General features: G+C 40.1%; 2 protein-coding genes across 2 annotated transcripts; both read right to left on the reverse strand.

Moving 5' to 3' along the window:
* Positions 1 to 15,173: 15,173 nt before the first annotated feature.
* LOC121441343 (diamine acetyltransferase 1-like) lies at positions 15,174 to 17,971 on the reverse strand. Its single transcript, XM_041642475.1, has 6 exons — positions 17,797 to 17,971; positions 17,501 to 17,552; positions 17,312 to 17,395; positions 15,779 to 15,880; positions 15,644 to 15,684; positions 15,174 to 15,381 (listed from the first exon to the last, which is right to left on the reverse strand). The coding sequence occupies exons 1-6, from the start codon at positions 17,860 to 17,862 to the stop codon at positions 15,211 to 15,213; spliced, it is 516 nt and encodes a 171-aa protein (XP_041498409.1). The 5' UTR covers positions 17,863 to 17,971; the 3' UTR covers positions 15,174 to 15,210.
* A 25,673-nt stretch (positions 17,972 to 43,644) lies between these two features.
* Positions 43,645 to 44,283, reverse strand: LOC121441323 (claudin-34-like). The gene has a single exon (XM_041642454.1). It carries the CDS (start codon positions 44,281 to 44,283, stop codon positions 43,645 to 43,647), a length of 639 nt encoding a protein of 212 aa, XP_041498388.1.
* Between the last annotated feature and the right edge of the window lie 27,806 nt (positions 44,284 to 72,089).

Below are 72,089 nucleotides of genomic sequence, written 5' to 3' on the forward strand. Positions count from 1 at the left end.
AGCCTACAGGGAAAGTGTTTGAGTCAAAGAAGGAGAAAGTCCATGGTGGTTCCACCTTTGACCATAATTAGATATAGAGTTCTTCAGAGTTCAGGGATGAAACTCAGTGGGAATACACAGAATATGTTTCTCAGTAAAGAGATGAAGGGGAAAGGAGTCTTGGGAAGACTGAAATACTATATGTGTTCCCCACTGTGGGATTTTGAAGATTGAAAGCCATGTCCTACTTACCTTTTGATCTTCAATGTGATGGCTGGAACTCAGAAATTGTTTGTTAGCTAAATAAGACAAATGCATTTGTTATCTATATACACACACAACAGTGAAGGAAGCTCTGGATTGTCTGCTAAAGTGAATTGGATTTCCCACTGAACAGGCCCTTATTGGCTATCACACTCTTGTGATATAGGCAGTAGCTGCCTACAAAACATCTACTCTGAGGTGACTTCTTAAATTAAAAGAATCCCAGGCATTTGCTCAGTATTTTGATTCCCAGTGAAATCAATACATTTGTAACTACATTTTGGCTAGGTTAAGTTACAGCCAAAGAGTAAACTGAAGTGTTGGGTGGAATTTGGGAGACGTCTTAGAGGGGAGATAATGTGTATTCCTTCTTCCCTTCTTTAATTCTTCTGCTTGGAAGTAAGATGGAATGGCTAGATTTAAGCTTTAAGAATAAGGACCAACCCTGTAGATGACATTGTGGGAAGCTAGGAGGAACTTGAGTCCTTTGTGTCTTTGGAAGCCTCAAATTAGCTCTGGGTGGCATATTTAAAAAGTTTTATTTAAGAGGCAAGTTTTTTTTGTAACTTCTAGTTTTAGGGCTACACTGCTACACCTAACCATAATTCAATCAGATACAACTAGTGGAGATGTCTTAAACCCCAAAGCCCTTCTTATATTTCCCTTTTAAAGTTATCAAACAGTCTAGAGGGTATGAGTTCTCTGTCTCCCAAAAGCATCACAACTTACACTGTCTTCATGCTAAATTCTCTTTTCTATCTTATCCCATCCTACCCTATCCCATCCTACCCTATCCTACCTTACCCTATTCTCTACCATATCCTATCCTATCCTATCCCATCCCATCCCATCCTATCCTATCCTACCCTACCCTACCCTATCCCATCGTACCCTATTCTACCCTACCCTATTCTACTGTATCCTAACCTATCCTATCCTTTCCTGCCCTATCCCATCCTATCCCATCCTACCCTACTCCGTATTCTACTCCCTATCTTAACCTATCCTACCTTATCCTGCCCTACTCTACTCTACCCTACCCTAGCCCAGCCCAGTCTATCCCATCCCATCCCATCCCATCCCATCCCATCCCATCCCATCCCATCCCATCCTATCCTATCCCATCCTATTCTTGTTGTGGTTTGTCCACTAGATACAACTTCCCAGACATGGGTTTAAGCCAATAGAGTGTTTATCAGCTTACTGGTGACTACACAGTATGTTTCGGATCCCAGTGCAGCCCTGAGCCTTTCTCATGGTAAGCTTTTAGGTATAACAACACTTTTCCTGAGTTGACATGCTTCAGTTAACAAGAGCAGTTAACCAAAGTGGAACTATAGAAGTCAAAAAGGAAGGTTGTTACAGTTAGAGATTTTTCCCAGAACTATAGACTTTGATGGATTGGGGCTTTGTTTTCATTTTAGCAGTTGACAGGCTGAGTTTTATGGCCTGAATGTGACTTCTATCATGAAGTTAGTTGTCCTAATGTCTGGGGTCCTGTCAGATACTCACCTCTTCTCTCTTTCCTTCCTTTCTTTCTTTTTGCTTTTCTCAGTGCTACGGTTGAAACCACAAGAGCCTTTCCCACAGTAAACAAATGTTTGGCTTCTGAGCTACATCCTCTTGTTATATTCTTACAGAATCATGATGGCAGTTTAACATGTCTGACAATCTCCAATGCCTGACTTTCCCTGCTGCTTCTAGAAACTGAAGAAGTTTCTCGATGCTTATCCACATTGATTTCACATTCTCTGCGCTTGATTTCTTTTATTCTAGATATCCAGGCCTGACTTTCTTTATGTGACAGCATGGATAGTTAGAGATTTGAATGACTGAAAGGCTTAATTGGAGGTAGGTATAAGGTAGGAGTACAAACATTCTCTAAAGTGTATAATTCAGAACCCATTCCTAGGAGACAGAAGGCTTAGGGAGGTTTTTGAGATGTGAGTGGAACGTGGAAAATGACTTGTTGAGGTCACAGCAGTTGGTAGGCAGAGATGAGACATAAATGAGACATAAATGCAGGCCATATGGCAGATACCTTTGGCAGTTTCCTTCAAAACAGGTATCAACAAATCTAGAATTGCCACAGAAAGGAGAGAGAGAGGGAGAAGGAGAGGGAGAGGGAGGAGAGGGAGAGGGAAAGAGGGAGAGGGAGAGAGAGAGGGAAAGAGGGAGAGGGAGAGGAGAAGAGGGACAGGGAGAGGGAGAGGGAGAGGGAGAGGGAGAGGGAGAGGGAGAGGGAGAGCTTTGTGTCTTAGGAGCCAACCTGAATTGAAATGTATTGACAGAGCCAAAGCTACAGGAAGGTTCAGGAGGGGCAGTATTTGGTGATATGTTGACAGCCTTGGGCTAAACGTTTTCTTTTTACTTTTTAAAAATTAAGTGATTAATAGATTCTGAGACAGAGTCTCACTACCTAACCCTGGCTGGTTTGGAACCCACTATATAAACCAGAGTAGCTTCAAACTCACAGAGATCCATTAATCTGCTTCTGCCTGCCTGGTGCTGGGATTAAAGGCATTGATTACCATGCCTGGCTTATTTTCAAAGTGTGTGTGTGTGGGGGGGGGTCATATGTAGAAAGTGTCAGTGTCTGCAGAGGCCAGAACAGGGTATTGAATCCCCTATAGCTTGACTTTAAAAGTGGCTATGTGCTGCCCAATGTGGGTGCCAAGAAACAGAATTGGATCCTCTGCAAGAGTAGTGTAGGCCCTTAGACACTTAGCTATCACTCCAGCCCCCCCCCAATGACTTCTTTGAAGTGAATAAATAGAACGAATGTCCTTAGTGACTCTTCATTTCTATTTCCTATCACAATAATGGTCAATGGGGTAACAAAGAAAACACAACTGTCACAATTGCTGCCTCAAAAGAACATATGTTACATTATTTTAGAATACAAAAATATGGTTCCTGCTACTTCAATGTCCAGAAAGTTGAATTCATATATCAGGGCTTCATTTTCAACTCACAGGCTCTGAGCAGTATGTGATGGGAAAGAGAAGTGGTTCACTGAGCATGTGCCTTCTCTCCCTTTCACGGAAAGCTCATGAGGAAGAACTGAAACTGGCTAGAAGGTATTGGTGTCGCTTCTTCCAGAGATGAGCTTTCTGGCATGGGTTGCACAACTTCTTAGTGAAACTTAGAAGTTACAAACTGTGAAAAACTGGGGGGTAGGGGAAGGCTGTGTGAGTGCAGCTCAGTGGTTCAGCGCTTCTGGCTTCCATTTTAATACTACAAAACGTAATATTTGAGAAAATAACTGAGATTTGTTATGCTAGGTGGTAAAAGTCACATAACCTAACATTTAACATTTAGTTACTTTTTGCTTGTTTTTTTAAAAAGTGCAGTCCAAGCTAGCCTCAAATTCATAACCTTTCTGCTTCAGCCTCCTGAATGCTGGTATCATCACCATGTTTGGCTATTGTAATCACTTTTAAAATAAAAGCGATACTGAGGATTAAACTTGGGACTGTATCCATGCTAGTAAATCACTCCACTGATCTATATCCTCGGACCCATAGTAACCACTATCTTTAAAAGATTTATTTATTTTTATTTATGTGTAGGTATTCTTGCCAGCATGTATGTCTGTACACCATGTGCACGCAGTACCTGTGGAGGTCAGAAGATTGATGGAGGAAGGTCATTGGTTAAAAAAATAAAGAAACTGCTTGGCTGGCCCTCATTGGTTAAAACATAGGTGGGAGGAGTAAACAGAACAGAATGCTGGGAGGAAGAGGAAGTGAGCTCAGAGAGACTCGACAGCTCTGCTTGCTGGAGCAGAGACGCCATGCCTGCTCCCGGGCAGACACATGAGATGAAGCTCCGACCCAGGATGGACGTAGGCTAGAATCTTCCCGGTAAGACCGGTGCTCACAGATTATTAGAGATGGGTCGATTGGGGATATCAGAATTAGCCAGTAAGGGCTAGAGCTAAAGGGCCAAGCAGTGTTTAAAGGAATACAATTTGTGTGTTGTTATTTCGGGGCATAAGCTAGCAGGCGGCCGGGGTGCTGGGGACGCAGCCCTGCCGCTCCTATTACTACAGAAGATGGTGTAAGATCCTTTAGTACTGGAGTTACAGAGTTGATAGCTAACACATGGGTACTTGGGACTTAACCTAGGTCCTCTGAAAGAGCAACAAGTGTTCTTTAACCCCTGAGCTGTCTCTTCAGCCTTCCCATAGTAAGCACTTTTCCTTTTTATTAATTAAAGTTTTTTATTTATTTTCTCATCTCTCCTCTCCTCCCATTCCTTCCCCCTGCCTCCCCTCAACCCTTCTCCTATTCACTTCCTCCCCTATCTCTGTTCAGAAAGGGGAAGGCCTTCCATGGGTGTCAACAAGCATGGCATATCAAGTGGAGGTAGGACTAGGCCCCTCCCTTTGTTTTAAGGTTATAATTAAGTATATTCATATTAGCACTATCTGTCTCATAGCATTCTGTCTCTTTTTAAAGATTGTGTATTATGTATCTAAGACCAGCTTTGAACTCTTTATGTAGCCTTGAGTTTCTCCTCCCTGACCCCACCTTCCAAGTGCTGAGATCACAACTATGCCAGGTTTATATGGTACTGGAGGTCATGACTCCTAGCATAGTATGGAAACTCTATACCAACCGAGGTGTACTGAGCCTGCACCATATCTCTTTCTGTCTCTATCAGTTTTACTACTCTAGGTTTCTCCTGTAAGTAGAATCATGGTATTTGTCCCTTCTACTTATTAATAATATGGTATTGTATGTTCACATGCAAATTGTTTTCAGAGAAAAATACATACACACATATTTATGCATGCGTGTGTGTGTGTGTGTGTGTGTGTGTGTGTGTGTAAAGGTAGGGAAAAATATCATATAGTAAAAGTTGTTAATTTTTAACTCTATGATTTATGCTTAGGCAGATGGTAGCCTTGTCACAGATCAGGTGGATGGAAATGTAGGTAATATAATGTGCCAGGGCCTATAAGAGAGCTCATGGATTTCCTACAAGATAGTAAATGCTACATTAGAACAAAAGAGCAGATAAATTCTCCCCACAAGGCATCAGAAAGATTGCTTTAAAGTTAATCTTTTACAAGACTATTAACAACAATAAAGACAGGAATATCTGGACTGGTGACCTCAGTGGCAGGGTGCAAACTCTCATAGGTGGAAAGGGAGTGGCCGATTACTACAACTGCATAACAAATTTTCCCCAGATTTGGAAGCAGAAATCTAACTATCTCTGAACTGTCACTTACCATACTTGTCATTCCAAAGACAGATGGCCATCTTTTCAGTTCTGTGAATATCACTCAGTTGGTAGAGTACCCGAATGAAGCTCTAGGTTCAATCCCCAGCACCTCATAAATGACATGCTGGTATACTCTGGTAATCTCACTACTTGAAGTCAGGAGTTTAAGATCATCCTAGGCTGTATAATGAGTTCAGGGCCAGGCTGGGCCACCTGAGACCCTGTCTTAAAACTTTTCTGATGCTGGGAGATTGTGTCACAGTGTGGCAAAGGTAGTTTGACAGTACTCTGGTAGAAGACCAGAAGGCTCTGCACTACCAGAAGGAATAACTACAAGATTCACTCAACTACATGGCAGATTCGTACACCATGTAGGGATGACACACCTGAGTGTATTTTCTGTGGTCTGGCCTTTCTCACAGCATGGAGGCTAAAATCTGAAAATATTAAGAAACAACTAGGTAGAAGGTTATAGCCTCTGTTCAGAAGTCATATAGTGTTTCTTTTGGGTCTAATCCATTAGGATAATGATTCTCAATCTTCCTAATGCTGCAACCCTTTAATACAGTTCCTCATGTTGTGGTGACCTCTAATCATAAAATTACTTTCATTGCCACTTCATAACTGCAATTTTGCTAAAATTATGAATGATAATGTAAATACCTGATACGCATGATATCTGATATATGTGAAAGGTTTATTTGACCTCAGTGGGGCTGTGACTCCCAGGCTGAGAACCATTGCATTAGGAGGAAATTATTAAAGCCAAACTGAATAGCAAGGGGAGAGAGGGCTGGCAAGGCCTTAGAAAAACACACACGACTGGAATAATTGCTGTGATCATTTTTAGTGCCAGCAGGTTTGGCAGTGTGTCTCTGAGGTGGGAGGCAACTAAATATGGCATGGGACTTTCTTTGGGATAATGACTAAGTATGTGAGTACAGCTACATGCTCTTACAGAGGCTAATTTTCAGTAATGGTCAGATAGTATAGCCACATCCATTTAGAACTGATTAATTCAGACCAAGTCAACTCCAGGTTCCTAAATACAATTTGGTGGCAAGTTGAGACTTAACAAAGGGCTGAACTGCCTGCTAAACTGGGTCTCTGTGTGTTTAAGCAATTAGTTTAATTATAGGAAAGTGACACACCTCTAGGCTGGAGAAGGGTCACATTTACTACACTTTTAGTACACAGTGTTTTGTAAGACACCATTAGGCTAGAAATTTATAAGATTTGTCCAGCTTATCTGATTCCACAAAAGATTAATTATGAAAAAATAGCAAACAAACAGATGGCTTCCTGGAAAATTCTTGTATTTGTAATCACAAAAATCTTTAATTTGTCTCAATTAGGTCACTTTCTAGTTTCATGGCCTTAGATACAGCACTTAATTGTGATTAATTTTAGTACTTTCACTTCAGAATTATCAATAGGAACTTATTTTGTCCTGAGCATATTCTCTCCTCATATCCCCTACCTTTACCTTCCTATCCCTTCCTTCTTCTTAGTCCCCTTTATTTCCCTAAACACTTCCAGTTCTGCTTTTATGAGAATCTACTCAACCAAGGGTGTATTCAAGTCAAGACCTAGAAAACAAGAGCTAGCCTTGAAAAGCCCCTGGGCTTAGCCTCAGTATCCCTGACACTTGCAACTGGGTCATCTTTTGCTATGGGCTCTTCTGTGAATTCCTGGATGTTTGCCAGCCTTCCTGGGCTCTGCCAACAGGATGCCAATAGTGTTCTCTCCCAAACTGAGCCAACTCCAAATTAAGATCACTGAGGAGGAGCCACCTCTTTGAGAAGCAGCAGGCTCAGACAAAGGCATTACCCTAAGAATGAACAACAATTCATTGCTGAGCCTCAGCCCTCCGAGATGCCTCCATCTCCCTCTGAGTTTGTCTGGGAGGATAAATTGGTAAAATGGCAACAAAAGTGGAAGCGGGTTGGCCAAGGGAGTTGAGTACTTCCTCGTTCGAATAAGATCATCTGCTGGATGCCCCTCTTCATAGTCTGAACAGAACCAGACAGTCCAAGAATTCATTTGGGTATATAGTCAGGTTTCAGAAAATTACCAAATAAATGAACTCAATCACAGTTTTTGTTATGTTGTATTCAAATGTCTCTACCAAATTCTAGAAAGGGGTTAATGAAATTAAATAGGCCATAATGAAATAGGCAATTGAGCAATATATGTTTAAATCCCTAAGAAAATTTTGTTTACATTTGAAGGAAATAATTCCCTCTTGTTCTGGAGACTACCTATAATGACATAGATAAAAATGGATGGTGGTAGTGGTAGATGGGCCATGATTCAAGTAATGCATGATATAGTCTCTGTGGTTAAAAAAACAGCTGACATAAACTATATAAATATAACAACCTTTCTGAGGGGTGCACATCAAACCTAGGGCCCTGTGCCTACTAAGCATGCACTCCTAAGAATTTTGTGGTTTGGTTTAGTATTATTAAAAATATTCCTGGACATGAGAGATGGCTCAGTGGTTAAGAACACTTGTCACTTTTGTAGAGGCTGCTGATTTGACTCCCAGCATCCACAAGGTAACTCACAGCCATCTGCTCTAACACTAGTTCTAGGATATCTGACATCCTCTTCTACCTCTGTGGGCACTGCCTGCTACTAGCATACAGACATACATACAGACAAAATTCCCATACACACAAAGGAAAAATAAATAACTCTTTCTTAAAAATAGTATTCACAATGTCATGCAACAGATTTCCAAAACTTTTCATTTTGTAAAATTAAAACTCTGTACTTAACAATTATTTTTCTGTGTCCCATATTTTGGTACCTAGGAACTACCATCTACTTTCAGTTTTTGTAAATTTGACAGCTTTAAATAGATACCCCACTTCAGTGAAGTCATGGCAGTATTATTCCTTTTTTGACTTGGCATAATGTTCTCATGACTCATTCATTTTGTAATATGGAACAGAAATCACCCCTGTCTTCAGATTAGTATTCTATTGTGTATATGTGCCAATATGTTCACCTATTCATTTAATTTTTTATTTATTTTATTTATTTATCTATCTATTTATTAAGGATTTCTGCCTCCTCCCCACAACCGCTTCCCATTTCCCTCCCCCTCCCCCGATCAAGTCCCCCTCCCTCATCTGCTCAAAGAGCAATCAGGGTTCCCTGACCTGTGGGAAGCCCAAGGACCGCCCACCTCTATCCAGGTCTCATAAGGTGAGCGTCCAAACTGCCTAGGCTCCCACAAAGCCAGTACGTGCAGTAGGATCAAAAACCCACTGCGATTGTTCTTGAGTTCTCAGTATTCCTCATTGTCCGCTATGTTCAGCTAGTCCGGATTTATCCCATGCTTTTTCAGACCTAGGCCAGCTGGCCTTGGTGAGTTCCCGATAGAACATCCCCATTGTCTCAGTGTGTGGGTGCACCCCTCGTGGTCCTGAGTTCCTTGCTCGTGCTCCGTCTCCTCTGCTCCTGATTTGGACCTTGAGATTTCTGTCCGGTGCTCCAATGTGGGTCTAGTCTCTGTCTCCTTTCATCGCCTGATGAAGGTTAATATTCACGAGGATGCCTATGTGTTTGTCTTTGGATTCACCTTATTTAGCTTCTCTAGGAACATGAATTATAAGCTCAATGTCCTTTATTTATGGCTAGAAACCAAATATGAGTGAGTACATCCCATGTTACTCTTTTTGGGTCTGGCTTACCTCACTCAGGATAGTGTTTTCTATTTCCATCCATTTGTATGCAAAATTCAAGAAGTCCTTGTTTTTTACTGCTGAGTAATACTCTAATATGTATATATTCCATACTTTCTTCATCCATTCTTCCGTTGAAGGGCATCTAGGTTGTTTCCAGGTTCTGGCTATTACAAACAATGCTGCCATGAACATAGTTGAGCATATACTTTTGTTGTATGATAGGGCCTCTCTTGGGTATATTCCCAAGAGTGGTATTGCTGGATCCAGGGGTAGGTTGATCCCGAATTTCCTGAGAAACCGAAACACTGCTTTCCAGAGTGGTTGCACAAATTTGCATTCCCACCAGCAATGGGTGAGTGTACCCCTTTCTCCACAACCTCTCCAGCAAAGGCTATCATTAGTGTTTTTTATTTTAGCCATTCTGACAGGTGTAAGATGGTATCTTTTTTTTTGTAAGATGGTATCATAAAGTTGTCTTGATTTGCATTTCCCTGATCGCTAGGGAAGTTGAGCATGACCTTAAGTGTCTTTTGGCCATTTGAAGTTCTTCTGTTGAGAATTCTCTGTTCAGCTCAATGCCCCACTTTATAATTGGGTTGGTTAGCCTTTTGCGGTCTAGTTTCTTGATTTCTTTATATATTTTGGAGATCAGACCTTTGTCAGTTGCGGGGTTGGTGAAAATCTTCTCCCAGTAAATGGGTTGCCTTTTTGTCTTAGTGACAGTGTCCTTTGCTTTACAGAAGCTTCTCAGCCTCAGGAGGTCCCATTTATTCAATGATGCCCTTAGTGTCTGTGCTGCTGGGGTTATACGTAGGAAGTGGTCTCCCATGCCCATGTGCTGTAGAGTACTTCCCACTTTCTCTTCTATCAGGTTCAGTGTGTTCAGATTAATATTGAGGTCTTTAATCCATTTGGACTTGAGTTTTGTGCATGGTGATAGATATGGGTCTATTTTCATTCTTCTACAGGTTGACATCCAGTTTTGCCAGCACAATTTGTTGAAGATGCTCTCTTTTTTTCCATTGTATACTTTTAGCTCCTTTATCGAAAATCAGGTGTTCATATGATGGAGGAAGGTCATTGGCCAATAAAGAAACTGCTTGGCCCTGTGGGTGGAGTAAACAGAACAGGATACTGGGAGGAAGAGGAAGTGAGCTCAGAGTCTAGACAGCTCTCCTCTCAGGAGCAGATGCCTGAGAGAGACGCCATGCCCCGCTCCCGGGATGAAGCTCCGACCCAGGATGGACATAGGCTAGAATCTTCCCGGTAAGCGCACCTTGAGGTGCTACACACAGATGATTAGAAATGGGCTAAATTAATATGTGAGAATTAGCCTAGAAGAGAATGGGCCAAGCAGTGATTAAAAGAATACAGTGTCCGTGTAATTATTTCGGGGCATAAGCTAGTCGGGCAGGCGGCTGGGGTGTTGGGGACGCAGCCCCGCCGCCGCTCCTATTACTTCATTCATAGGTTTGTGGGTTAAAGTCAGGGTCTTCTATTTGATTCCATTGGTTGACTTCTCTGTTTTTATGCCAATACCAAGCTGTTTTCAATAATGTATCTCTGTAATAGAGTTTGAAGTCAGGGATGGTAATGCCTCCAGACAATCCTTTATTGTATAAGGTTGTTTTTGCTATCCTGGGTTTTTTTGTATATACACACACATACATACACACAAAAGCATTAAACTTAATGCCTGATTAGAGAACATTAGCTCTTATTGTGTTGATAACTAGCAGGAGGGAAGTTATTGAAACATTTGTAGGGCACATTAAGACCACAAAAAAGAAATAGTTAATAGGAAATGGGATGGTGAGAGAAGACTATTGCGAGACAGGACATCTGATGGCCTTTTTCTTTTAAATATGTAGAACAACAAATTGTTAAATCATGGAAGTAGGTTCAGTAAAGGTGTGAACTGTCAGTTTAAGCTGACTAGATTGATGCCAGACTGAAAGCACGAAGAAACGAATAAGAATGAAACACAAGGTCACCCTGTGGTGACAATGCACCGAAAGTGATGATAAAGGAGCAAGCAAAGAAGATGGTACTAGTAACACAAATGAGATTCTAGAAGACATGGCTGCCTATGACTCCGACAGAGAGAAGAGAGGTGGGGAGGGAGGGTGTGAGATGGAGAGAGATGGAGAGAAAGAGAGAGGAGAGGGAAAGAGAAAGAAAGAGAGAAAAAGAGAGGGAAAGGAAGAGGGAGAGGAGGCCTTCTATCGTAAGCGATGAAGATGGTTCACTCTTAGCAACATATGGTGACTGGTGTGAGGAGCATGTGAACAGACGCAATGATGTGTCTGGAGGGTAGTGCAGAGATAAAACCCTAAAGAAAGGAATATAGTTCAATGCCATGAATGTAAGATAATGACAAAAAGGGAAGTATAAAGCCACGACCCAGAATGAGGCAGACAGAAGCTTCCAGATACAGTAGCGATGGACCTTCTCCGCCAGATCCTGAAGCATGAACCGCCCAACCTCATCTCAGCTGATCAAAAATCCCACTGAGAAACCCAAAAGAAGAAGACATCTGAGCCCAATCACTGCATCATGACAGGTATACGGGGTAGTCGATGTCCTTTGTGACAACAGTACATCGGGCCCTACTGGGGTGTGTGTGTGTGTGTGTGTGTGTGTGTGTGTGTTTGTGTGCTGATTTAATGTTAAATAAATGAATTAACCACACTCATGTATGGAAACCTAATTCCTCCCTCTCTACTGAGAGGTAAGTGCTTGTGAGAGTTGGTTTAAAACAAGCCCCATCAGTCACTGCTTGCCTCAAGGAGCAGTAATTAAGTATGCTCTGTTTTTGAGCCCTGTTGGAAGTCAGTTGAAAGGAATGTGTAAGACTGAATTTACAGGATTTGAAGGTTATAAGGTCATATCTCTTCTGAATTGTCTCTTTCGCAGTTCAATTCTAAAAAAAGACCCCTCCATGGAATCTAAATATCATGATCCCGAACTCTGGTTCAAATAACGATAAACCATGGTCCATTGTCTAACTTATAATTTGATCAGTAGTGATATGCTTCATGGCTGACTATTCAGAAACAAATCCCACTTGTTTCTTGCTTTAATAGTATGAAAACTGAGTTTTTGTACACCTTTGAGGACACCATAAATAGAAAAAGTAAAAGATATTTAGAAAAAAAGTAAACAGCAAATCACAAAATGATAATTAGAAAGTGCTTAGTTCTCAAATACTATCCCTTTAAAGATTGGGCATAATCTTTAGTAGAGATAATTCTAAAGCAATATTTCATTTTTTAAAGCTTCATTTTTATTTTATGTGTTTGAATGTCTTGCCTGCATATGCCTGTGTAGCTTGTGCATGCAGTGTCCACACTGGCCAGAAGAGGGCATCAGATCCCCTTGGAACTGGAGTGGCAGAGCCACCAGGTAAGTGCTGAGAATTGAAACCTGGTTCTCTGTAAGTGCAGTCAGGGCTCTTAACCCCTGAGCTGTCTCTCCTGTAGCTCCTTTCTCTTTTTTTTTTTTTTTTTTTGAGACAAGGTCTCATGTAATACATGCTGGCCTCAAATTCACTATGTAGCCAAGGATGGCCTTCAACTCCTGGTCCTTCAGCCAAAGCTTCCCAAGTGCTAGGATTGTAAGTATGCACTAAAGCATTCTTCTTAATGTTATCTTATTTTTTTTTAATAAAAGGTCTCACATTATAGAACATGCTGGCCTTGAACCCCTGTCTCATTTTCTCCCGTGCTGGGATTATAGTCATGAGCACTAGGCCCAGTATAAAACTTTATCTTTTAAAGTATTGTTTACACAGACTCATTTTTTTTCTTTTCCTTTTAGGCTTATCATTGCTTATTGTTTCTTTGTAGATAATTTTCTTCATAACCTGTTTTTTAATCCACATATTGACTAAAAGTCTTAAACATACCTTTTTCTTTTCTTCTCTATCTCTTTCTCTTTTCCTTTTTCTTTCCTTTTTTTTGGCAGGGGGAGTTTTAAGACAAAGTTTTTTGTTCTGCCTGTCATGGAACTCACTCTGTAGACCAGACTGGCCTCAAACTCACAGAGTAGCTTACCTCTACCTCCTGAGTGCTAAACTGTGTGCCACCACTGCCCAGCATAAATTTCTTTTTTGAGGGCTTAGTATGCTCCGGAGGATGGCCTCAAACTCATGGGAAAAAAGTGATGCCCCTGCCTCAGTATGTCAAGCAATTGAGATTATACGCATGTATTCCTGTGTCCAGGTGGTTTTTGTTGTTGTTGTTGTGGCTTGGTTTGTTTGCTTTTGAGACAAAGTTCCTTGTGTAGGCCAGATAGGCCTCAAACTTCAGCCCTTGCCTCAGCCTTCCTGGGTGTGCAGTACTATGCCTGGCTCTGTAGCTGTTTGGATAGAAGTATCACTATAATTGAGTTGAATATTAAGTGGGTTGATGGCGGTCTGAGTTTCTAGATTTTTACTTCTAAGGGACTCCTCTAAAGTGTGAACCAAAATTTCACAAGTGCTCTGTCTTTCCAGCACAGCTCCCTTAAGATGTGAAGACAAAAGATTAGATTGTAACTCACTGGGTTAATTTATTCATATATTTAACCACAGTCAGCAGCATGTAGTTGTTTTCCTCTAAGAGGCCCAGTTTCCAAAACACAACCTTCAAAATATCTTCCTTCTTCACAAGGCTCTTTGTGTTCGGTTAGCCTTTGATTTTTGCCAGCAATTCTGTTACTTGTCATCTGAACAGGACCCTGGCCGAGAACGGACTCTGTCTGCCTGTTTTCGTGATATGCTGAGTCACCAGTGAACCCCAAAGCGTTAATGAAATGCACAAAACATCTTTCTATATGGCTACCTTCTAATCCAGAACTGTGTAACAAAAACAGATGCAAAGGAATATAGAGCCACACTGGTTTCCATTGAAGAGCTCAGTATTCCCTACCGCTTGGCAAGGATCCTGTAACTGCTTTTGGAAAACATGAATCTTGGGCACTAGTTTTCAGTGACTCTTCACAGATCAGTTTTATGGTGGTGCAAATTAGTGGGTTTGGGAATGCAGGTCAATATAGTGAGTAATTAGAGTTCCCAGATCTAAGAAAACTGTCTTTCCCCTTTGCTCTTTAAAAGGCCCCTTTTCAGTTCCTGAGAAAAGTATTTGCTTACTTCTCCCTAGTGGTTTGGGTGACTCCTACTCTGTCTCTACTGTAAGGACATTATGTCAGCACAGTACCTCAAGATCACTGTCTGCAGTCGCAGTCTTATCGTTAAAAAGCGGCTTTTTGCTCCTGCTTGATTAGCAGAACGACCCACTTAAATTTTTCTTCAAAGAGCACTTTGTGTGGGATGAGATCACTGGGGACAAGATGCTTTTTTTCCCCTGATTTCGAGGTCATTGGGGACAAGATGCTTTTATCCCTGATTTTAGTGTTCCATAAACCCACCTTCAACATTTTACAACATGGTACAACAATGGGCTTATTCATCGTATGCATCACCCGTTTTCTTTCTTTCCTTCCCAACCCATTTTCTCCCCTTTCTTTCTTTTGTGGCACTAGGAATGAAATCCAGGACATTGCAAATATGAGGCGACTGCTACCATTGATGTTCACCAGTTCCTGAGAACTGTTGAAGGGACATTTTGATTTTACATATTATTTTCGTTACAAGAAAAATGAGTAAGATGGGATTATGCTAAATAACTAAATTAAAAATGCTTATGCTGAATAATTAAACCAAAGAGTAGTTTATTAAAAAAAGAATCAAAACAGAAACTCTAAGTACCAGTGTGTACATTGTACACATTTAAATGACTCACAAGAATGAAGTTTTGTTTTTCATAAAAAGTAAGATCACACCAACTTGTTGTTCATCAAAAGATGTTCAAAAACTCTGCCTCCAAACCACATACATGACTGCCATTTAAAACAGACTGCCTTTCAAACATGCAACAACGCCACTGGTAATAAAGCTTTGGAATGGGTGCTCACGCTATTATTTCACTACGAACAAGATAGAAAGCAAGGTAAGTTGAGAATTTCTCCTAAAGTATAATGGAGGTTGTCGTCGTCACTCCTCTGCTGCCATTTTCAGCAAGTACTCTTTGTCGATCTTGAAGAGCCTCCATCCCTCTTCACTGGACAGGTCAGAAGCACCTCTTCGTTTGTAGAAGTTGATAGATGGTTCATTCCACTCTGCAACCAAGAAGTGCATACTGCTGCAGCGACACTTCATGGCGACCTGGAATGAGAGGGAAAACGTAAGCCCAGTGATGTTTCATCCACATTTCATCCACGTGCCAAGAACCAATTTTGATTTATTTGTTCCAGTAACCCAATAACTCTTACAAATTCAGAAGCTTAAATCTAGGACAGTTGGGTATGTTGGGCCACAACTAGAATCCCAGCACTAGGGAGGTGGAGGCGATCTTGAGGCCAGCCAGGACTATGTAATGAATATCAGGCCAACCTGGGGTATATTAGTGAAATGCTGGTCAACATACCTGGCTTAGATTCTTCAAAATTTCTGATCCTATACCAAAGCCTAAAAGAAAGCAAGACAATTCAAATTAGTCATGTTAAGGTCATAGAGCTCTGATTTCTCTTTAAACTGCCTCTAGTCCCAAATTCAAGCATACCTCTGTAATCACTCATCACGAAGAAGTCTTCAAGATACAGTAACTTGCCAATCCATGTATCATAGGTAAAATAGTACATGGCGAAACCAACAATGCTGTGCCCTGTAATAAGAGTATCCCATGAGATACAGAGAAGAAAATCAAACCATTCAAGCTGTATTGGCAGAATCAGAAGCCTATCGTAAGATTTTAAGAAAATATACATGCATGCATCATGGTAACAAGTAGCCATGAACCGGACTGCCTCCTCATGTTTATGCTAGCACAGTGCAGACCAATGATGGACGATTTCTCTGGTCTCAGACATGTATTTGCAAAAAGCACACATTAGCGCTAGTTGAAGCTAGAATACACCCGTGGGCTGGCTAGTCCGCAGTCTGCTGGGCTCACACTCCAGAAGTGAAAACACTTTCATTACATGTACCAGAGCAAAAACTGCCACAGCCTTAAACTAAGCACACACATTATTCACACCCTAATGACATACTGGTATGTGGGCTTGGCCAAAGCTGGGTTTACACAGCGGTTTAAAAGAGGGAGCATGTGTAGTTTACCGACTCTTACTTCCTTAAGGTCAGAACACCAGGCCAAAAAGACAATGTTGACTTTCAGAACATGCCTTCCCACGCGAAAGTTTTCAATTTCCTTTCCCCCATTTCTGAGGCAGGAGAAGTAGCAGTAATGAGATACAGGTGTTGCGTAACACCCGCACGAATTTCTAAAAGCTAGCTCATCGTGGGGGTGTTCTGATTGCCTTCTAGTCTAAGGAACAGACGTCAGAAGAAAACTGAAGAAAGCATCCACCCAAGCAACTTTTAGCCCCTTTTAGCCCTCTTCTGGCCAGTCAAAAAGGGTCAGCAAAAAAAGAAATACATTAAATTTTTTTTTAAAAAAAGCAATTAAAAATTGACTCCCTCATAAGGAGTGTCAATTCAATTCCAAATGGAAGCAACGGTTGTAAATTCAACTTTCTAGCCAGTTTCCATTTCTTTGCAAACAGACAGGAAGCGAATTAAGTTTCTGATCTACCATGTTTCAAGTGTGTGATAATAGGACCTTACCTCATTTATCATGATCATCTACTTTATTGTGTAAAGGATCTTTTAGTTACCTCCCCGCCCATCCATGTACACAGAAGGGCCATGTACATGGCGAAGCTAGAGACTGTAACCTGAGGATTGGGACAAATTAAAGAAAAAAATGTGATTTAACACAATTACAAAAAAAGGTTAGGTTAGGGTCAAACAAAAACTATTCTTATGAAACTGAATTACAACAAATGACATTATACCTAACTTCGGGTCTCCACAGCACTCTGATACTCGCTTAAACAGCTCTCTTTACCCGCCCTACTATAAAGTTACAGCGCGTACATTTTCTTTTTCCTCAGTCATTTGCACACTGGCTGGCTGTTATTTCTGGCCAGCTTCTCAGTAACTTCTACCCGTGTAGTCACAGGTCCTGCACAGTAGACTCTACGGCTTTGATACAACACTCGTCCTCTCTGACTTCTGGACAGGGAGAAAGGGTTACCTTCAGGAGTCCAGTGCTCTTTAGGCACTTCCGCAACCAGGCAGTGGTAGAAGGGGTGCTCTCCGAAACCATCCTCTAGGAGATCTGTAAGATGGGGGAGGAGACAGTGTTGAGTTTTGTAGGTGTCAGGTAACAGATAAGCTTATTTCCTCCCTCCCCCCTCCCCACCCCGTGCCACGACTTCGTTACCTTTCTCAGTTAACATTACTTGATCTTCCATGTATTCATATTTAGCCAGTTCCTGGGAATGACACGAATAAAAAGAAAGAACAATGAAAGTCCTGTCCGGCCCGGCCAGCTCACAGAAGGGGAAATGGGGCTGGCGGGGTCGCGCAATGACTGGACCTGACCCGGGCTGGGGTAGGCAGGTTGAGTAAAGGGAATTACTGACCCGGCAACATCTCAGAACCAAGGGTGTGGACTACCCGGGGAATTGGAGCTTTCCCCCACCCTCCGCCCTAGGGAGAGCCCGACCTTTTCCCTACCTTGATCAGTCGCAGGATATCACTGCAGTCCGAGGCAGTGGCTGGACGGATCTTAAATTTGGCCATTTTCGTCTTTTGCTTTTCTTCCCTTTGCGCACCAGGCCCCTGTACTTGAACAGCAGGAGGAGGTGGTTCCTCATTCGTCTCCCGGGAGCGTCCTCTTCTCAGTCAGGCTGGCACCAAGACCCGGCGAACCTCACTATGTGACAAAAGACCAGTAGACTTTGTTTAGGAGCTGCGCAGCTAAGCTGGGAAGAAACCTCGCCTTTTAAGTCCTCAGAAGCTCCGCCCCGGGGCTGTGAGACGGGATTGATCCCTACCAGTAACGCTGCAAGGCCGCAGGAGCACCACCCCCTTTTCCGGGCACCGCCCTCTTCCGGGCTCTTCGGTGACTGCGAAGCCAGGGGCGCAAACCGGGAGGGAGGGGCAGGGCGAGGCCCCGGGCTGCTCTCTAGCCTGGTAGGCTCTAGGGGCGCCTCGCGACCCTTCCGGGAAGCCTGAGTGCCCGCGTGTGCCCTAGTAACCTTTGTAAATAGAAAACGAGGGTTGCCTCTGTGACCCCGACATTGCTGAGAAAAGCAAACTCAGAAAGCCTGGCTTTAGGGGATGGCAGAAAGATTAGAGCAGCCATTCTCAAAGTGTGGTACTGAGGTATAATTTTTTCCTTTTCTCCTTTTGCTGTAATTTTCCACAGGCAGTTAATTGCTATGTAGTGATGTCATCGTGTTCATGACTAAAGGAGTGTGTGTGCGTGTGTGTGTGTGTGTGTGTGTGTGCCGTGCGCGCTTGCATCTTTTTGTTCTGTTCTGTTTCGTTTTTGAGACAAGGCCTTGGCTATCCTGAAACTCAGGTTTTCCTAGAATTCACAGATGAAAGAGATCTGTCTGCCTCTGCCTCCCCAGTGCTAGGATTAAAGGCATGCACCACCATGCCCCTGATCTTCTTGTGTTTTCTCGGATTTTCTAAGGTCAATTCTTATAAAAGTTACTAGGGTTCCTCAAAGTCTTTCCTTTTAGTTCAGAAGTTCTCAACCTGTGAGTCGAGATTCTGGGGGAGAGGGAACAACCCTTTCACGGGGGTCACCCAAGAACATCAGAAAACACAGATATTCACCTTACATTCATAACAGTAACAAAATTACATTATGGAGTAACAATGAAATAATTTTATGGCTGGGGGTAACCAGAGCCGTAGAACTGTCTTAAAGATTGCAGGTGGTGGTGGTGGCACACGCCTTTAAGCCCAGAACTTCAGAGGAGACGCAGGCAGATCTCTGTGAGTTCAAGGCCATCCTGGTCTACAAGGGCTAGTTCCAGGACAGGCCTCCAAAGCTACAGAGAAATCCTGTCTCGAAAAACCAAAGTGATGGTGGGGAGATTGCAGTGTTAGGAAGGTTGAGAACCATTGTTGCCATGGCTAGATTTAAAATATTTTCATTTTTACTTCCCCCTCCTTATTCCTTCTTAAACCTCTGTTCTTTCCTGTGGACTTCCTTCTGACTGAGGGATTTACTTCATAATTTCCTTTAATAAAGGTTTGTTTTTGTAAAAATTCTCTTGGTTTTGTATATTATGTATGTTCTTACATTATTGAAGGATTTTTCACTACTCAGAAATTTTGAGGTTTGGAATTTTTCTTTCAGCACCCTGATATCTGACCATCTTCTGGTTTCCTTTGCTGTTGTAATGCATACTTGTTCCAGTCCCTGTGCTTCTTTTGTTTCCTTTAACTTTTTATTTTGAAATAATTCTAACGTTACTGAATGTGTGATGTTATCAATACTCCAGTGACTACAGGAATTTGTGCCTCTGTATTATGTTTCCTAGGCTTTTCAGAACCAAGCTCCTTAGAGTCACTAAATTTTAGATGTCCAGAGATCAAAATGTTTGGGGACAGTTGGCCTTGCCTAGTCCTTGATCACTTGATATCCAAGTCTGTAGGAATGACTTGACTTTTGCTAAGGACCTTCCTGGACAGACCCTACTAAGGGCCCCACTTCTATGGCCTTGCCTCAGTTTCATAATCAGAGAATTTTTTTTAAATGAGAAAAAGCATCCAATGGTCTCCAACATCCGGTCTGTCTGAGGTGTTTAAACTGTTACCACATAGCCACTCCTAACATTTAGTAAGTGACTTTGTCTTTATTAACTAGTAATATCCTGTATGTAGAAATGAAAGCTGAAAGGCATTTTCTGTTACTCCTCCCACTTTCCCGTGACTCAATGATTAGTGAGTCACCGTGAGAGCTTATGCAATGTTTTTTTTTCAAAGAGCTTTAAAAATAGCACCCATTCAACTTGAGTTAACCAGTGGTGTTGTTCCTGACATGGAAAAGCAGGTCCTTCCCTCCTTTGCTTTTGTTTAGAAAGCCAGAACACTTACAGGAGTTTTGTTATGTATTTACTGCTAGCAGTACATTAGATTTCTATGACTTAGAATCAAGATTAGCTTTCAGCTGAAGCAAAACTTTGCTATTTAGATTGGCAACGTTTTAGAATAGTTTCCTTAATGAGTCAACATTTCAACTTGTTGAATCTTATATGAGGTACTTGGGGATTATACAAGGTTGCCGAGTATTACAACTCGTTCTAAAGGTGCAGTTTACTTTTAGAGAAGTGTTTCTTGTTTACTATAACGGATTTGAATCTTTAAGAGAAAGGGAATTCCTGACACTGAGTGGAGAGATGGGGATAGTGGAAAGAATAAAAATGGTCAAAGCAGTGTTTATTGTTCCTCGTCCCATTTCAAGTTTCCACAAATTCAATGCCCCAAAGATTTTTAGACTATTTCATGTGGACCATGGCCCTTAGAAGGCAATGATTTGAAAGCAGGCTGTCTTATGTATTCTGTCTTATGTATGTCTTATATCTCTTTTCTATTTGTTATCTGATACCTCATAGAAAATCACCACACACTCAGCTGCTTAAAATAGCACCCTTTGTTTATTACTGCAGAATGTGTAGTTCAAGAGTCCAGGCAGGGCTGCACTGATTCATTCGCTCCACTTGTCAGCCAAGCGGCTTTCCTATATGGAACACTCCAATTTCAAGTTCACTCAGATTATTGACCTTGACAGTGTTCATCTCTTTATTAAACAGATTGATTTTGTTTTTTTAATTAGGTGTATGCCTTTGTGTGTGTGTGTGTGTGTGTGTGTGTGTGTGTGTGTGTGTGTATCTGAATGTGAGTACAGGTGCCTGAGAATGCCAGAAGGCATCAGATACCTTAGAGAAGTGGTTCTCGACCTGTAGGTCACAACCCCTTTGAATTGTTTATCAGATAATTACACTACAAGTCATAACATTAGCAAAATTACAGTTGTGAAGCAGCAACAAAATAATTCTATGGCTGGGGGAGGGGGTTCACCACAACATGAGGAACTGTATTTAAGGGTTGGAGCGTTAGGAAGGTTGAGAACCACTAGAGTTACAACAGGTGGTCATGATCAGCCTGATGTGGGCGCTGGGAGCAGAACTCAGGTTTTCTGAAAGAACGACACATACTATGAACTATTATGCCATCTCGCCATGCCCTGTCATATTCATTTCTTGACTGAAGGCCTTTGCTTCTTGCTGCTTATCAGCTAGAGGCTGCCCTCAGCTCTTATAAGCTGCTTAGAGTTTCTAGAAAGTGCCTGTGTTTCCCTGCCATACGGTCTTACCCTACATGGCCACTTATAAACCAGCAAAGTCTCTTGAGTAACTAGACAATTTAAAAAAATCTATTTGAGTAAAAACTCTTACATAATGTTTATTATCTTAAACATTTTTAGTTAAGTTTGTTTTGAGATAAGGCCTACCTGTAACTTCGTGCCTCAGCCCCCTTACCCCAGGCACTGGGATTAAAGTTGTTAAACCCCCATGATGCCCAGCTTTCTAGAAACTATTTTAAGTGCATAATATAACAACAGATGAAGCGCTCCAGAACTTTCTCATCTTGAAAACTAAAACTCTGTACCCAGGAATAATGGCTTCCCTTTTTCCTTTCCACCCAGGTCCTGCTAGACATGTTCCACTTTCTGTCTCCAAGAGTTTGAACTCCTTTAAAAGATTATGTAAATAGAATCACACAGAATTTGTCTCTTTATTTACATAGTTATTTTTTTTTGCAACTGGCTCATTTTACTTAGCATAATGCCCTCAAGGTTCATCCCTGTTTTAGCACAGGACAGGATTACCTTCCTTTAAAACTGAGTAATATTCCTTCCTCTATAGTCCTGTGTTGTCCCATCTGATCTCAAACTCTTGACAATCCTCCTGCCTTAGCATCATGAGTTATAAGCCACCAAACCTGGCTTTAAATTATTGACTTATTTTATTTTTTAATCAAGAAGTGAGAGTGTTCCATTGCACTCATTTGGCTTTTAGTATTTTGGAGAATTTGCCACTGTTTTCCATAGTGGCTGCACAATGAATATTCCCATCGATGGGGTACACAGGTTTCCATCTCTCCACATTCTGAACTACCATTTGCTATTTTCCGATTGTTTCTTCTTTGATAATGGCTGTCTACAGGTATTGGTGTGCAAACATCTTCTGCTGCACAGGTTGCCTTTTCATTCTTGATTGTTTCTGTTACTTGAAGTTGTGCATTTTGATGTATTGCTGTCTCTTGTTTGCTTTTATCTGACACATTAGAGTCTTACATAATGTGCTATAATTGTGAGAATGGTGTCTCATCGCTCATAACGTTGTACTAGTTAAAAGCAAGTCACAGCTCCCAGCCACATGAAGGGGAGGGGAGAACACAGAGGCATAAGCACCAGGAGGCAGAGTCATGGAGTCTACAATCGAATCTACTGGGCCATGTTTGGAATGAGCTAATATTTAGTTAACTTATAACAGAATCTTAATTAGGTCTCCGTGTGCTTTGAATATGATTTATATCTATCATCTGTTATTGCGATTAAGAATGTAGAAACAGGCCAGGGGATATAGCTCACTTGGTAGAGTGCTTCTCTTGCAAGCATGAAGAAACCCTAGTCAAGGTCAAAGGCTTAGGAGATGGTTTAGTCATTAAAGTGTTTGCCTTGCAAACATGAATACCTGAGTTTGATTGTCAACACCTATACAAAAACAAACAAACAAACAAAAAGCAAGCACAGGTGGCATGAACTTGTAATTTCAGTGCTAGGAAAACAGAGACAGAATAATCTCCCAGACTTACTGCCAGTTAGTTTAGCTCCATCAATGAGTTCCAAGTTCACTGAGAGACACTGAAAACAAGGTAGAGACTGAGAAGGGAAGACACATGACATCAAGTTTTGTCACTCTCCAAACACACACCAAACAAGCAATGAAACCGTGAGGTAAAGGTTGATGCAGGCACTTCCAGTGAACCTTATAAAGAGGGGGAGAAATACCACATAGACACACATACACATGCCTTTATGCCATAATGTAAAACAGCCTATGGAGTCCTTGACACTGTCAGGTTGTTTAAATTTACAGCCTCTAAAACTGTGAGCTACAGAAGTCTTTTTTTTTTCTTTATAAAGTAGCCTGCCTCTAGTATTTCATTATCATAATTTCTATTTTCTGGAGACTTTCAGTTCAATAACTGAAGCTCTTGAGATTCTAGTTGTGGTGGAAAGGATTAAGCCTCCTGGATGAAAACAACAGCTACAATAAGAACTAAACTGCAGCACAGTTTGTAACCCAGCCAGTGTGACTTATCTCCAGTCCCATCATGCCTCCTGATGTGATGTCCTAAGGGGAGATTCTTGCTCATCCATCAACTCAAGAGATCAAGGCTCTAACTCCTCATAAATATGGAGGAGATCTGAGAAGGGCAATCAACCACCCCAGGCCTCCTAAAATATCAGCACTTTGAATCTGGGTATGGAAGTTACCCAATAAGAAGATCATAGAAAATAATTGCTTGTTAGTACTCAAAGTGAAAGACACCCCCACTTTTCCCTATGGCCTCTGGGTACATGTAACAGATTTCAAAGTTCAGGATCCAGCTTACCAGTCTTTGTACCGTTTGCAAACTGGCAATTAAGTGTTAAGAGAGAATTCAAGAAAATAGAGGATACTTCAAAGAGGCAAATGCAAGAGAGTAAACTCCACCCAAACAGCCTCAATTTTGTCTAAGAAACAAGGAGCAGCCTTAAGTTTTTGGCCTGGTGTACATGGTATTTGGCAGAGTTTGCTGGCTAGAACAAAGGTTATTGCCTGAGAACTCATTCTGGAAGTAGAGTACTTGGGGGTGAGTCATTTCTCATGCAAGGATGATAGAGTTAGAAGCAGGCAAGAAGATTAAAGGGGGCCCATGAACTTAAAACCGGCAACATTGGAACACATTAAAGGTATCCTTCAAAAATTTGTTGTAGATAGATGTTGCATCCAAAGAAGAAATATGTATGTGCAGCATATTTCATTCATTCATTCATTCGTTCATTCATTCATTCATTCATTTGTAGTACCAAGATCAAATCCTGTCTTCTTGCCTGCTATAGAAGTGTTTTACTACTGAACTACACACATAGCCAGCAAATAGAACTTCACAGTGCTTGTCATGAGGGACATTTGTTGCTTGTCATCTTACAAATATGGTTTTATTAATTTATCATATTTTTATATTTATCCCTTCCTTTTCTTCCCTCCAAACCCTCCTATATACTCTTCATTGTTCATTTTCAAATTTATGGCCTCTTTTTACATTAAGCGCTATTCAGTGCACACACAGAGAGGCATGTATTGTCTATATGTTACTGGTATGCATGCCTTGGTCATGGTGTCTCTTCACAGCAATAGAACAGTGACTAAGATAATGATCTTGTTGATGATCTGGTCTGTGCCATTGACTTGGGATTCTTCTCTCTCATCTGTGCCTATCATTGGAGGATTTGGTCTTCTCATGTTGTCCCACATCTCCTGTGTGCTCCTTTCCTTATGTTTTTAATTTTTTTATAGTCCTTACTTATTTGCTCTAAAATTTTCTACTTTACCTTTGAATCCCAATATTCTGTTTCCTACTTGATTTTTTTCTATTTGTGAGGCTTTCCTTTGAGTTTTCTAAATAAGTTATTGGGTTTTTCAATTCCAATTTCATTCCAGCTTGAGTCCTCTGCAATATTTCTATCTTTTAATTAAATTCTGTTCCCAAGTCTTGGATTGCCTTCATCTTTTCCACCAGCCTTCTGTTTGTGTTTTCTTGGATAGCTCTCCTTAAGCCCTTTATCCTTGGTTTTGTTGATCTGCTTCTTTATATATTCTTTAACTTCTTTAACTCTGTGATGAAATTGGTGATTGTTCATTTAAATTATGTGTCTAGAGTTCATCTAGGTAATTCACATTGGCAAACATTTTACAGAACTTATACGTGATGGACAGAGGATACTGGCTTGAACTTTAATATTGTTGGTATTCTTGTAATGATTTATAGGCATGTGAACTTTTTTTTTGTTAGTTCTGAGTTTGTTGTGAATGGAGCAGGTTGTGGAAGAAGAGAATCTGTCAGACGTGGGTTGAGTCTAGAGATTGGAAACAACTTGGGTGGCATGAAGTCAGGTGGACAGAGGGACTGGGCTGGTGTACAGAGGGACTGGGCTGGTGTACAGGATGTACTTTCTGTTCCAAACCGGGAGTGTGAGAGTAGATCTAGCTGGATGGAAAGAATATATATGTCATAAAAGAGCTTTGTGAGTTTGAGGGTAGGCTGGATGGACCCTGGCCCAAGCCTAGAGCTCCTTTGTGGTGCAGTCAGGGGAGGCCAAACTAGGCTGGTGAACTGCATGTGGGACCCAGGCTCAGTCTAGTGGGTTGCAGAAAAACCATGGATGAGGAGGTCGGGGTACTCTCCAAGCTAGACCCCGGAGGAGAATGTGGGAAGTTTGGGTACTGGTTGAGGGTGGTAGAGCTCACCTTCTTTTTGATTTTTTGATGCAAAAATCTTGCTGTTTTGCCAGGCTGACTTCAAATTGTAGCAGCCCATCTTCCAATTACCAGGACTACAGGCTTGTTCCACTTTGTCTTATTTTTTCGCTTAATCTCAATGTCAATAAATTGTCGCCTTTTTTATATTTGTCTAGCTTTCTCGTGTAAATTCTAAAAAATTAGAAAATATGGAATTCAATGGTATGAGGGACTCACTGTCACATGTTTTTGGTGCCTTCCAGCCTGTGATATGCCCAGCCTGTTGACAGTTAATTCTTATACCCCTCCACTAGTCTAGGAATTGCCCTCACTGGGATGGGCCCAGCCTATGCTTCCAGCACAAGACATCATGGGAGAACTTGCTGGGCCTTTGGGCAAGGTTGAATGGAGCTCCAAGTTGCTGAGCATTTCCACAACTAATTTTCCTTTAAGGTAGGAGACAATTTTGCAACTCGTGTATCAGCTCTATGATGTTCAATGTTAACTGTTAACTTGACAGCATCTAGACTCTTTTAAGAGATAAGCTTCCGGGAAAGCCTTGTTTATGCTAACTGAAGTGAGGATACCCCACTCCAAATGTAGGCAGGACAATTCTGTGGACTGGGGTCTTCAATGCAAGAATTGGAGAAAGCTGGCTGACCGTGAGCATCCATTGTACTCTTCTTCCCCACAGCAGATGCAACATGATTCACTGACTCAACCTCCTGCTAGACCACTTTCAGTATGATGGACTGGACCTCCAAACTCTGAACCAAAATAAACCCTTCCTTCGATCCTTAACTTGCTTTTGTCAGGTATGTTGTTGCAGCAGTGATGTAAGTAACTAATACATACTGTCCATAAACTTGGAATATTGTTGGACATGAATGTGTAGATAAGATGGTTGTGAGTCTAGGATAGAACCAATACTACATGAATATGAACATTTCCATGGGCACTCATGCCAGAAAGCAAATTTCCATGGGGAACTTCTCAAGTTTGACAATGTTAACCACCTCAGACCATTTTCTTTTGAAGCTGATAGTTTACTTATTTCAGTAATTCAAGTTAATATTAAAGAAGCTGTGAAATGACACAGCTTATCAGGATGCTTGAAATTCAACAGAGCAGGTTTCTGACTGTGGTGGCACACATCTTCGAAGCAGCCACTCAGAAGAATGAGGCAAGAGAATCACATGTTCAAGGCCTGTCTGGATAATTTAGGGATATCCTGTCTCCAAAGGAAATATAAAGAGGAATGCAGTTATAGTTTAGTGTTAGAGCGTGGGCCTAGTATGTGCATGCCCCTGGGGTCAAATCTATTACCACGAAAGCAAAAAGAAAAAAAAAGATGATTCTTCCTATGTTTTTAAAAGAATGTTTTATTTATTTATTTATTATTGTTGTTGTCTTTTTTTTTCTCTCGCTCCCCACCATGCACATGTGTATGGGCATGCCATGGCACATATGTGGAGCTTAGAAGACAATTTTTGGGTGTCAGTTGTCTCTTTCTACCATGTGGGTCCTGGGAATCGAGCTCAGGTCCTCAAGCTTATGTAGCAAGTGCTTTTACCCACTAATTCATCTTGTTGGCCCTCTTCCAGGTTTCTAAAGGCAAAATTATAAGCAACCATTGATGAAAAATTGTCTTTCTAACTCATATACTAGTCTCTAGTATTGTCCTATCCATAATTATTCACTCATATTGATCATATTTTTTAAAATCAAATGTTTTCTTACAGTTGTGAATTAGTTTTAAAAGTCTAATGTTGATACCCTGTTTTTTCAAGTGTTCAATCAAATCTGTAGTTCTATAACACTAATATGATATACTTTTTAAATTTCCAATTTATGTTGAGGATACAGCTCACTTGCCTATTTGTGAAGTTCTGGATACCATCCCAAATATGGAAGAAAAAAAGAAAGATTTTATGTATATGTTTCTTAAAATGAGCCATTAGAAATACACTAAATGTCCTATAATGGAAATAAAATATATATTAATTTAAATTCAAAGGTCACTAATTTGAAATGATAACTATAATTTTTGGAGTAAAATACCAGTATGTATGTAAACATATGGCATATGCTATTAAATAGAAGCATATAAAAATAAATGCACTGTATAGAAGCCTTAAGTTTGTTTATTATAAACCTTCAAACTATGTTTGATATCTTATGCACTGATAGATTTTGACAGACATAAAGACATTTGTGAATTTTGCTGTGGTCATTTCCCACATGAGGTCATCTATGCCTCTGTGTAAAGCTGTCTCAACTCTGAGTTTCCTGGATGTTCTTTTATCAAGATCTCTGTGTGGCATCATTTATGATTTCAGAATGATTGCTTTATAGAAAAACTATTTGATAATATATAAAGAAAGAGAGCATATATTTCTATTAGGCAGCTTCAGAAAAACTAGGAAGTGAATTGTCAATCTAAATAAGAGTAATCTACATGAATATTATTTAGAAGCATAAGGGTTTTCCCCCCATTCAATCCTAGCAATCAATGAAGAGATGGTTATGAAAATCAGATCAACATCATATCTGTTTTGTTCCTTCCAGTGCCTCCAATGTCTGTTGTGGAGATTTCTATCATCACAGAAGCATAAAGGGTTCATGATCTTATCTAAATTTCTCATCAATTTCTAAAGGAAAACTAAAGCCCAAAGATGGGAAACTACTAGTATGTGGTTGTTTGGGGGAGGCTGCCTGTTTGTTCCTGGATGCCCAGACATGAAATAATCACTCAGAAACTATATTATTTGCAATACTAGTTGGCCAATAGCTTACGCATCTTTCTAGCTACCTTTTACATTTTAAATTAACCCATTTCTATTATTGTGTATTGCCATGTAGCTTACCAGCAAGGTTCTGGTATGTCTGTCTCTGGCTGTGGCTACATGGAGTCCCCCTGACTTCACCTTCTTTCCTCCTCTATCTGCTTGGAATTCCCACCTTGCTCTATTCTGCTAAGCTACTGGCTGAAAGAGATTTATTCATTAACCAATAAAAGTAATACATATACAGAAGGACTTCCCATACCATGTGGCCAAACAGTTAGACAATAGCAAAGTCAGAAATACAGTTAGTCTCCTGACTTTTATTTAGTTGACCTTTTGTTACACTCAAGTGCAATTGCAGCCCTCATATATCTCCTTGTAAAATATGATAAGCATAAAAAGAGATACTGTATCAAATAATATATTGAGCTAGAGTTAAGATGAAAGCCAAACAACCAACATGTTTGATCCATATCTCACAAATTAAGTTTCTCTAGTATGTGTCTCATTTCCTTGTGATTATTTTGTGGTGCTGGGAGATTGAAGCATGAACTCATGTGTACCACAAAACCAAATCTCAGCTCTGTATGGGTCTTAGTTTTTCTAGTTTTTTTTTTTTTGAGATGGGGTGCAAAGATATAGCTCAGGCTGGCCTTTAACTTGAGACCCCTGCTTCAGCCTCCCCAGAGCTGATATCATATTCCACTATGTCCCACATATGCACATTTAAAAAAATTGCAACAGGAATACAGTTGACAGTCTCCACACCATCATCTTCCTAAGCCTTCTTCCTCTGGATTACTTACTTCCTACTGCCCCCTCAAATGAAACTGTTTAGTAGAATTTTGCATTATGAATCATTAATGCCTATAGCCCAGGCTGAGTAAACAGACAATACCAGTAGGTCCCTGCTACTTAAAGAGACTGAAGGAAACGTGTAGACAGAAGTTTCTGTCCCACCTGATCCTGCAGCCATTCAGTCCTGAAGAAACACACAGAGGCTTATATTAATATAAACTGGTTTGCCTGTTGGCTCAGGCTTATTATTAATTAGATCTTACAACTTAAATTAACCCATAATTCTTTTTTTTTTTTTTTTTAATAATTTTTTTATTAAGAAAAGAAGAAAAAAAACATAAACAAAAAACAAGTTTCCACCTCCTCCCAGCCTCCCATCTCCCTCCCCCTCCTCCCACCCTTCTCCCCCTCCTCCCACCCTTCTACCCCTCCCCCCACTCCTCTCCCCCTCCCTCTCCAGTCCACATAGCAGTCCAGGTTCCCTGCCCTGTGGCAAGTCCTAGGTCCTCCCCCCTCCGTCCATATCTAGGAAGGTGAACATCCAAACTGGCTAGGCTTCCACAAAGCCAGCACATTAAGTAGGATCAAAACCCCGTGCCATTGTCCTTGGCGTCTCATCAGCCCTCATTGTTCGCCATGTTCAGAGAGTCTGGCTTTATCCCATGCTTTTTCAGTCACAGTCCAGCTGGCCTTGGTGAGCTCCCAGTAGATCAGCTCCACTGTCTCAGTGGGTGGGTGCACGCCTCGTGGTCCCGACTTCTTTGCTCATGTTCTCCCTCCTTCTGCTCCTCATTGGGACCTTGGGAGCTCAGTCCAGTGCTCCAGTGTGGGTCTCTGTCTCTGTCTCCATCCATCACCAGATGAAGGTTCTATGATGATATGCAAGATATTCGTCAGTATTGCTCTCGGATAGGGTCATTTCAGGTTCCCAGTCCTCAGCTACCCAAGGAACTAACTGGGAACCTCATGTTGGGCACTTGGGAGCCCCTCTAGGGTCAAATCTCTTGCTCACCCTAAAGTGGTTCCCTTAACTAAGAATTGTGGTTCCGTGCTCCCCTATCCACCTTTCCTTTATCCCAATTCTCCTGATTCCCCAAGTCCCCCCTCCTTCCCTTCTACCTTTTCTCTCCCCATCTCCCCTTACCCCCATCCCACCCCACCCCCAAAATCCTAATTTTCTCCCCGGCAATTGGGTCTACTTCCCTTAGCCAAGAGGATAACTATATGTTTTTCCTTGGGTTCACCTTCTTACTTAGCTTCTTTAGGTTCACCTATTGTAGACTCCGTGGCCCTAATTTATGGCTAGAAACCAATTATGAGCGAGTACATCCCATGTTCATCTTTTTGGGTCTGGGACACCTCACTCAGGATGGTGTTTTCTATTTCCATCCATTTGCCTGCAAAATTCGAGAAGTCATTGTTTTTTACCGCAGCGTAGTACTCTAGCGTGTATATATTCCATACTTTCTTCATCCATTCTTCCATTGAAGGGCATCTAGGTTGTTTCCAGGTTCTGGCTATTACAAATAATACTGCTATGAACATAGTTGAACAAATGCTTTTGTCATATGATAGAGCATCTCTTGGGTATATTCCCAGGAGTGGTATTGCTGGGTCCAGGGGTAAGTTGATCCCGAATTTCCTGAGAAACCGAAACACTGACTTCCACAGTGGTTGCACAAGATGGCATTCCCACCAGCAATGGATGAGGGTACCCGTTCCTCCACAGCCTCTCCAGCAAAGGTTATCCTTGGTGTTTTTGACTTTAGCCATTCTGACAGGTGTAAGATGATATCTCAAAGTTGTTTTGATTTGCATTTCCCTGATTGCTAAGGAAGTTGAGCACGACTTTAAGTGTCTTTTGGCCATTTGAACTTCCTCTGCTGAGAATTCTCTGTTCAGTTCAGTGCCCCATTTTTTAATTGGGTTAATTAGCATTTTAAAGTCTAGTTTCTTGAGTTCTCTATATATTTTGGAGATCAGACCTTTGTCTGTTGTGGGGTTGGTGAAGATCTTCTCCCAATCAGTAGGTTGCCTTTGTGTCTTATTGACTATGTCCTTTGCTTTACAGAAGCTTCTCAGTTTAAGTAGGTCCCATTTATTCAATGTTGCCCTTAATGTCTGTGCTTCTGGGGTTATACATAGGAAGCGATCTCCTGTGCCCAGCTCCTGTAGGGTACTTCCCACTTTCTCTTCTATCAGGTTCAGTGTGTTCGGGCTGATATTGAGGTCTTTAATCCATTTGGACTTGAGTTTTGTGCACAGTGATAGATAAGGGTCTATTTTCATTCTTCTACAAGATGACATCCAGTTGTGCCAGCACCATTTGTTGAAGATGCTTTCTTTCTTCCATTTTATACTTTTAGCTCCTTTATCGAAAATCAGGTGTTCATAGGTTTGTGGGATAAAATTCGGGTCTTCTATACGATTCCATTGGTCGACTTCTCTGTTTTTATGCCAGTACCACACTGTTTTCATTACTGTAGCTCTGTAATAGAGTTTGAAGTCAGGGATGGTAATGCCTCCAGAAGATCCTTTATTGTATAGGATTGTTTTGGCTATCCTGGGTTTTTTGTTTTTCCATATAAAGTTGATTATTGTCCTCTCCAGATCTGTGAAGAATTTTGATGGGATCTTGATGGGGATTGCATTGAATCTATAAATAGCCTTTGGTAGAATTGCCATTTTTACTATGTTGATCCTCCCAATCCAAGAGCAAGGGAGGTCCATCCATTTTTTGGTATCCTCTTCAATTTCTTTCTTCAATGCCTTAAAGTTCTTGTCAAATAGATCTTTCACTTCCTTGGTTAGATGTACCCCAAGATATTTTATGCTGTTTTTGGCTATTGTGAATGGTGAAGCTTCTCTGATTTCCCTCTCTGCTTCCATATCCTTTGTGTATAAGAGGGCGACTGATTTTTTGGAGTTGATCTTGTATCCTGCCACATTACTAAAGCTGTTTATCAGCTGTAGGAGTTCTTTGGTGGAGTTTTTGGGGTCGCTTATGTACACTATCATATCATCTGCAAATAACGAAAGTTTAACTTCTTCCTTTCCAATTCGAATCCCCTTGATTCCATTATGTTGTCTTATTGCTATTGCTAGAACTTCAAGCACTATATTGAAGAGGTATGGGGAGAGTGGACAGCCTTGTCGTGTTCCTGAGTTAAGTGGGATGGCTTTGAGTTTCTCTCCGTTTAATTTGATGTTAGCTGTCGGCTTGCTGTATATAGCTTTTATTATATTTAGGTATGACCCTTGTATCCCTAATCTCTCCAAGACTTTTAACATAAATGGATGTTGAATTTTGTCAAATGCTTTTTCAGCATCTAATGAAATGATCATATGGTTTTTTTCTTTCAGTTTATTTATATGCTGGATTACATTGATAGATTTTCGTATGTTGAACCAGCCCTGCATCTCAGGAATGAAGCCTACTTGATCATAATGGATAATTTTTCTTATGTGTTCTTGGATTCGATTTGCCAGTATTTTGTTGAGGATTTTTGCGTCGATATTCATGAGTGAGATTGGCCTGTAGTTCTCTTTCCTGGTTGAGTCTTTGAGTGGTTTTGGTATCAGAGTAATTGTGGCTTCATAAAAGGAGTTTGGTAATGACCCTTCTGTTTCTATCTTGTGGAATACATTAAGGAGTATAGGTATTAGATCTTCTTGGAAGATCTGGTAGAATTCCGCATTGAAACCATCTGGTCCTGGGCTTTTTTTGGTAGGGAGGTTTTTGATAACCTCTTCTAATTCTTCGCGACTAACAGGTCTATTTAGATTGTTCACCAGGTCCTGATTTAACTTTGGTATATGATATTTATCTAAAAAAGTATCCATTTCCTTTACATTTTCCAATTTTGTGGCATATAGGCTTTTGTAGTAAGATCTAATGATTCTCTGAATTTCCTCTGTGTCTGTGGTTATGTCCCCCTTTTCATTTCTGATCTTATTAATTTGCAAATTCTCTCTCTGCCGTTTGATTAGCTTGGATAGTGGTTTGTCAATCTTGTTGATTTTCTCCAGGAACCAGCTTTTTGTTTCATTGATTTTTTGTATTGTTTTCTGTGTTTCTATTTTGTTGATTTCAGCCCTCATTTTGATTATTTCCAGTCTTCTACTCCTCCTAGGTGAGTCTGCTTCTTTTTTTTCTAGAGCTTTCAGGTGGGCTGTTAAGTCTCCAATGTGAGCTTTCTCTGTTTTCTTTAAGTGGGCACTTAGTGCTATGAACTTTCCTCTTAGGACTGCTTTCATAGTGTCCCATAAGTTTGAGTATGTTGTTTCTTTATTTTCATTGAATTCCAGGAAGACTTTAATTTCTTTCTTTATTTCTTCCTTAATCCAGCTATGGTTCAATAGTTGACTGTTCAGTTTCCATGACTTTGTATGCTTTCTGGGGGTAGCATTATTGTTGAATTCTAACTTTAATCCATGGTGATCTGATAAGACACAGGTGGTTACTAATATTTTTTTGTAACTGTGGATGTTTGCTTTGTTACCGACTATGTGGTCGATTTTCGAGAAGGTTCCATGAGCTGCAGAGAAGAAGGTATATTCTTTCCTATTTGGATGGAATGTTCTATAGATGTCTGTTAAGTCCATTTGATTCATTACCTCCACTAATTCTCTTATTTCTCTGTTAGGTTCCTGTCTGATTGACCTGTCCATTGGTGAGAGAGGAGTGTTGAAGTCTCCTACTATTAGTGTGTGCAGTTTGATGGCTGCCTTGAATTTTAGCAATGTTTCTTTTATGTACGTGGGTGCTTTTATATTAGGGGCATAGATGTTCAGGATTGAGACTTCATCCTGATGAACTGTTCCTGTTATGAGTATAAAATGCCCCTCGCCATCTCTTCTGATTGATTTAAGTTTAAAGTCAACTTAGTTAGAGATTAGTATGGCCACACCTGCCTGTTTCTTAGGTCCATTTGCTTGATAGGCCTTTTCCCAGCCCTTTACTCTGAGTAGGTGCCTGTCTTTGTGGTTGAGGTGTGTTTCTTGTAAACAGCAGAATGTTGGATCCTGTTTTCTTATCCAATCTCTTAGCCTGTGCCTTTTTATAGGTGAGTTGAGTCCATTGACATTAAGTGATATTAATGTCCAGTGGTTGTTAACTCCGGTCATTTTTTTTTAGTCGTAGAGTTTGTGTGTTTCCCTTCTTTGTTTTGTGTTGGTGAAGGGTCTCTAGATGTCTGATTTATTGTGGTCATTGTTGGACTCCTTGGTTAGTGATTTTCCTTCAATTACTTTCTGTAAGGCTGGATTTGTGGCTACGTATTGTTTAAATTTGTTTTTATCCTGGAAAATTTTATTTTCTCCATTTATAGTGAATGAAAGCTTGGCTGGGTATAGTAATCTGGGCTTGCACCCATGGTCTCTCAGTTTCTGCAGTACATCTATCCAGGATCTTCTGGCTTTCATGGTTTCCATGGAGAAGTCAGGTGTAAGTCTGATAGGTTTACCTTTATAAGTAATTTGGCCTTTTTCCTTTGCAGCTCTTAATATTCTTTCCTTATTCTGTATGCTTTGTGTTTTGATAATTATATGGCGAGGGGATGTTTTTTTTTGATCCATCCTATTCGGTGTTCTGTATGCTTCTTGCACCTTCATAGGAAAATCTTTCCTTAGGTTGGGAAAGTTTTCTTCTATAATTTTATTAAATAGATTTTCTGGACCATTGAGCTGCCCTTCTTCTCCTTCTTCTACTCCTATTATTCTTAGGTTTGGTCTTTTTATTGTGTCCCATATTTCCTGAATGTTTTGTGATGAGAGTTTGTTGGACTTGCAGTTTTCTTGATCAGTGTGTTTATTTTCTCTATGGTATCTTCAGAATCCGAGAGTCTTTCTTCTATCTCTTGTATTCTGCTGGTTATGCTTGTTTCTGTAGTCTCTATTCGTTTACCTAGATTTTCCATGTCCAGACGGCCCTCTGTTTGTGTTTTCTTCTTTGCCTCCATTTCAGTTTTCAGGTCTTGAACTGTTTCCATTATCTGTTTGATTGTTTTTCCTTGGTTTTTTAGGGTATCATTCACTGATTTATTCAATTCTTCAAACTTTCTGTTATATTTCTCATCCATTTCTATAAGGGCGTTTTTTACATGCTGTTTAAGGGTGTCAATCACTTTCATGAAGTCAATCTTTTCTCCTTCCTCTTGATTAAGGGGTTCTTGTCCTCCCGTTGTGAGGTCGCTTGTTTCTGGTAGCTTCATGTTGCTTTTCAGCTTGTTGGGCGAATTCTTGCCTTGACGTCGGCCCATCTCTTCTTCCAAATGCTCCCTATGGATCTTCTTTTACCGGATTAGGTCTCCTTGCCTACCAAACGCTGTCTCTCCCCAATGTTGGCTCTCCCTATGCTGGGTCTCCTGGCGCCGAAAGATCAGGCCTCCGTGCTGGTTGGGCAGCTCGCAGACAAAGCGCCTACCCCGCTTGGTGCAGGCAGGCCACAGAAACAAAGGAACTGCTGCCCACCCGGGAGCCCCGGATACTCGGACCCAGCGCCCAGATAGGCTGGGCTGGGCGATGCCACGCGCCTAAAGAGGGCAGTGGGGGCGAAGTGGGGAGGGCTCTGGACGGAAGCTGGGTGGGCCAGGAAGAAAGAGGCAGCACCCGGGGAGTAGAGGCCCTGCAGAGAGCCCAAGCAGGACAGGGGGCCAAGAAACCCCCGAGCTCCCCGTCCCAGGCTGGCGCCGTGGGCCAGAAACTCACCCCAATGCTGGGTCTCCTGGCGCTGAAAGATCAGGCCTCCGTGCTGGTTGGGCAGCTCGCAGACAAAGCGCCTACCCCGCTTGGTGCAGGCAGGCCACAGAAACAAAGGAACTGCTGCCCCCCGGGAGCCCCGGGTACTCGGACTCAGCGCCCAGATAGGCTGGGCTGGGCGATGCCACGCGCCTAAAGAGGGCAGTGGGGGCGAAGTGGGGAGGGCTCTGGACGGAAGCTGGGTGGGCCAGGAAGAAAGAGGCAGCACCCGGGGAGTAGAGGCCCTGCAGAGAGCCCAAGCAGGACAGGGGGCCAAGAAACCACCGAGCTCCCCGTCCCAGGCTGGCGCCGTGGGCCAGAAACTCACCCCAATGCTGGGTCTCCTGGCGACGAAAGATCCGGCCTCCGTGCTGGTTGGGCAGCTCGCAGACAAAGCGCCTACCCCGCTTGGTGCAGGCAGGCCACAGAAACAAAGGAACTGCTGCCCGCCCGGGAGCCCCGGGTACTCGGACCCAGCGCCCAGATAGGCTGCGCTGGGCGATGCCACGCGCCAAAAGAGGGCAGTGGGGGCGAAGTGGGGAGGGCTCTGGACGGAAGCTGGGTGGGCCAGGAAGAAAGAGGCAGCAGAGAGCCCAAGCAGGACAGGGGGCCAAGAAACCCCTGAGCTCCCCATCCCAGGCTGGCGCCGTGGGCCAGAAACTCACCCCAATGCTGGGTCTCCTGGCGCCGAAAGATCAGGCCTCCGTGCTGGTTGGGCAGCTCGCAGACAAAGCGCCTACCCCGCTTGGTGCAGGCAGGCCACAGAGACAAAGGAACTGCTGCCCGCCCGGGAGCCCCGGGTACTCGGACCCAGCGCCCAGATAGATAGCATTTGGGTATGTTGAACCAGCCCTGCATCTCTGGGATGAAGCCTACTTGATCATAATGGATAATTTTTCTTATGCGTTCTTGGATTTGGTTTGCCAGTATTTTATTGAAGATTTTTGCGTCGATGTTCATGAGTGAGATCTGTCTGTAATTCTCTCTCTTGGTTGGGTCTTTTTGTGGTTTTGGTATCAGGGTAACTGTAGCTTCATAAAAGGAATTTGGCAATGACTCTTCTGATTCTATATTGTGAAATACCTTAAGGAGTATAGGTATTAATTCTTCTTGGAAGTTCTGGTAGAATTCTGCATTGAAACCATCTGGTCCTGGGCTTTTTTTCGAAGGGAGATTTTTGATAACCATTTCTAATTCATCGCGAGAAACCGGTCTATTTAGATCATTCACCTGGTCTTGGTTTAGCTTTGGTATATGATACTTATTTAAAAACATGTCCATTTCTTTTGTATTTTCCAGTTTTGTGGCATACAGGCTTTTGTAGTAAGATCTAATGATTCTCTGAATTTCCTCTGTGTCTGTGGTTATGTCCCCCTTTTCATTTCTGATCTTATTTATTTGCGTGTTCTCTCTCTGTCGTTTAATTAGTTTGGATAGGGGTTTGTCGATCTTGTTGATTTTCTCCAAGAACCAGCTTTTTGTTTCATTGATTCTTTGGACTGTTTTCTGTGTTTCTTTTTTGTTGATTTCAGCCCTCAGTTTTATTATTTCCAGTCTTCTACTTCTCCTGGGTGCGTCTGCTTCTTTTTTTTCTAGATCTTTCAGGTGTGTTTTTAAGTCCCCAATGTATGCATTCTCCGTTTTCTTTAAGTGGGCACTTAGTGCTATGAACTTTCCTCTTAGCACTGCTTTCATTGTGTCCCATAGGTTTGAGTATGTTGTCCCTTTATTTTCATTAAATTCAAGGAAGACTTTAATTTCTTTCTTGATTTCTTCCTTGACCCAGGTGTGGTTCAGTAGTTGACTGTTCAGTTTCCATGAGTTTGACGGTTTTTTGGGGGCAGCGTGGTTGTAGCCTTCTAACTTTAATCCGTGATGATCTGATAAGACACAGGTGGACACTGATATTTTTTTGTATCTGTGGAGGTTTCCTTTGTTTCCGAGTATGTGGTCAATTTTTGAGAAGGTTCCATGAGCTGCAGAGAAGAAGGTGTATTCTTTCCTATTTGGGTGGAATGTTCTATAGATGTCTGTTAAGTCCATTTGCTTCATTACCTCCAATAATTCTCTTAATTTTCTATTAGGTTTCTGTCTGATTGACCTGTCCCTTGGAGAGAGAGTTGTGTTGAAGTCTCCTACTACTAGTGTGTGTTGTTTGATGTCTGCCTTGAGTTCTTGTAATATTTCTTTTACATAAGTAGGTGCTTTTATATTGGGGGCGTATATATTCAGGATTGAGACGTCCTCCTGATGAATTGTTCCTGTTATGAGTATAAAGTGACCATCTCGGTCTCTTCTGATTGATTTTAGTTTGAAGTCAGTTTTGTTAGAAATTAGTATGGCCACACCTGCTTTTTTCTTAGGACCATTTGCTTGAAACACCTTATCCCAACCCTTTACTCTGAGTAGGTGCCTGTCTTTGTGGTTGAGATGTGTTTCTTGCAAACAGCAGAATGTTGGATCCTGTTTTCGTATCCAATCTTTTAGCCTGTGCCTTTTTATAGGTGAATTGAGCCCATTAATATTAAGTGATATTAATGACCAGTGGTTGTTTACTCCGGTTATTCTTATTGCTTTTGGTAGTAGAGATTGTGTGTCTCCTTTCTTTGAGATGTGCTCGTGAAGGGTCATTAGATGCCTGGGTTATTGTAGGCAGTGTTGGCAGTGTTGGATTCCTTGGGTTGCGATTTTCCTTCTATTACTTTCTGTAGGGCTGGATTTGTGGCTACGTATTGTTTAAATTTGTTCTTATCCTGGAATGTCTTGTTTTCTCTGTTGATAGTAAACGATAGCTTGGCTGGGTATAGTAGTTTGGGTTTGCATCCATGGTCTCTTAGCTTCTGCAGAACCTCTATCCAGGACCTTCTGGCTTTCATAGTTTCCATCGAGAAGTCAGGTGTAAGTCTGATCGGTTTACCTTTATAAGTTACTTGCCCTTTTTCTTTTGCAGCTCTTAATATTCTTTCTTTAACCTGTATATTTTGTGTTTTGATTATTATATGGCGAGGAGATGTTTTTCTTTGATCCAGTCTGTTTGGTGTTCTGTATGCTTCTTGAATATTTAAATGAATATCTTTCTTTAAGTTGGGAAAGTTTTCTTCGATAATTTTGTTGAAAATATTTTCTGAGCCTTTGAGCTGTGACTCTTCTCCTTCTTCTATTCCTATTATTCTTAGGTTTGGTTTTTTTATTGTGTCCCATAGTTCCTGAATGTTTTGTGTTGAGAATTTGTTGGCTTTGCTGTTTTCTTTGATCTGTTCGTTTATCTTCTCTATGGTGTCCTCAGCGTCTGAGAGTCTTTCTTCTAGCTCTTGTATTCTATTGATTATGCTTGTTTCTGTAGACTCTGCTCATTGGCCTAGATTTTCCATATCCAGCTGGTCCTCAGTTTGTATTTTCTTCTTTGCCTTCATTTCAGTTTTCAATTCTTGAACTGTTTCCATTACCTGTTTGACGGTTTTTTCTTGGTTTCCCAGGGTATCATGTACGTATTTACTAATTTCTTCAAACTTTTTGTTATACTTCTCATCCATTTCTATAAGGGCATTTTTTACATGTTGTTTAAGGGACTCTATTATCTTCATAAAGTCGATTTTTTCCACTTCTTCTGTGTTAGGTTGTTCAAATACTTCTGTTGTAAGATCATTGGGTTCTGATGTTTTCATGTTGTTTTTCGGATTATTGGGTGAGTTCTTGCCTTGGCGCCTGCCCATCTCCTCCTATTGATCCTATCCAATGGATCCTTTAGAAACCTGATCAGGTTTCCCTGCTGTCCAAGGGCTCCGCTTACAAAATGCCCTCACTCTCTTTCGTGGTTACTGCTGCAGGCCAAGAACCCTCTCACCCCTCCGAAGGATCTTCAGGACAGGACCAGGCTCCCCTTGTGCCAGTGACCTGGCCAACCAAAGGCCTACCTCTTTGATTCAATTGTAGTAGGGCGATCTGCTCTCCTTATTGCACGCCTGTCCCAGCTGCTTGGGTCTGGCCGCCGCTCAGCCGCGTCTGGCGCCGCCGCCGCTGCGCCTCTGTGCGTCTCTGTAATCTAAGTTTTATACCTGATATTTGTTGTTATTTTATATAATTTTGTATTAGGCTTAGAACTCCTTTATTTAAACAAAAGGGGGTTCTGTAGGAAATCCAACATCCAATAGCCTTTAAGTTACCTGACCACTTGGGCGTGACTTCTTATACTTTAAATGCTGATGTAAAGCACACGTTCTTTTCTCTTCCGGCTGCTAGATTTGGTTCCTGTTCCCTGTTCGTGCAGAGGACTGTGCTCCGTGAGTCTAGCCCTAAATAAATAACCCCTTATTATACTCAATTCTGAGGTAGTGTGGGATTTCTTTTTAGTATCCATCTTCACAAAGAAAACAATACAATGAATCAATGAAGCAAAGAGCTGGTTCCTTGAGAAAATCAACAAGATAAACCCTAATCCAAACTAAACAAAAGGCAGAGAGACAATATCCAAATTAACAAAATCAGAAATATGAAGGGGCACACAACAAGAGAAACCAAGGAAATCCAGAGAATCATTAGGAAAAACTGTTTCCTTTATTAGAACATATCTCCCCTGGATTTTTGTTTGTTTTTTTGAGACAGTGTTTCTCTGTGTTAACAGACTTGTCTGTCATGGAACTTGCTCTGTAGTAAGGCTGGCCTCAATCTCACAGAGATCCACCTGCCTCTGCCTCTGGAGTGCTGGGATTAAAGGTGTATGCTGCTACCACCTGGTATCCCATGGATTTTTAGGTATTTTTCACTTAACTCAGACACATTATAGTATCGATATTACTAGGGTATGATAGTTTGTACTCAATGTCAATTTCAGAGGACCTAGACACTATATTTCTAGAGTTATATATAATAAGTTTTGGAACACACTTGTGAGACACAGTCTAGATTTCATTAACCTGTGGGAATGCCTTAAAGGGGTTATTTTAAATAGTTGAGTTGAAGTGAGAAGAGATCCTGTACAGGTGGGCAGCACCATTGCCTGGACTTGGATCATGGACTACCTGAAAAGGAGAAAGCAAGTCCAACACAGCATTTGCCTTCTGCGTTTACAAGATAATCAGCAGTCTTAAGTTCCTGCCAACATTACTCACTTGCCACTAGAGCTAGACCTCGAACTTCCAGGAAAAATGACCTCTTATTTCAAGAATTTAGTATGGAGCTTTCCTTGGAACGTCCCTCAAGTTAGTCCATTTCATCCAAGTTACACCTAGTTAGGATTGTTTCATTGTTCTGTTGACATTCTCTTCTGAGTAATTTTTTTTTTCTTTTGCATCTCCCTAGGAAATGTCTCACAACAAGAAAAGGCTTAAAAATATGTAACTGTAACAAGGAATACATGTTAAGCTAATTAAGTATAGGATAGTCTGAAAATGTTTTGTATATAATAAAATTTGAATACAAAGAGAATAAAAGATGAGATGTCTCAAATTTTAAAACTGTTGGAAAAGAAAAATCAAAAGGAGGAAAGGAGGGAGTAAGGAAATATGGTAAGTTTTTACAGGTATTTTGACCAAAGCATTGTGTGGATTCCTTATATCAGTCTTTAACATTGTTTGGAAATATCTAGTGGAGAGTTGCAATTGTATGGCTTGGGAATCAGGCCTGCTTTAATTTTAATGGATTTAGAGGATGATGTAAGGGGTCATTATATACTTACACTCATTTCTGTATCTTATCACAACTTGGGGGGCAGAGAGCCTCCAGGAAACACAGAGCTCAAAGGGAATCTACAGCATCAGCAAATACTGGAATTTCCTATCTGAGGTTGTTAGGGAAAAGAAGCCACTCACACACTCTTTTCATATACACTTCCTTCAAACCTTTTCTTTATTCTTTTTTTCACATTCTCTATTCCTTCTCTCATTTTTGATGCCTTCTTTCTAACTAACTTAACTCTTGATATTTCCTTTTTAATTCTCTCATTCTTGATGTTTTCTTTCTAACTCTCTCATTCTTGATGTTTTTCTCCTAGCCCACTTTCACTTGATCTAACTCTATCTCTATTCTTTCCCTTACTATTTATATACCCTAGTAAAATCTGTCAGGCAATATAAAAGCTACACTGTGGTTACATTCTGTTTTTCAAGTGAATGATTACAGTAAAGACTAAACAAACAGTAAAAACCATCCTGTTCTCCATATCCCTTTTGGGATTAAACATTTTACGTATGACATGTGAAAAACAAATTATCCCAAGAACCCACATACATTCATAACCAAGCAACCTGTTATATATTAAACATGTGGACAAGTAAGGTATTGTCAGTTTTTTACTAGCAAGCTGCATTTTGAAGTTACAAATATAGGGTCAATTAGTTTATCATTAATCTTGAAAGGTAGACATATCCAGAATCTTAAAGTAATAGCAAACCTAAATTTTATATATTAAAAAGAATCAATCAGCTGTACACTTAATCATTAGTGTACATACACACTCATTAATAGTTTTTGTTTGTTTGTTTTATAAGAGGAGGTTGAGGTCAGAAATAGGTATAAGAAATTATCAACCAATCCTAGCCAGGAAAGTATGCCAAACAGTAAAAAGTGAGCTGCTTTGATTTTTGACCTTAGCTATGTGCCCTTGTGAACCTTAGATTTTTTTCTAGGGTTTTACATCTTAAAACTATGATCAAATCATCTGATCTAACCTGACGTTTTTTTAAGGCTTTGTTTCAACTAGTGATGTACACCAAAACTTATGACTGTATCTATCAGCATTAAGATTAAAGTAGTTTGAGCCAGCCTGGCTCCTGGGAATCAATTGTTTCTCTTAGTCATTAACTTAAGCTACAATCTATATAGCTTCTAGGTGAAACTCATAGGCCTCAGCTGTGTAACATTTCTTTGTATTTATTTTCATTCATCAAAACTCTATATAAGCTAACATTATTATTACCAATTAGACAGTACAATTTAGGGAGGAATCATCCTCATGACAATCCACAGATAAAACTGCCAGGTAGAGTGTCGGGCGGTGGTGGCACATGTCTTTAATCCCTAAACTTGGGAGGCAATGACAGGTGAATTTCTGTGAGTTCGAGGTCAGCATGGTCTACAGAGTGGGTTTCAGGACAGGCTCTAAAACTACAGAGAAATCTGTGTCAAAAAATAAAAGAGAAAAATATGCCCTGTCGAGTTGGATGTTTCCTTGAGATAAATACACTACACTACAGGCAGTATGAGTCTCCCCACTTCCATTCACTCCATACCAGATACCCGAGAAAGATTGCAGCAGCAAACATGTAAAGGCACAGCAGAACCAAAAGCCATTTCAGGGTCCAGGGACTCTGGGCCTTGTCCAACTGAGATTGATCCATCAGAGAGGTTTCCTCCTGGTTGGCTGTCACCTTGAACTTCAGTTTCCACCTTTTGCTCCTCTGACACAGCCACTGGAAATATCTACTAATTCTCAGATTAATTACCTATAGCAAACAGTAATTAAAATTCAAAATGCATAAGATTAAGTGGGCAAGAATTTGTTTATTGAAAATTCAGAAGCCAACCAATGAAAAATAGCAGGAAATATAACTGGATGCCCACTTGTCTACCCTTGCATGGTGTGAAATCTGGAAATTTTAGGTAGGTATCTGAAGAATACTTGTGATTACTCCCTGCGATTTTGGATTTTAAAGTCTATGCAAGTTCAAAAGTTATATTCCAATGTTAGAACACATTCGGGAGCGCCGGGGAAGAGTGAAAGAAAGGAAAATTGTGCCACCCACTAGAAATAAGAAGGAAGAAAGGGTTGCCATTGCTAAAGCAGTGCCAACTTTCTGGGTATCTGGGATGGAGGGTGTGCAGAAAGATGGGGGGAAGGCAATTCCTTCCTCGCGAATGATGGCTAAATAATTATACGAGATGGTAAAGAAGACAAAGACGCTAGCAGCGATGTTCAGAATCCCTGGAATGACGAATAGATTGTAGGTAGCTTTCTTCTGGAGTCTCGCTGAGTAAATTTTCCAAGGAGCCACAATGACAGTGACTGTGGCAATCATGCCGAGAAAGCTGGAGATCAGTAGCAGGTGTTGAGCCACTCGAATATCCAAAGGGATGAAGCTGTCCTGGTAGGTATATTTGTAACACACTTTGGAAATGTTGGAATTGCCTTCCTGGTGGTAAATGCAGACTTTCCACATCCCCATTAAAGTCATTCTGGGCTTGGAAGCCATGGGCTCCAGAAAACACCACACTCGCCACTGCGGGAGGCACATAGAGACACTGCACAGGATCCATGCTAGGGTGGCCAGAGCAAAGCCTCCTAACTGCCGGATGGCACGCCTGCTGGCCATCACAGCGGTGACTCTGGACACCTGGCAACTGCAAAGAAACACAGAACATCATGAGGATGGATTCTTCAGGACTGGAAGATTATCCCCTGTGGGGGGCAGTAGCAGGGGAGAAGGGTTTTCTTTTTTGAGCAGATGGACTTTTGACCAGGAAATCTCCTGCAGGGAGTGTTCTGCTCAAACTCAGCCGGACTTGCTCTGTGTCAACATTTACTTGCAGGCTGATAATCCACACACCATCTAAGATTTTCTTTACCACTGTTTAAACACTCACACTGAACTTTGGCCACACACATTTAGCCATCCAGGTTGTCGTCACAGCCTTAAATTTCATAATGAAAACAGGAAGCCACTTGAAGCAAAGAGTAGATAATTTTTGCAATACCCCTACTATGGAGTTATATGCCAAACTTAAAGATAGATGTGTATCTACATTCAAGCTGTGGTATTTTGTCTTAGCACATTTAACTATTCATTTTTTGTGACAGTCTATGTCTCTGTATCTCAGGCTGGCCAAGAACTATTTCCCCACTCTGGCCTTTGTCTAGAGGCAATCCTGCTGCTGATCCTTTTCAACTGCTGCTATTAGAGGCAGGAGTCACCACATCAGCTAACTAATGTTGGGGTTTCATAGTCTATCAATGTTACAGTCGGTGTGAGAAAATTGCCAACTTTCATACTGACTAGTTTTTCATTGTATGGATGACCCATGCTTTCTCTGATCAATCACTGAGTTTCTATATCTGGATTAGTACCAAGCTTTACTTATAATGAATGGTGTCATGTGCATTGTATGTGTGTATATCATGTATGACATATATATGTGTATCATGTATAAATGAGAATTTATATCAACATATATATGTATGTCATATATATATGCATATATATGACAGATTTGATTTTGTGTAATACAATGTCTGTTATATATTTTAGAACTTACTAAATTGAAGATAGACCTAGGCATATAAAAATTTCTGTAGAAAGAAAGTAAATGAAGTTATAATATCTGAAACATAGTCTATAACTAAGAACACAAATATCAATAGTACAAAATGACTGAAACTAACAACACTATTCAATAATAACTTTAAGAACCAGTGGTATCTGCTTCTTAATCAGAATAATCAACTTGGATAAGGAAACACCAGCTATCTTTGTGTGGTCTACAAGGAATTCACCTTTAAGGTTAGGAGCCACCTTAAACTTAAAGGATGAAAAAAGTATCCTAAGCTAATTGGAAGAAGAAACAAGCAGTTTTCTCTACCATATTTTCAGACAAAGTAGACTCCAGAATAAGATGAATGAAAGGAGACAAAGAAGGATAGTTCAGGTACACAGCATCTATCCTCTCCATCCATCAAGATCTCACTCACCTTTCCCCAGGTTCTAAACCAGTGATTGTCCCTGACCCTCCCCTGACACAAAGACTTTGCAAACACCAGATTTATCCCTGAGAACCACACTTATGGCCAAGCCGCGTCTAACCACCAATGTCTGCATGTCAAACAACCTCTAGGCTTCTGCCATGAACCACCCAGAAGTCCCATCCAATAACACATCAAACCTTTCCATCCAGTCATATCTACAGCTACACACAAGGTTTGAACCAGTAGTAACATCCTATACAGCAACCCAGTGCACTGTTTCCAGCAGACTTTGTTCCTCCCTATCTATTCCAACGTATAGGTCCAACATGTACACAATGTTCTATTTTAGCCCAATCTGCTCTTTACATATAAAAAACAGATTGAGTCCATATGCCCAGATCTCATTGCAAAAATCAAATCAATATGAAAGATAAAGCCAGTATCTTCTCTCCAATTCTACCAGACCTGGACAAGCGTTTGTTAATGAGAACTATGTAGATGAGCCCCAGAACAAGGACACATAATTTAAAATAGCAATCATAGACTTCAGCGAAGAATCCCAGGAATATAAAAAAGACAAAAAGAAACAGTCATTAAAGTTAAAGAGACAGAACTGAAGGAGAACAAATGCTTGAGTGATGCCCAAGAACACACAAACATAAGATTGGTGAGGATGACAAAGACCGCCTTGGACCTGAGAACAGAATTCCACCAGGAGACAGAAATATTGATGAGGACAGAAGCTAAATGAAAAACCAGTAACTAAAGTAGAAAACTCAGGGGAAAGCATTGTAAGTAGAATGACTGCAGCATAAGAACAAACAAGCAAGGAATATGAAAATTTTACAAAAACACAAGGAAGGAATATGCAAGAAATGTGGGACATCATAAAAAAACCAAACCTTCAAATTATAGGCATAGATGAGGGAGAAGTTTGCCAAGTCGATAGCACAGACCAGGTGCTCTTTAAGATCTTAGAAGAAAACTTCCCCAAACTAAGGTAAGGCACACCCATGCAGATACAGAAGCACACAGAACACCAAATAGACAAGAATGGAAAAGAAAATCCCACAGCATATTGCAGTTAAAACACTAACTATATACAACAAAGAAAGTGCATTGAAAGCTGCATGGGAGAAAAAGTAAGTCAAAAGAAGAAAAACTCACCAGAATAACAGCTGATTTCCTGATGGCAACTTTGAAAGTGAGAAGAGCCTGGAAGAATGCATTTGAAGTCCTAAAAGACTATGATGGCATGCCTCGACTGAGATAAAGCTAATATGTCAGATAAAACTATCTGCCATTATGACAGAAAAACTTTCCAAGATGCAAATATTCTAAACAATCTTATATACAACAAACCAAATCTAAAAAAGCATTAGAAGCTATATTTTGAACTAAAAATAACAAGAAGAGTGGTTGTGAAAAGAAATCAAACCCATCATTTTTTTAACTCTATGACCAAGAAAGCAAACAACATAAATACCAACAACATTATGATCACTATTAACTCATGTCTCAGTATTAACTTTAGGCATCTGTTGCCTTGGTTTTCTAATCAAAAGATACAGACTCTCTGAACAGATGGAGAAGAAACCTCCACCTATCAGTTACTTCCAAGAATCACATCATAGTTTTAAAGATATGAGCCACCAAAAAGTAAAAGGATAGGAACAGGAAACCAATATCTGACAGAATAGGCTTCAAACTAGAACTAATCAGAAGCAATAAAGGAGATACTTTATTCTAATCAAGGGAACAGTTAACCTAGAAAATAAAAGAACCCTAAACATATATTTACCAAACTCTGATGCAAACAATTTCATAAAATATTACTAATAATTTAAAGATAGACTATTATCAATTAGTTAATAGTAGTTTATTTCTGTACAATACTTTCTACAATACACCAGTAATCTAGACAAAAAAAAATAAAGAAGCCACATCAGAATTAATTGGCCCTTTAATGGGTATCTACAGAATATTCCACCCAACCTCCAAAGGATACATTCTATTCAGTAGCACATGAAAGATGTTTTAAAACATGTCACATCCTGGAACTGAAAACACATCTCTGCATAATTGAGTAGATGGAAATTACTTCTTATATTCTATCTGATAACAATGCAAGAAAACTTAAAATTGACAGCCAACAAATCTCTAGCAAATATAGGAAATCATGGAGATTAAGAAACTTATTGAATGATGAGGGGCAAAGAGGAAATCAAGGAAAAAATAAATATTTCCATGAACTAAATTAATTGAACCACAATAAAACAAAGTCACTGAGATACAGTGAAATCAGTCCAAGGGAAAAAATTTACAACTGGCAGTGCCTACATTAAAGAACCCAGTGATTTAATGGTTACTCTTTTACAACTTAAAAGAACAATAAAAAACAAATTCAAACCAAATTGGCAGTAGTAGTAGTAGTAGTAGTAGTAGTAGTAGTAGAAATAATAATAATAATAATAATAATAATAATAATAATAATAATAATGATGATGATAATCAGTGTAGAAACCAATACAGTAGAAACAATTAAAACAATACAAAGACTTAACGAATCTAAGATCTGGTCCTTTGAGAAAGTAAACAAGATTAGTAGACTTAGGTCCAAAGGAAAAAAGAAAGGACACAAAAACAGAATCCAAAATGAACAGGAAAATATTGAGTTGTGATTTCAGGCTATCCCGAAGAATGCCAAAAGTGACTATTGCCCTCGGATGCCCCCCAGACACCATGAACTTCAGACATTGAGCCCAGAGACGTCTGAGGTACAACTGACCTGAATGCAGCCTCCCTGAAGTCTAGCTTTAATGGTATTAGACAGACCCAAGAAAGTTTCCAAGGGAAGAAAACAACCAATAGCCCTATCCAGCTATGATGCCTATGACCCACAACAATAAACACTATGGTGAGGTAAGCTTCAGGTTGTAGCAGTAGCACACATACCTTGCTAATAACCAATGGCTCTATAATTGGACTTAAGATCCACTTATGTGAGGCAAGCCATGCCTAGGTACAGGAGACCTAGCTAAACCACCCAGGTCTAGTGAAGCTATGTATGAGAACTTACAACTACTACTTTATTAAACCAGCATAATCCCTAACTACCTTCTAAAATATTTGTCATTATACCCTCAGATAAGTGTATTTCTCATCTCACTCCTCATCAAGGAAACTCTTTACAACAGTTAGAAACCACTGAAGAAGCCCACAACCAATCAAAAGTCATTGTTATGGAGGCCAGTCCTATTGGATACATCTACAGAACACCTCCCACACCTATGTCCTGGGGATCATTATAGAAAATATGGCTGAAAGATTGTAAGAGCCAGAAGAATAGGTAGTCTGCTGTGAGACGATGTCTCCTAGTAATGTCAGAATCTACACATATAAAATCTCAGCAATATGAAAGCTTCATATGTGCAGAACAAATTCTACAATCATAGATATGACCAAATGGATGAAGAAAGCCCACCAGGCTCAACCATACACAGAGAACTACAGACAAGTAAGAAATGCTGAAAACTGTAAAATAGTCTTACCCAGAAAAAAGCACATCAATTGGCTACCCAATAAAAAATGTTCAGCAGTAAAAAGATACATACAAGTAACATTGTACAAACTGAGCAGGTTGTATTTAGTAATGTAGATGTATATACATTTACATGTAACAATGATTAATGAAAAAAGGGGTTGCATTTGAAAGAAAGCAAGGAGGGATTTATGGTTGTGTTTGGAGAAAGGGGAAGAATGAGGAAATGATCTAATTATAGTATCATCTCTAAAATAATATAAATAATTAGTATATAAAGTTAAAGGAGCACTTCATCACCTATAAGGTATCACTGTCCATCAAATCCTGGTATACTCAAATTGATTTTTTTAAATTAAAAAATGCTTACTGTTAAAATGTAGGACAGAGCCTGGGGGTGGTGGTGCACACCTTTAATCTCACCACTCAGGAGGCAGAGGCAGGTGGATCTCTGTGAGTTCAAGGTCATCCTGGTCTACAAGAGCTAGTTCCAGGACAGGCTCAAACGCTACAAGAAACCCTGTCTTGAAAAACCACATATATATGACAGAATAACATCAACTAAATAATAGTAAATGATTTTAATTCCACAATTTCTCATAAAGACAGGAAATATGGTCAGAAAATAAGCAGAATTAAATGACACCATAAATCAAATTAACCTACCAGATATCTACAGAACATTCCACTCAAACATCAATGGGCTACATATCCTACTTGGCAGCCTGTAGAATGCTTCTCTAAAACCTTTTATTAGAGTACAAGGCAAATCACAAATATGGAAAAATGAAACAGCTATATGAATTCTTTCTTAGCATAATTCCATTCAGTCTCTAGTAAGGACTCAACCTCAAGGAAATTTAAAAACATATTACTGAATGATGAATTGTTCAAAAAGAAAGAAAAACATTGTAAAACTACCTGAAAAGGGAAACAAAACACAATAAACCCCCTGGACCACAGCAAAAGCAGACCTAAGAGTAAAGTTTCTAGTTCTAAGACCCTTCATAAAAAAAAATCAGAAAGAACACAAACAAATGGTTAATGAAACAACATGAGTTCTGGAAAAACATGAAAAAACTGACCCCAAATCGACTAGATAGCAAGAAGCAATATAAATAAAATCAGTAATTAAAGAAATGCAATCAAATAAAAATATAATATGCTGAAGCTTCTTTTAATGTTTTATTATTCAATAAAACTCATGAGTAAAAAATTAGGGAATAAACTTGATTGATCTACAGAGCAACGGAGAATCGATCACCTCACCCTTTTCTCCACCTTATCTAATCATAAAGGACCACACATCTTTAAGTTCCTCCTTATTATCTTTGTGTCCTTCTATCTTTCTCTGAGTCGGCCAGAAAACTTGATGGTCTGCTCCACTGGTGGTCTCAGAGTGAATACACAAATAATTCTTCCAAACAATAAAAGTTAAATAAATCTGAGAACTGGTTCTTTGAAACGATAACAAGAATGGTAAACTATTGGCACAATTAGCCAAATGAAAGAAATCAGAGTTGAAATGGGAAACAACTGACGTAAAAAAATCAGAATGACATGGCAGACAATGAGGACTGATGAGAAGCCAAGGACAATGGCACGGGGATTCTATCCTACTTCATGTTCTGGCTTTGTGGGAGCCTAGCCAGTTTGGATGTTCACCTTCCTAGACCTGGACGGAGGGGGGAGGACCTTGGATTTTCCACGGGGCAGGGAACCCTCACTACTCTTCGGACTGGAGAGGGAGGAGGAGAAAAGTGGGGGGAGGGGGAGAGGGGCGGGAGGAGGGGGAGGGAAATGGGAGGATGGGAGGAGGCAGGAATTTTTTTTTTCTTTTCAATAAAAAAAATCAGAATGAAGGAATTTTTTGTTGTTGTTTTGTTTGTTAGTTTTTTGGTTTTTCAAGACAAGGTTTTTCTGTAGTTTTGAGGCCAATCCTTGAACTAGCTTTTGTAGACCAGACTGGCCTCAAACTCATAAAGATCTTCCTGCCTCTACCTGGGATTAAAGTGCTGGGATTAAAAGCGTGCGCCACCAACACCTGACATGAAGGAAAAATATTTAATTATATTCTATTGTATAAAACCAAAAAGAAATGGATGAATTTCTAGTTGCATCCAAACCACCAAATTTAAGCCAAGAATATACCAACAATTTAAACAGACACATAAATAAGGAAATACAAACAATGATAAAACACCTGATTTCTTCTATTTCTTTCTTCAATGTCTTAAAATTTTATTATTCAAGCCTTTTACTTTCTTGGTTACAGATACTGCAAAGAAGCCAAGAATGCACACTGGAGAAAAGATAGAATCTTCAACAAATTGTTCTGGTCAAACTGGAGAGTTATGTGTAGAAGAATTCATACTTATCACGCTGCATAAAACTTAATTCCAAAACTACCAAGGACCTCAACATAAGACTATATAACCTAACCTGATAGAGGTTAAAGTATGAAATATGTTTTAACTTATTGACATAAGAGAGGACTTTCTGAACAGGACAGCAATATCACACTATTAAGAACAAAAATTCATAAACAAGACCTCAAGAAACTGAAAAGCTTCTGTGCAACAAAAGATGAAAACATTCAAGAAAAGAGGCATCCCACAGAACCAACAAAAATATTTACCATCTATACATCTGACAGAGGGTTAGTATCTAGAATACAAAAAAAAACTAATTAAAAAAGCTAATCAACCAAGTTGATGCAGGACCAAGCCTCTCCCCTCTGTATCAAGGCTGAGCAAGGTATCACACCGTAGGAAATGGACTCCAGAAAGCCAGTTCATGCACCCAGGATAAGTCCTGGTTCCACTTCCAGATCCCCTCCAAAAACACATAAAGAAACCTTACTGTCACCCACATTCAGTGGGCATAGCTTTGACTTGGTCCTGCCTCCACTTGGTATGCCAGACTTTGTTGACTGCCCAAGGAGGCCTTTACCCACTCAGATGAGTGAATGGAGGTGGGAGGGGGTTAGGGAGGGAGAAATGGGATTATGTAAAATGAAAAAATTAAATAATAAAAAAAAATCAACAAAAACCCCCAATTCCACCAAAAAGTGTTTGCAGACCTAATCAGTGTTCTCAAAAGATGAAACACAGATGGCTGAGAAACACTTTAAAATTATTCATCATACTTAGCCATGAAGGAAGTTCAAATTAAAACTACTTTGAGATTTCACCTCACCCAGTCAAAATGACCAAGATCATACACAAAGTAACAGATCATGCTGGCAAAGAAGTAAGGAAAGAAAATACTCACTAAGAAGGCAAACTGGTAAAGTCACTGTGAAAATCAAAGTGGAGCTTCCTCAAAAAGCTGAAAATTCTACCGTGATACCTAGGTAAGCCATTCTTAGGCATATGCACAAAGCAATCTATATCTTATTACATTGACACTTGTTCTTCCATGCTCATTGCTGCTCTATTCATAATAGTCAGCTCTTGCAAAAAGAAAGCCTAGATATCCATTGACTGATAAAATGTATCATGAATATGTTATAAATTTATTATATATTATTTAATTTATAAATTTATTATATAATATATATATATATTATATTCAGCTCTTAAAAAATGAAATGTAAAGTTTTCAGGTAAAATGAAGGAGTTAGAAAAAAATATCTCAAATAAGATGACCCAGACCTCAAAAGATAAATATTGCATATTTTCTTTCATGTATGAATGTTTAGTTTTAAGCTTTAGATATACATATTTATATCAGAATAATCATAATGACTAAATAGTCAGTTAGGGATTAACAGAAAGCAGGAGATCTCCAAATGAAGAGAAAATACAACATAGTGTTATAAAGAGATACAGGGAAAACTAGAATAGGAAGATTAAATAGAGAAAGAGATGTGAGAGAAGGGTAAAGGGGAGAAAATAGAGAGGAATAGCTAAAACTCATGACCATTTGAAAAACTATATAGAAGCTTAATACTGTAGATGTTTTGGGAAATATACATACATATATTATATCATAATACACATGTGTAATTATATGTGTAATTACATATATTATATGCATATATTATATATTATACGTATATGTATGATATAAATATACACATATATAATATTATATGCATATATAAACTTAAACATTCATTATTAATAGGGGATAAAATGCCTCAACTATAAATCTATATCACAATGTTAAACATGCAGTGTCAGAAATGGGATACATTTTGTTGAGTCATTGACCAAAAGTTGTTCATTGATCCCCAAACACCACACGTTACTTCCAAGACTCTTGATTGTTCTCCATAACCTGACAATCAGGCCCTATAGCTGAAAAAACCAATTATTTATATCATCAAACTTGGAAGATTTACCTGTACTGGCTAGCACTCATTGTGCTAGGTGTTTTCACATTATCAGAGAAGAAAAGTAGTCATTAATAACACCCAACTTCAAATACTGAGATGTAAAATAGTGACCTGTTTTTAAGATATCCTGATCTAATAGGTGGACAAAGGTTAGAGGGGTAAGCAACACCATTTTTATTGGAATTATGGCTCACTCCATGAGATAGAACCTATATTTGACACTGATAAAGTGGCTAATAATCTAAGACTACATAGGTCATGGTCTTAAGGGGAAACCTACTACAATTATTTTGCTAAAGGAACATAGCAATAAAATAACTCCTAATGATAATGATACAGTGTTATACCCATAGACCAATGCATTATTAAACACTCATCAGAGACGCTCCTTCTTAAAGTAGATGATAATGAACACAGAGACAAGTAAACAATGTGCAAAGACACTCAGTACTAAATAGGATGTCTTTATCAAACCCCTAACCCTTCAAGACTCAGGGATATATGTGGAAGTGGATACAAAAAGATTTTAAGATTCAAGGGTTATGGACAAATCCAAAGAAACAGGATCTTCCACACTAAACAGGGCTGACCCTTACCTGGACTCACAGAGGTTGTGATGGCATGTGCAATCCCTGCACAATTTCAAACCATACAAAATCTAAACATAGAGAAAGAGAGATGGGCATGGGTTCCTGCCCTTTACCAAGAAGCTATTTGTGATGGACACCTTCTTGGAAAGGGAAAGTAAGTTTAACCCAATAGATTATCATTGGATGTATCAGCCACATCCCAGAGCTGAGCCCCTACCCACTAGTAGTTTCCCGGCAGAAAATGGTCTTCATTGTCAGTGACAGAGAAGGAAGCAAGCACGAGGTACTATCTTCAAAGGCACATTCCATAGGAACGACTTCCTGCTCAACATCCCATTTCCTTCTGTGTCAGGAACCTCTTAAGTCAGTATTAACAGCTAAGGATGATTGATTCCACACACGAACGTTTTACAGATGCAGACCACATTGAATGATAGCACCACTAGTAAATTACCATTAGTAAATTAATGACTAACTGTGCAGGTGATGGAATATGATTCCTACATACAGACTTGAGGAGAGAAATTTGCACATGTGTAGCAAGTGGATGAGGCTTGCATACATTATACTAAAATGCCAGTCCCAAAAGATCAACCACCATGTGATTCTACTAAAATGGACTCTAGTGTGTCATCTCTAGATGCGGAGAGCACAGTGACTGCTGCTAGCAGCCAGAGAAGTGAGAAATGATAGGTGACATTCAATCACGACCATCATTTCAGTTGGGGAATATGAAGAGTGGTGACATTTACACAGCACTGTGAATGTACATATAGCCAGGAACCTACTTTTCAAAATACAGTCATAAATTCTTATATGGGTACTTAAAAACATTAATTACATATACAACAAAGATGGATGGAGCCTATACTTACTTGTCACACTATATCCAAGTGAATTAGTGACCAGATACGTGGTAGATTGTGGTGATAGCTGGACCAGCTAAGCTAAGGAAAACAAGATGGTTCTCCTCATGTGCCCTGAAAGGCTGGTTGATGACTTCATAACAAGATGATTTGTGACTGGCCTGCTTCACAGTTCTGAGACCTTTATTGCATCGTCAAATTTCATCTCCTCCTGAGATCATCTCCTATGATTCAGCCATTAGTATATGAGTGCAATGACAGTTTGATTAACCATGGAAAATTTTCAGTTCCTTTTGTTATGGTTTTTACACAGCATTTGAGGAGTGGAATGTGTTTGCTAGTGTGCCTATCTGCTCATGGTTAAGACCTACCTGACTGGTTTATCCCTGTCCACTATATTTTTCTATTTGAAGCACAGTTTCTAATGTCATTGGAGATGGTGGCTTTTGAAAAACGTTATTCCCATATTTAGATCCAGGTGCTACAAGAGGTGGCATCAACATACCAGGAAAGATCCTCGTTAACTCCCCAGAGATATTCACAAAGGTCTATGGATAGAGAACAGCCAATGATACTGTACCTGGGATGAAAGGAGAGATCTCCTGAAACCACATGTAGAAAAGCCCTTCAGTATACAACTGTCGAACATGATAGATGCAGCTAGTCCACATTATGTTGAAATGTATTGAAGGCAATGTTTCAATGTTGGTTTTTAAATAGCTCAGTTTAAAACTATATCATTACCTCAATCCTGGTTCTATTATAATATAAAAGGAAAAGGGAGATACGAGGGCAGAACAGAATTTAAGGGAAGGAAGGCAATGATGAAATTAGTAGCAATATGACACTTTTTATTTTTGTTTTTATTTTTGAGACAATTTCTACATCTAGAAATGGTCACCCTGAAATTATGAACATCCTATCTCTGACTCCAGGGCACTGGTGTTTCAGACATTTTCTACCATGCTTTTGCTAAGCACTTTTAGCTACTTTGTTCTTTATTGCCATGGTAAAATACCTAGACCAAGGCAACTTGTAGAAGGAAGGGGATGATTCAGGCTCTTGTTTTCAGGTAGACAGTCCATAATGACCCATAATGGCAGGGGAAACATGAAAGCAGACAAGCAGGTAAGGAAACTGAAACTTTACATCTCCATCCCAAAGAAACCAAATTAGAACTGGACAAGGCCATGAACTCTTAAAGCCCTCCTACAGTGGATATGGTACTTTCAGAGTTCTGACTCTTAATGGGTCCACAACCTCCCCAAAGAACACCACCATTCATTGACCAAGTGTTCACACACAAGAGACTGTGTGGGACCTTTCTCATTTAAACCACAACAGTACCCATAAGAAATTAATAGAGTAACTCCGTCTAGCCACAGTTTTTTTTAAAGTCCTATACTATGGTGACTTATCTTTCTGTACTGACTACTGGATAGCTGTCACAATAGAAAAACAACCCAGACACAATAATTACCTTTCATTACATAAAATACTATGTACAGTTTCAGATAGTCACTGGCCATCCTGGATCACATTCTCTGTAAGAACAAATATACTCAAAGTTTACATGTATACTGTTTGCATAAGCCTAAGTTCCAAGCACATTGACAACACTCATTCATCTCACAACGACTCTTCTTCAATTATAGGAAAGGGCATATCAGATTAGAATTTTTAAGTCATTTTCTTAGGCCACTCAAATATGAAGTTACAGGGGTTTTGCACCAGTATGGCTGCTCAAGGGTATGAATGCTTCTGCCCGTGACATTGTGGTGATTGAAAGTCACTAGTCACATTGCCAATGCTAGGCAAACTACCTTGATTCTGGTGCATCTGCTGATCACACGTCCAGGTCACATGAATGGGCCCAGGAGGAAAATGAGGAACATGTGACACAGAACAGCCTGACAATATTTGTTTGACATAATTTTTTATGACAAATAAATTTTATTTGATTTATGGCACAAGATTATAATGCAAGTAGTATTTTCCATGTGTGCTGCTTAGATTTTATAGCCGTGATACATAGTAGTTTGGGTGAAAGCCAACTAATCCAACCCATGTCCCTCACCATTGTATGTAAGATATTTAAGAACCTGCTACCTGGTGAAGGTGATTCTTTCTCTTTCTCTTTCCATTTCTGTAGGCCCATATTTCTGTATGGTGTAGCAGCCAAGCACAAAAGCCATAAGCCCGGTCTGAGGTGCTCACGTAGCTCTGCAGACAAGCTGTCTCTCAGTCTCTGTGTAACAATAGTAAGGATGTACTGCTCCTTTCTTTCTTTTGTTAGACATGTAGATCACCTAAGGAGAGGTGTTGGCTGAAACTGGTCAGAATGTTTGGTGTTTATTTCTTGTTAATTTGGAGGAAGTCTTATAGAGATGCTAATTCATGGCCTATGTGACAGATAGCATACAGGTAGATGCGGACGTGACAAAAGGCCATTCACCAGGGTTACCTAGGATACAGCCTAATGTGTTTTCCCGCTCAATTTATAGGTTGATATATAAACTGTTTGGAGAAGAAACTTGGGAGATCTTGCCCTTCCATGATGACCGTGTAAGTTGTGTCTGATTATTCCTTGCGACTCCGTACCAGTCCAGTTAGGGAAGATAATTATCTGTGTTGGACCCACATGGGCTTCAACACATTTCTCCTCCTCCTCTTCTTTTTGAGACACTGTATATCACTGGATTCCAAGGTGACCTTGATGCTTCAGTAGTGATTACGTCTCAACATCCCAAGGGCTTGCATAGTAGGTTTGGGCTTCAGTACCATGTTTTAGATACTGATTTTTGGGTGGTAGGCTGTTGCTAACACTTGAGCCCAGGGCCCCATGCTCATATCCTCTTATCCTGACCTATATGTCCAGCACTGGTACTTTGATTCTTCTTTACAAAGCTATAATGTAATAAATAAAGACACCCTCCATTCACTTGAAGAGACACTGTTTATTTTGTTCAAATCAATCAAGCAGGAGGGAACTGTTGACAAGCTTTGAGCATGAAGTCTGTGCACATTTGCTTAGTGAAGTACATAGTAAACCCACAAAAGCTGACATCAATCAAGCCCAGTATAGCTACAGAGTTCCACAGCTGTGCCCACTTCTATGCATGCCAACAAACAACCATTAGAACCAGCCTGTTTCTTTATTTAATTTATTAGATTTAAAAAAATACCAATCCAAGCTCCCACTCCGTCCCCTCCTCCCATTCCCTTCACACACTCTCCCACCCCACCCCCATCCAATCCTCAGAGAGGGTAAGGCACATTGGTTTGGGGAAGGTTCAAGGCTCTCCCGCCTATGTATAGGCTGAACAAGGTATCCATCCAAAGAGAATAGGATTCCAAAAGTCAGTACATGCAGTAGGGATAAAGACTGGTGCAACTGCCAGTGGCCCCTCAGTCTGCCCCAGCCATTCATCTGTCATCCACATTCAGAGGGACTACTTTGGTCCTATGCTTGTTCCTTCCCAGTCCAGCTGGAGTTGGTGAGCTCCCATTAACTCAGGTAAACGATTTCAGAGGATGAACACATCATGGTCTTGACCTCATTGCCCACAATCTCATTCTTCCCATTCTTCAGCTGGACTTTGGGAGCTCAGTCCAGTGCTCCGATGTGGCTCTCTTCCTCTGTTTCCATCAGTCTCTGGATGAATGTTTTATGGTAATATTTAGCATATTCATCATTCTGACTATGGGGCAAGTCATGATTGTGCTCCCATTCCTCTATTGTTAAGGGTCTTAGCTGGGATCATTTTTGTGGATTCTTGGGAATTTCTCTAAAGCCAAATTTCTGCTAACCCTATAATGGCTCCCTCAATCAACTTATCTCTTTCCTTGCTCTCATCTCTGTCCTTACTCTTTCTTGAGTATACCATTCCCTCAAGTTCTCCTCAACCCTCCCCTTCTCCCCTCCTCTTCCCCTTCCACCCTCCCTTTTCCCCCCACCCCCATCCTTCCAATTTTATCAGGTGATCTTGTCTGTTTCCAATTTGCAGGTGGATCTATATTTTTTTTTCTTTGGATTCACCTTATTACTTAGCTTCTCTAAGATCTTGAGCTGTAAACTCAATGTCATTTGTTTATAGCTAGTATCCACTAATGAATGAGTACATACCATATTCATCTTTTTGAGTCCGGGTTACCTCACACAAGATAGTGTTTACTAATTCCATCAATTCGCATGCAAAATTTAAGATGTCATTGTTTTTTACCACTGAGTAGTACTCTAATGTGTAATTGTGCAATATTTTCTTTATCCATTCTTTGGTTGAGGGGCATCTAGCTTGTTTCCAGGTTCTGGCTATTACGAATAATGCTGCTATGAACATAGCTGAACAAATGTTTTTGTAGTAGGATTGAGACTCTTTTGAATATATGCCCAAGAGTAGTATTGCTGGATCCTGAGGTTGGTTGATCCCCAATTTTCTGAGAAACCATCATACTGATTTCCAAAGTGATTGTACAAGTTTTCATTCCCACCAGCAATGGATGTGTATTCCCCTTACAACATAAGCTATCATTGGTGTTTTTAATCTTAGCCATTCTGACAGGTGTAAGATGATATCTTAGAGTTGTTTTTAATTGCATTTCCCTGATGGCTAAGGATGTTGAACATTTCCTTAAGTATCTTTTGGCCATCTGAGATTCTTTTGTTGAGACAGCTCTTCTGCTCAACAAAAATCTGACTCAGGGCCAGTTCTTTCACCTGCCTTAGTTATTGATATGCAGGAGGGTGGAGGAAGGCAACTCTCCCCTGCCCATGCCACTATCAGACAGATGGGAAATGGGGACAGCTCTCTCTTGCTTGCTACTTCACGGCTGGCTCACCTAAACCTCTACCAACAGGGTTGGCTCTTTTACATTTCCCAAGAGAGGTGCAGGCTAGCTCTCCCACCTGCCTCACGCATTAATGGGAAGGAGAGAGTTGTCATTTGCTGTAACACAACAGATAGTCATGAGGGTGTAGGTGTAAGATAGCCAATCCTAAGAGAATGAAAAGCAGCAGAATTGGCCCCACCCCTCGCTCATTGCTGCAACAGGAGAATTAGTCAAGGCAATACTGGAGAGTTCACTCTCGTGGTGAGGACAGGGGACAACTGAACTGGCGAGCATTCCAACCAAGCAGCTTCCCAGGTACAGAACTAGCTTCTGACTTGGCCCACCCCAACATCCACTCAATCTTTCTATACTGGATCATGTGAAGGGGCCTGATCCACAGACCCAAAGCTTCAGGATCTCCACAACTCAGAGAAACAATGGAATAACCAAGAGGAGTCCCAGTGAGAGCTCAGCATCAATAGTGTAGTAGAAACCAGATGCCTTAAACTAGACCAAAGACTCTTTGCAATGAACACTTGCAAGTAAAGACATATGAACAAAAGGGTTTGCTATGTGACTCACTGTGTCCGACCACAGCTTCTATGACAAGTTATTTTTTCCCTTTTTCTCTTAAGTTTCTTGATCTGATACAGGTATCTTACTTGGTATGGAGATAGAAAGCACTTCAAATGGTGTTCCTATATCTTGCACCAGGCTGATCTGATGCTTTGATGAGAAGAGTATTTAGAAAAATGAATAATGATGCTTGAATTTAAAAGCCATAGGCTGCCTTTGTCATCCAGGTATCTGTGATATAAGAGAGTGTAGACCCTGTCATTAGTGCATAATTTCCTGTCAGAGAAAGGTTTGGGGTCTCAATTAGCATCAGCAAATTCACCAGACATAGTGTTCTAGACTAAAATTTCCAGCCAAATCCAGATGTCTGTTCAAGTGAAAAAGAGTAGCAGGGAGTTAAGGCCTATTTCAAAGAAGAAGAAAGGACACCTCCCGTGTGACAGGGGGACAGAAGAAACCTCAGTCCCTTCGGAATATGGTCTCATAAAAGGTTATATCACAAAAATTTGGAGTAACCCTGGATGATTTGAATGCATTTAGAGTAATCCTTCAGTAAGTGGTCTATGCCAAGAGATTTGCATTCCCAAAGCATGACTTGAACATGTAAACAATGTGCAAAAAATACAAACAAATGTAGGGTTAGGGTAGATTTGTGATATATAAAGATTCTAATGAAAAATTCCATTATGGTTCCTAGTGAGAAAATTAACACTTTCACAGAGTGATTTTTAAGTCTGTGATGAAGCTGAGCCAGTATAACTCAAAGCATTTCTGTCAGTTTCCTTCTCTGTGAGCATAATACCCCAGAAAACAAAATAAAAGGAGGAAGAAAACTTACTCTCCTTCCCCTGGCCCTTTTCAAGTATCAATACCTTCTCAGCGAAGAGTTGTACTTCATGAGCTCCTCCCTTATCCATACTGTTATTTTGTCTTGCTCCATTTTGTGTCGGTCTTGTGCATGTAGACACAGTCGCTGTGAGTTCACGCAGGCACCAGCCCTGTCATGTCCGTAAAACACTGTTTTTCTGAAGACATTTACTATCTCTGGATCTTACAGTCTCCCCCATTTCTAAGTCGTGCTCATCCATGATGATCCCTGAGTCTTGCAAGTAAGAGATGTGATATAGATCTCACATCTGAAGTGGAACACTCATAGATTAATTCCCTGTATGTTGATCAGTCATGGGTCTTTTTTACTCATTACTTTATACAGGAGTCTCTGATGAAAGTTGGGAGATGCACTAATCTATGAACATAAAGATATAAATTTAGCGAACAGTTTATTACTACATCTACTTAGTAAATAATAGTATCGGGTTCTCTCCTAGAGCCTATGAATTTGCCAGGCACAAATTTCTGGTTCAGTTAACAGTGCCAGGCATGGGTTCTATCTTGTGGATTAGACTTAAAATTCAATTATAAAATGATTGTTTACTCCTATAACATTAATGCCACTCTTGCACCACTGGGCATGTCTTGCCAAACCAGTTACTGTAGCTTACAAAGTTTACAGCTGAGTAAACTGTTGATAACATTTTGTACCAGAAGTATGAACCGCCCAGCATGATGAAAGCTAGCTAATACGAGTAATGTTTCTAGGCCAGTATTAGCTTGATTTTTCCTTGTCCTATGAGCAAGTATATGATATTTTAGCAATAAAGTCTTACTATCAATTGCTGGAACATACTCAAAAGTAATGGAAATAGTCTGCAATGTTTGGGAGGACTCCACCGATCAAAAACTTGAAATGAGGTAACCTATTCCAGGAGCTGAGATTTTTATTTGATTACCTACAGTATTTGGGAGAGGCATTATGGAGTGATGCCTATTTAAACAACCTATTATAGAAGAATTCCATTTAAACTTTCTTGATATATGTATATGAGTATATTTTTTAAAGAATGCTTCTAGAGTAGTAACTTTCCACATGACCTTTTACAAAGTCTTTGATGAAAGGTATCCCCCCCTATACTGCTACTTCTACTATGTGGTCTCACCCTTCCATCTCATTTATAAGGGAAGAAATACAAATGCTTGAGTTAAATTTCTTGGCTGTCTCTGTGCACAGTCAAGTAAGATGGGAGAGAGAGAGAGAGAGAGAGAGAGAGAGAGAGAGAGAGAAGATTCTTTCCCTAGAGTGAAAATTTTCCTTCATGCCCCACTGACATCAGCAAATTCAATGAATTTTGTGTTCTAGGTCCAGTAACCCTGCAAAAAACACTAAAGGAATAACATGTTTCAGGAATTAAATGCCTACTGATGTTCTGAATGATGAGTCAAGGTACATATCACAAAGTAGCACAGAAGTGGCATCAATTTCTCACTAAAGAGAAGGACTAAAAATATACCAAGAAGACTGGTCAGAATAATATGGTAGCATAAAGATCACACATACAAAAATCAGAGTAATTCTGGGTGTTATTTATGCATAAAAGTGTATTCTTTCTGAGAAAAGGTCAGTGACAAGGAATTGGGGACCTCCAAACACGGCTTGATAGGTAGCCTAGCTGCAGAACAAAGTATTATCTGGGAGCAACAATGGAATAGGCAAAGTTCTAAATTCAAAATTCAAATATAATTTCTACTGAGCATATTAATGCATTTGTCTGTTTTGGTTTTTAACAACACAAGGAAGTTGAATGACATTAGACCACAGCATTGCTGTTGCTTAGTTTCCATTACTGTGGACAAAGGTCTAATAGAACAATGTTGCTGGAGGTCCTCCCGCTCCTCCAGCCTATAGATGTTGAGATACCAGCCCATTGGGGGGTGGTCTCTCTCCCTTTAAAAAAGCGGTCACTTCCCTCTCCTCTCTCTCTTCACTTCCTGCTCCACCAGCGACTAGACTCCCTTCCTGGTTGTGCAGATGGCTGACGGTGATCTGTAAGTTTTTTCCCTTTTAAATAAATACCACCCTATTAATCATAATTCCAAACTGGTGTGGCATTGTTTATGACTTACGCCTTCAGTTGGCACCCAACGTTTGGTGTTAGGACCTCTCCTTCCCCCGTTTGGCTGCTGGCCACGAGTTCGGCTTGGCGCGAGCCTCCCTTTCTCAGCTATTGCGGCTGGCAGGTGGCCTGTGGCCTGTGTCTTGTGCGTGGAGTCAGCAGCTTAATATAAATCATCACGCACTGGCTTTTATTGTTGCAGTTCTTTATATTTTCTCTTTAGACACATCAGATTGACTTTCAGTCCCCACGCACCCTATCGTCTGCCTCCCCACGTGGATTTAAACTCCACAGGCCTGCGTAGTCTCTGTCCGCGTGGTTTGCTCTTTTCTGAGTCATTTTTAAATCTCCCTTGCAAGCACAGCTCTTAAGTGGCACGAACCAGAGCACGCGGTTGCTGAAAGCTGCAACCCCTCAGGGTGACTCTGTCACGTGGAGGCATAAGCGGCTTCCAGGTTGCTCTTCTCTACCCCTGGATTCTGGGTTTCTGGTTCTGTCTCTGGAATTGATTTAATCACTTTTACTTTGTTGAGCAACTTACATTTTCCAGTTTTTAACAAATACTAGGCAGACTCTGAAACAGGACCCTGTTTTCGTCGCGACTTGGCAACAACGCCACCTGCTGGATAATAGGTAATATGGAAGTTTTCGTTTCCAACGTGAATTTTACTGTTCTAGTTACCAATACAATGGGTTATATCATGCAAGGTTTATATGACTATGGGGATAACTTAATTTACTGGTTACTAGGTTTCAGTATTCTTTTGCATATTCTATCATTTAGGAATAATATGGCACTCCTAAGAACCATACAATCTTTACTAGAAACTCATGCAGGTCAGGAGATTCAGGATTCAAAAGACACAATAATAAAGACAATAATAAAAAGACTTGAAATGATTGAAGAAATGATTGGAGCTGGTGAACAGAGTAATAAGGCACAAGGACAGGATACAATGCCAATACCAGCTATTAGAACTGGCTTACCCAAGGTTTTAGCGGCATACCCTATACTTAATTCTGACAAAGCGTCAACTTCTAAAGGCTCAAAGGGAGTCAGAGAAGCTAGATGGATGCCAATAGCAATGAATGATCTAAAAGAAATTAAGCAAGCTATTGTTAATTTTGGCTTGCACTCTGCATATGTAAAGGAAATGATAAGGACTTGGGCATCTAATGCTAGAGCTACCCCCCATGAGTTCCATCAGTTAGTGTCTGCAGTTTTAGATAATGGAACTTCCTTGATGTTTGGAATTTATTTCAGAGAAGAATCCAAACATATGGAACAGCAAGGAAGAGCAAAAGGTGTTGAGGTTTCCCAAGATCAATTTCTTGGTGCAGGAGACTATGCTGATCCACAGGTCCAAGTTTTTTATGATGATGAAGTACTGTGTCTATGTCACCAAGCAGCTTTAAATGCTTGTAATAGAATACAAGATCCAGCAAAAAGCGTTGAATCATATACCAAAATTAGGCAGGGACAGAGAGAACCCTTTATTGACTTTTTGCAAAGATTAATTAAGGCTCTGGACATAGGGGTAACAGACCCAGAAGCTAGACGAATACTTCTTGAATCTCTAGCTTTTGAGAATGCAAACATAGAATGCAAAAAGATAATTGAGCCTTTAAAGTCTAGATCAGCACCTGTGGATGAATGGATTCAGCATACGATGAATGTTGAGACATTTAGCTATAACGATGAATCTTGGGTAGGAGAAGCGATTTCCACTGCAATGAGGAGACATCAAACTGCCAGGTGTTTTAATTGTGGTAAATTAGGACATCTGAAAAGGGATTGCAGGCACAGAATTTCTAGGAATAATATCTCCTCTGGGAATGACAAAAATAGGAGACCTAGGCCTTCAGGTATTTGTAGGAGATGCGGTAAAGGTCGACATTGGTCCAACAAATGCAGGTCAACAACAGACAAACAAGGCAACCCGATAATGTCGGGAAACTCCTTGAGGGGCCTCTCGCAGGCCCCCAAGCCAAGAGTGGCCCAGTCATTCCCAGTCACAGTGGAGAACATGCCTCACCAAGAAAATTAAAAGCTCCAATTTCTGCTGTAAAAAGTAATACTGGTCTAAATGATGAACTGTGTGTGGAGGATGAGTCAAAAAACCCAGTAGGACAGAGTAAACGTATATATTTGGCAGACTTCTAATAACGATCAAAGACGAAAGCTATGAGTCTGTATAAATGGCACTTTTATTGAAGGCTTATTAGACACTGGTGCGGATGTAAGTATCATTACCCCAGAATCTTGGCATCCGAATTGGCCTCTTCAAGAGGTAGATGTTCAGTTCCTGGGAATTGGAACCCTATCGCGTGTAAAACAAAGCACAAGATGGGTTGAATACATAGGGCCCGAAGGGCAAATAGGAAGACAAAGGCCATATATAGCCAATATTGCCATAAATTTATGGGGCCGTGACCTGCTACAGCAATGGAATACCCAGATTAACATTCCTGTAGTTCCAGCAACTCATAATTCTGGGAAGGATATGATGAGGTATTATGGAAAAAGGTCACCAGCCATTCAGGCTGTACAAGAATATACAGCAAATACCAAAGCTTTAGAGGTACCAACAGCCCTACCTTTAAAATGGCTAACTGAGAAGCCAATATGGATCAAACAGTGGCCTCTAGCTGAAGATAAACTACAGGCATTGGAACAGCTGGTGCAAGAGCAACTAGATGCTCACCATATTGAAGAATCAACCAGTCCTTGGAATTCTCCTGTGTTTGTTGTAAAAAAGAAATCTGGTAAATGGAGAATGGTGACAGATCTAAGAGCTGTCAACAAAGTAATTCAACCTATGGGCCCACTACAATCTGGAATTCCTTTGCCTTCTCTGTTACCAAAAGAATGACCTCTTATAGTTATTGATTTGAAAGATTGTTTTTTCACTATACCGTTACAAGAAAAGGATAGAGAAAAATTTGCCTTCACAGTGCCTACTTATAATAATTCTCAGCCTAATAGGAGATATCAATGGACTATCCTCCCACAGGGTATGCTCAATAGTCCTACATTGTGCCAATATTTTGTAAGTAAGCCATTGGAAATAATTCGTAAACAATTCCCCAAGTCCATAATTTATCATTACATGGACGACATCTTGTTATCTGATTCAAATAAAGATACTTTAGAAAGGATGTTTGAAGAAGTAAAGAAAGTCTTGCCTAGGTGGGGATTACAAATTGCCCCTGAAAAGATTCAAAGAGGATATTCTATTCATTACCTAGGTTACAGAATAGGGTTAGAGAAAATTAAAATGCAAAAGGCACAAATTAGGAGAGACTGGTTAAAGACTCTTAATGACTTCCAAAGATTGTTAGGAGACATTTCCAGTCTATGACCAGCTGTTGGGATAACACCTGATCTAATAGTTCATTTAAACAAAACCTTAGATGGTGATAAAGATTTGAATAGTCCAAGAAAACTGACAGCTGGAGCAGAAAAGGAACTGACAATGATTGAGGAAAAATTACAGGAGGCACATGTGGATAGGGTGAAACCAAATCTTAGCTGCATCCTAGTCATATTGCCTTTCAGAATTTCTCCTACAGGGATTCTAATGCAGAGAGAAGATATTATTTTAGAGTAGATATTTATACCTAATAAACCAAGTAAAAAATTAAAAACTTATGTGGATAAAGTCTCTGAATTAATTATAAAAGGTAAGCTGAGACTTCATCAACTAGCAGGTATAGACCCAGCAGAAATTATAGTGCCTTTTACTACTGAAGAAATAAAAAAGTTATGGAAAGACAATGAACCGTGGCAAAGAGCTTGTGCTAATTTTTTGGGAGAAATTAATAGCAACTATCCCAAAAGTGGTAGACTTAACCTCATAAAAAGAACTTCTTGGATTCTTCCTAGAATTGTACGTGATGCTCCAATAACTGGAGCCTGTACATTCTATACTGATGCAAATAAATCAGGGAAAGCAGGTTAAAAGTCAGGTGAATTGAGTAAGGTGGAACAAAGCCCTTATAATTCTGTCCAGAAGGCAGAATTATATGCCATTCTTATGGTGCTAAGGGATTTTAAAGAACCTCTTAATATACTTACAGATTCACAATATGCAGAAAGAGTTATCTTGCATATTGAAACCGCTGAATTTATACCAGATGACACAGAGTTGACTTCATTGTTTATCCAGGTACAAGACACAATCAGGAATAGGCTTTGTCCGATGTACATAACACACATCCGGTCCCATACAGGTCTGCCTGGTCCTCTAGCCCAAGGCAACGCTGAGATTGATCAATTATTGATTGGAAGTGTGTTGCAGGCTTCAGAATTTCATAAGAAGCATCATGTCAATAGTAAAGGCCTAAAGAAAGAATTTTCCATTACTTGGCAACAAGCTAAGGACATTATAAAGAGATGTCCTACTTGTTCTTTCTATAATCAAACACCATTGCCTGCAGGGAGTAACCCAAAGGGTACGAAGAGAAATGAAATCTGGCAGATGGATGTGTTCCGCTTTATGGAATATGGTAAATTAAAATATGTACACCACATCATAGAAACGTATTCAGGTTTTCAGTGGGCTACTGCCCTGAGCTCAGAAAAGGCTATTTAGTAATCACACATTTATTGGAAGTTATGGCCATCATGGGTATACCTGCACAAATAAAGACAGATAATGGTCCAGCATATGTATCTAAGAAAATGAAATGCTTTTTTGATTATTATAATATAAAACACATTACAGGTGTACCAAATAATCCTACAGGTCAGGCAGTTATGGAAAGATCAAACCATACTGTAAAGGATATGCTGAACAAACTGAAAGGGACTGAAAATACCCCCAGAAATAGATTACATAATGCTTTGTTAACCTTGAATTTTCTTAACGCTAATGAGAAAGGAAAGACAGCAGCAGAAAGACATTGAATAATGTGATGTGGGAGTGATTTCTTATTAATAAAGAAACTGCCTAGACCCATTTGATAGGCCAACCCTTAGGTAAGCGGAGTAAACAGAACGGAATGCTGGGAGAAAGAAGCTGAGTCAGGGAGTCGCCATGATTCTCCCACTCCAGACAGACGCAGGTTAAGATCATTCCTGGTAAGCCAGCTCTTGGGCTACACAGATTAATAGAAATGGGTTAGATCAATATGTAAAAGCTAGCCAATAAGAAACTAAAACTAATGGGTCAGGCAGTGTCTAAAAAAATACAGTTTCCGTGTAATTATTTTGGGTAAAGCTAGCCGGGTGGCGGGACACAGCCCGCCTCTCTGTATTTCAACAGAGTGGCACCCAACGTGCTAATGAACTCCACGTAAAACCTGAGAGGGCTTAAAAAGGAGAGAAAGAGAATTTAAGACAGATTTTTGCTGTTTGTGGGTTGCGTGCCGCAAAGAAATTGTCCTGACTCAGCAGCAGGAAAAAACTGGCTGTTTTAAAATGCCGGCTTTCTGGGCTATGCCACCATTGTGATCTCTGTCTGGCTCCTGTGGGAGACAGAGCTTTTAAATGGAGCATTTGGAGTAAAGCCCTACGGCTTGCTTGATGGCAATGTGGACTGCTGTGTGCCTGGAACTGTGTGTGGCTCAGGGGCACCAAATAGCTCTGAGGCAGGAGCAGCTTGGCTCAGCTCTGCCATGCTGAACTGTGCTGGTCTCAGGCAGGAACTACCGTAATTACCATAAAAACAGCGCATTTAAGGTTTCAACTGGGCAGGACACAGGCGGTACCGTATTACCTGTACATGGCGCAACTTAAGTTTTTAAGAACTGCTTAACATTTTAATAAATGTTCCTGGATACTAAAAAAATGTTACAGATTCACAACAAAACAGATTCAGACATAAAAGACCACACTGTTGGATGAATGCACATAGACTTGAGAGAGATAAGAAAAAGAATATAGAAAATAAAGTTAATGATTTAAAAAAAAGGTAAAGTCTTTAAAGAGACAGAGTACAGATAGTTAAGAGATTAAAAGAAATAAAGAAAAATAAGCCACGTAAAAATGGAAAATTCACAGAGAGTCTGGATTATGTACATTGTGTTTTCTTTAAAATTTTTGACTGTGAAGGAGCTAAGTACAGAGAGACATTTCATTCTATGGGCTGCCAAGTGGAACCAAAACGGATATCATGAGGGTATGACTTCAAAATTTGGGTCTGAGGATATGATGCTTTGGAAAGGGTCTTCTTTTGTTTTCACAGAGGACCAGACCCTGTAGATTGCATCTATCCCGATATGGTATGATAGACCACGACCTACCGAAAAGTTCCTGTGAACACCCTCAAAAAATTACTTCACTCAACTGGCAACTGAGATAAACCTGGCACACAGGTTACACCCTAAATGATCTGATTAACAGCGCCCCCATTCAGCAGGAAGCAGTTTGCAGAGAAAAAACTGCGCCCATGTTCCCAAAATATTGTTTATAAATGTTCTTTTACATTTAAAGGGGGAAATGATATAGGTATGAATAATTTGCATTGGTATGGATTTTAAGGTCAATTTTTTATATGTATATGTATTTCTGATCTTGATTAAGGTATTGTGATTGTGTAGTTCATTTAAAAATGTAATGTATAATTAAGAAATATAGGTTAATGGTTAATCATCAATAATAGTCAAGCTTGTAGTCATGTTAGTTAGATTTTCTAGATATATAGAGATACATTTCAGTTAGATAGACATTCTTCATATCTTTCAAAGACTGCAGAACATGGCATTTAATGTTTTAATATCTTAGGACTTTTCATGACAATCAGACATATCTGCTCCTGGCGGGACCAATCTACTTCGAGAGGAAGATGAGCATCGAAGAGGATCCTTATGGAGTTGGATAGCCATATGGGCAAGAAACTGCTCTTGCCTGGACTGTTGCATAAAATGGACACAGAGAACCCGCAGAGAGAGGACTGCTGAACTTGCCTAAAGGTGATACGGTCTTTTGGGGTTCATGACTCATGAAAGAGTCTGCGAGACATTCTGCAGGACACAGCAGATAGTGACTGAACTGTCTTTGAAATTTCCTGCTTCATGGAAATGTCTGCTGGATACTATGGGCCTGAAGGCTGAAGATGGATACCCCAACCGTACAAAAGAACTTTGGGTGACTGTCCAGGCAACGAGATGTCTCTGTCATTTCTAGAGTTTTTTTAATTCTTGTTTACTTAGGTAGTATTATATCCTTCTAGAGTCTTTGATGGAGTTAAAGAATGAATAGATAGTTATAGTTTTCCTTAGTTATGATAAAAGATAAAATAGATATAAATATTGTAACTGTAATTCTTGCTTGATAACTGTTTTGCTATATGTAATTTTACTATGTTAAAGTTAAAGCCTTTCTTTTTTGTTTAAACAGAAAAAGGGGAAATGATGTGGGAGTGATTTCTTATTAATAAAGAAACTGCCTAGACCCATTTGATAGGCCAACCCTTAGGTAGGCGGAGTAAACAGAACGGAATGCTGGGAGAAAGAAGCTGAGTCAGGGAGTCGCCATGATTCTCGCACTCCAGACAGACGCAGGTTAAGATCATTCCTGGTAAGCCAGCTCTTGGGCTACACTGATTAATAGAAATGGTTTACATCAATATGTAAAAGCTAGCCAATAAGAAACTAAAACTAATGGGTCAGGCAGTGTTTAAAAAAATACAGTTTCCGTGTAATTATTTTGGGTAAAGCTAGCCGGGTGGCGGGACACAGCCAGCTGCTCCGTATTTCAACAATATTGGAAAAGTCTGATGAACTAAATCAACTGATTTATTTCAAAGATGTGCTGACCTCTCAATGGAAGCCAGGAGATGTGCTACGTTGGGGAAGGGGTTTTGCTCTTGTTTCCACAGGAGAAGAAATATTGTGGATACCATCAAAATTAATAAAGTTTCGACTTGAAGAGGAGAAACCTCTTGGAAGGGAGAAATGACAACTCATCCACAATGATGATATTCATACAGGTGGTAAGAAAAACATATAGAATGGGGGCAGGGTTCTGTTCTTATCTCCACAGGAAACACTCATCTTTGAGAAATTCAAGGGACCCTGGATATTTGGATACTGACATATGGAAAAATACCTGCCCAATAGGAAATATCAAGAAAACTGGATGGGTTGTGTAAGTAAAATTAAACCATATTTCTAAATTTATAAAGCTGGTTTTGAAGTTGGACTCTGGCTCAGTCCCTCTCCAATTCCAAGTCTGTTAGTAAGAGAAAAACCCAGAGTTTCTGGAGTTTCTGTCTCATGTCAAGAGCCATGATATGGGACAGAAAGAAATTTGAGTTTAGAAAACATCTTTGCTTTTCTTCATATCTATCATACTTTTCATTGAATATATCTATCATGCCTTTCATTGAATATATATATATATATATGTCTATATGATTAATGTTTAAGTTTTTCACAATGAACAATGAGTTTTTCCTGAAGTGGCATTTGAAGTTTCCAGGAAGAAGACGGGGCCAAATAAGAACAACTTCACCTGGTTGATATGATGTCATGATATTGATAACGCTACTACAAGACCTGCTTTGGGTACCAGCTGCACAAGACAGTTCCAACTTGGTGAGCTGAAATGGTGCACATCTTATACAACATTTTGGCCAGACCTGCACAAAATACTCAGAGACTATTGGCAATTTTAAAAGACATTGATCTTGAAATTTAACCTTCATTTTACTTTCACAGGATCCCCCAGAAAGAACGTCGCCCCCATGACAGCTGGAAGTAATTCTAGAGGACGACGTCCCCTCTCCCAGTAAAGTTT

The sequence above is a fragment of the Microtus oregoni genome, unplaced genomic scaffold, assembly GCF_018167655.1.
Source record: "Microtus oregoni isolate MIOR12 unplaced genomic scaffold, Mior012 000074F_ref0000038, whole genome shotgun sequence".
NCBI lineage: Eukaryota > Metazoa > Chordata > Mammalia > Rodentia > Cricetidae > Microtus > Microtus oregoni.

Bases quoted from the DNA above. Each gene is read 5' to 3' on its own strand.
- LOC121441343 (XM_041642475.1), bottom strand. From the start codon at position 17,862: ATGGCCAAATTTAAGATCCGTCCAGCCACTGCCTCGGACTGCAGTGAT. The intron at 17,396-17,500 runs GTAACGAAGTCG...CCCATCTTACAG, and splicing joins AGTAATGTTAACTGAGAAAG to ATCTCCTAGAGGATGGTTTC. The intron at 15,685-15,778 runs GTATGCTTGAAT...GCTTTCTTTTAG, and splicing joins CGTGATGAGTGATTACAGAG to GCTTTGGTATAGGATCAGAA.
- LOC121441323 (XM_041642454.1), bottom strand. From the start codon at position 44,283: ATGGCCAGCAGGCGTGCCATCCGGCAGTTAGGAGGCTTTGCTCTGGCC.